Below are 60948 nucleotides of genomic sequence, written 5' to 3' on the forward strand. Positions count from 1 at the left end.
TCAACAATTAATTTGGATCGATCTTTCTTCCATTCCTTTGCTTCTTGGGTGATCAGTGCTCCTCGCAACGATATCTGCATTCCCAAGAACAGATACGTTCAGGGGATTATATTATACATTTCGATCAAAGATGCACGGAAGCGTATGTTCTTTGAGATTTGTAAACTAATTGTTGCACATGACTAGGGAGTGTATCTGAATATGACCCTCATTGATGCTAGCTAGCTAGTATTTGTCCTCGTGAACCAGTGCTCTCCAGACTAAAGCAATTGGCGTGCTGAGATTTAAGTAGTGGAAGCTGCACTTTAATCGTGCCTCCAATTACTCACTTTGGAGGCAAGATTATGAAATTACAGTAGCATTGCCTTATTTTATCTAGGTAGACTAGATGTTGTTCAGTGAGAGGAGACAATGACAAAGCAAGCTGGTACAGGAAAGAACAATGCTATGATAAGGATGGTAACTTCAGATTTAGATGCCTAATCATCAATTGCCAACTTACTAATCACTCAGGTCAGGTGCAGTAGTAAAAGAATCACCCAATTTGAAGGACACTATACTCACTTTACCAGTAGACACAACGCCGTCATTGTAGATGTACTGATGATTACCACGGTAGTAGCTTCGTTGTAAACTGGGGTATACCATTTCTGAAAAGCAGAACAAGTCAGACTAAGCATTCCACTGACACAATTGACACGCAACTTTTTGCGCGGATCTGATGGTTCCCAAGAGGATCCTAAGTGAGATTTTTGACGCATCTGAATTGCACATTTGCATGGGATGGATTTGAGCAGCATGGGCTCCGAGTATCTTACTGTTCAAGTAGTCTTGGAACTGAAGACCAAGACTTGAGGAGAGCTGTCCAGGAGAAAACTAGACCCAACTGAATGTGCGTTAGTTTTATAATCCAAAATCTAGTTGAATGTTGGTTAGGAGTTGGAGTCCTGGGGCACCATGCACTTACTTCCCCAGACAAAGTTATTGACATGTTGGGGTGCATCCTCCATCTCTTGTGGCAGCAAGGCTCATGTGCCTCTGTGCGTCAGAGTACGACCCATATGCTCCGTCTCAAAATACAATCAATTCTTATACACTACTTTCTCTCTCTTTCAAAATAAATCAACTCTTATACATGAATCTTGCATTGTGCATGTACTTAAGGCAATGGCATTGAAATGATTGAATGATAAAGATGCTTAAAGTTGCATCATTTTTCTTCACCTGCTCTTGCAGTAATGCTGATAATTAGATCATGCATGGTACTGGTAGTATTTATCTGTCAAAATGGTACTCCAGTTGAGGTCAGAGATTCAGATGGACTGAAACATGAACAGATGAGGAGTGTACAATGACCATGTGGTTGCAGATGATCCACAGAGCTGCTGGCAGTAGGGCCCCGGTTGCCTTGGAGTCTCAAAAGGCCATGCTTCCCTGTCTTCCTCCTCCTCCCATCCTACCACACACACTCACTCACTCACAATAATAAGGAGCATCTCTTGCTTCCCATCACAACAAACATTACACTGTGCTGGTTTTTTTTTCCCTTGGAAGCAAAGAGAGGTTCTTTGCTTATCAGTGCCCCAATCTCTCTCAAACTCATCACAATACCCCTTGTCAATTCTGAATATGTAATCACATTGTATTCTTAAACTTATAAACTGGCATCACATCAAACTTGCAAAGAGATGTGGTGCTAGAAATGGATGAATTCTTGGCAGGGACAGTACACTGCCAATTACCTGAATGACCTGACATGCGCAATTATTTGCATATCTGATTGGATCCTGCACAAGGCCAGAGTTCCATTCTTTTTATGTGCTGCTTTCTCCTCTTTTCCTCCCTTTAGCTTTGCCTTTTGCTTGGGCCCTTTGAATCATTTCATCCTCCTCTCCTACTACATCCTCTCTTCACAAGGCTACAATTACAATGGTCTTAGGATCATGTGGGCTGCTACAGAGTGAGTGTGCATGGGGGTGAGTAGCCACTCTTTTGAGGTGCCCAAACATGATTCTGGGATTATTTTTTTTTGCCCCATTCTTGCAGCTTTCCTGCCCATCAAACTGTTGCTGAAATCTCTTTTTATCATCTGCTGTGTTTTCTGTAGAAGGTTTACATATCCCCCACACTCTTTTTGTTCTTCTACCTTTTCCTTTTTGCTCTTCCCCATCTTGACCACTCCACATTCCACAATGCCACCACACCACCATTTCCTCAGTGGCTGAGATCTCCCTTTTAAGTAGAAGAGACAGCCAAGGCATTGCTCATCTTGTAGGTTCTTGTCATTTTGAGGCAAATACACTAGTTGGGCTCAGGCATTGCAATAGGCCATTGCTGCTTCAGGGAAGGAAGTACCAGTGCTAAAGGTGAGCTTCTTTTGCCTGCAATTTAGGTACTCCTGACTAACCGCTGCGTTTCAGACAATTCCTCCTGCTTCTCTGTTCTTTCCATTCTCCTCCTTTTTTTCAGAATGCTTTTCAGCTTTACTCTTCATGAACAACGCATTATTGATTTTTCTTCCCCCCCAAACTGATTCTTTGATTATTGACGTCTCATAGACCTACGTGGTGATGACATTAGCGCTGTGGTTCAGATAGCCACAGGGCAATGCTTGATTAATTAGTTGCTTATCCAACCACGCATCATATGCTGCATTTCATTTTGTTTTTGTTTTTTTCTTCATTTCTGTTGGCTCTTCACATGTACAATGTGACATCTCCTTTCACAAGCGGCACATGCGCATGACGGTCAGTTTTTGGCAAAAGCTCAACCGTATCTGACGCCTGCATTTCCTCTACCAGCCAAGGCGTGCAGGTGCAGCGCAGTGCGACGACGAGGTGCGATAAAATTTCGTGGAAAATCAAATCCAAGAAACCGCACGAAGCAGTCGAGCAGCGAGGGCCATGAGTGGCTTCGCGGGGCAGAGGTCGAGGCCGTGGATGGGGGACGCGGCGGCGTCGGACCAGGCGGCGGCCGGCGGCGTAGGCGGAGGCGGCGGAGACGTCAGGGACGACGGCGACGGCGGCGCAGCGTCGGCGGCGGCGGCGAAGGGGCTCGGCGACGCGTCCACGAACGCCAGCGCCATCTCGTTCGGCTTCGCGGCGACGGCCATCCTCATCTCCATGTTCCTCCTCATGGCCATCTTCGAGCACCTCATCAAGCCCAGCCTCTCCTCGTCTTCCTCGTCGTCGTCCTCCTCCTCCTCCTCCTCCCGGGCCTCCCACGGCGACGGCGACGGGCACGGCCAGTCGTCGTCGTCCCACCACGCCGCCGCCGCCGCCGCCGTCGTCTCGCCGGACAAGCTCTTCTGTACACCGGGCAAGGTGAGTAGTAAGAATGCAGCTGTAAATTTCACGGGGTGTCACGCTCACGTGCAGCGGTGTCAGTGTGGGAAGACGACACGTACTGACGTACGTTGCCTCGCTCGTGCCATAGCAGTAACAACACCAGCAGCGTACGCCGGTAGCTGCACGCTACAGTGCCAGCATGTATTACGTACGTACGTAAGTCGCTGGCTACAGTGCAGCCGTGCGCGTTGCAACCGGCCGTTTGGTTCACCTGGAACTGAAATGCCTTCAGATTCTTATCCATAATAAGCTGGTAGTAAAAAACGGGGAAACTGTTTTAAATTATCGAGTAGACGTTTCTTGTTTGTTCAAACACCATTTAAATAGTAGTTGTTAGAAAATTCAAAAAAAAAACATTCGTACAATATAGATAAAGTCAAAACTCAATGTGCACATTGGCAAAAGTAAAAAGACAAATCCGACATATAAATAGTATTGATACTATTTAGACCTGAATTTGCTTTCTTTTTCTTGATATATAGATCGAATTTGATTATCTTTTTTTAGCGATAGATGTTATTATGTTCTACTACATTGTCAAAACTTTTAAATACTTTTTTTCACAACCAATTACATCCAATTTGAGAGTAAAAAAAAAAGTACATAAGGGGATATCCTTTCGGGAGATAAGAATCATTTAATCATGGCATTTTTTTAGATTATTTATGCTTCTCAAAATGAGACGTAGGATCTGTTTAGAGGAGCTTGTAGTAGTTGCAGTTTCCGACAGAATCTCCAACTCTATAAATAGTACAGATTGTCACTCAAATTAATTATGAGAATATGTACCTCATAATAACAGAAACTAAAAAACGCTTCTTCATATTCTCGTAAGCTTCTCAACCAGCGGATTCTCGGAAATTTTAAGCTTTCTAAATAAGACCCTAATTCGCTTGTTGGTTTGGTGGTGCAGTTGGAGGTCGTGCCGGCGGAGGATCTGACGGTGCTGATGCCGGGGCAGCGGTATCCGACGTTCCTGGCGCAGCCGGCGCCGCTGCTCCCGTGGCCGAGGGAAGGCGTGCGTTGGCCTCCCCATGGACATCGCCACTGCTTCGTGCCACCGTGACGTATGCTCGTACTCTCTCATGGTCGACCCGTGCTTTTGTCTCTGAATCTGTATGCCTGTATAGAGGGGCAACATGTAAAAAAATGCAGGAGTTGTTGTTAAATTAGTGTGTGATTCATATCGGAATTGTTGCGTCGATGGCGGTGAAAGTGCGTGACGTTCTTAAGCCGTTGATGGGCAAATTCATGTCTCATGATCTCATCTGGTAATACTGTGTGCGAAAGCCATTGTTGTTCATCCACTGTCGCACAGGTTTGTGAGTCGAAGGAAAGTAGGGGGGAGAGAGAGAAGGGAGAGAGGGAGGAGGAAGGAGGACTTACATGTGGACCCCACATGTCAGTGGACTCATATTTCTTTTTGTGTGAATGACTAATGGGTCCCACGCATATTTTTTTAATTCTAATGTCACATAAGTGCCACATCAATGCCACGTGTAACGAAGACTCAGTCAATATTGCCATGTAGGCGCCACGTCAGCGAAACCGTCCTCTAAAACCACCGAGGGAGTCAAATTGCATCGGTTTTAAGAGTTTGGGGGTCGAAATATCCGGTTTTGTGGTTTAGGGTGACAGATTAGATTTCGATGACTTTGAGGGTCCCAAAGTGAACTTATTCCGTAGTTTTGGATGCGTGCAAAAACTGCAAATTGCAGTGGTCGGGCTTTGGGCTGGGCCGTCACAGCTTTGTTGTCGGTGTTACCCTGCTTTTGGCCCAAGAAGACGGCTCATTTTATTGGGCCGTTTGTCCTTTTGTAGCCTGCATTTCAGCAGGGTTTGGTCCAAGCAGACAGCTCATTTTGGACGGTAATAAGTCTATTATGCCCTCCTCAACTCATGCCCTTGCTTGAATCAAACCCCTCAACCGTAAAACAGGGTATAACCTATCCCCTAACTCCTAAAACTGTTGCAAATCGATTTCTCAGACCGTTTCGGAGGCACCTACATGTGGTAGTTGACTCGCTGAGTCTTCAGGTGGGACCCGCTTATCAGTGGCCACCTCATCCCATCTTCTCCCTCACCTCTCCCCCCCCCTCTTTCTCTCTCTTTCATCTCTTCCTCTTCTCTCACCTTCCTATCTTTTTTGTCCTGATCAACATGTCACGTAGGATGAAGCCGCTTGAGGAGGTAAATTGATCCAATTTTCATAGGTGAAGGAGCCTCTATACTCGGTTTTGCGGTTGAGAGTTATAATTCGATTCTGGCAATAGTTGAGGGAGGTAAATAAACTCTCAGAAAACCGGTGTTCTGCTTTTCGACGATTGATACAGATCATGGCGATGAACTTTGTCCCTGTCTAAAAGAAAAACGAGAAGAAGGCAAGAAATGAAAAGTGAAGAAAAGGAAAGTAAAGAAAGGAAAAGAGAAAGAAAGAAAAGGAGATAGAGACTCTGAACCCTTCATTTGCGCTCTGTTTTCCACTCTGCTCATTGACAATTTAACATGAGTGCAGTTACATTTTTCCTTCCCCGATTTCTCGGTAAATGTAAACAGTAAACTTATCGGCATGTGAGTTTCTGACTAGCCGCTGCCTAAGTCAAAGACAGTACGAGCAAGAAAACTATTAAAACCACCAGAATCATGTGGCCACGCAATATAAAAAAAAAAAAAATCAGCTAGGCGCATGAGCGGCATCGCACTTGCCTTGGCTAAAATAGACCGACCATTCGTTCCGTCTCTTCCAACAGACAACTCTCTAATCCACGTAATATTTTAAACTGAAAAACCTGACAACCCTGCTCCTGTTTAACCCTCCCGTAATTAACCCCTTTGCACCGGCCACTCATCACCTTCTCGTTTTAACTGTCAAAACCGAATCAACAGGAAAAAAAAAGAAAATCTTTCACCAAGAGTTCTTTGGTATATAAAGGTAGCAGAAATTTACCATGCATTAGATACCCAGTACTATTTACATTTGATCAGGTGAGAAGAGGTGAGTTTTTTTTTATTCTGTCCAAATCTTGGATGCTTCCACAGGAGGGTTCACCTACTCACTTGTCCATGGTTTATTGATTATGTCCTGCTAATTACTCCTTTCGTACTATAATATAAATGATTTTTTTTTATTATTTGACCACTCATCTTTAAAAAATTTATGCAAATATAAAAAAAAATTGTGCTTAAAATACTTTAAATAATAAAGTAGGTAAAAAATAAATAATAATTTTAATTTTTTTTAATAAGACGAGTGGCTAAAGAGTGTAGAAAAAGTTAAAATCCCCTCTTATATATTATAGGAAAAGGGAGTAGCGCGCACACACACTTTCTTTCTCTCACCCCAGCTGCTTCATTTTGCGAAGCTACAAATCGGAGCTAAGCTAAGCTATCCAACGCCCTCATCAAGAACACCCAGATCTCCAGCCATTTTTGCGAGATGCATGGCTACTCCAACCTCGCCTGCTCGTCGTCGTCTCCTCCTCCGGTGGCCGCCGCCGGCAACGGCGCCGGCTGCAGGGCGAGGCGATCGCTGGAGCTGACCAACACCAAGGAGACCAACGCGTGGGAAGGGCTGGCCATCGGGGCGGTCACCCTGGCCAGGACATTCTCCACCGGCTCCCACAGGATCTCCTCCTCCTCCAGGTCCGGCGCCGGCGAGAGGGTCGGCAGGACGGCCGGCGGCGGCGGCGGCCTCCCCGGCGCGGTGAGGAGGGCCTTCTCCATGCGGAGGCACCCCGCCGGCCTCGGCAAGGGCGACGGGTACTACTGGAGGATCCACGACAACATGGACGGCGACAGTGACGACGACGGCGACAATCCGGCCGCCGCCGCCGCCGAGGAAGAAGAGAGGGACAAGAAAGAGCAGCTAGCTGAATCCTCCGACGAGAAGAAGAAAGAGCAGCTAGCCGAAGCCGCCGACGAGAAGGTGTCGGCGACTGCGACGGCGACGCCGAAGAAGAAGAAGGGCCGCAGAATCATGAAGGCTTGCAAGAAGCTCCTCCGGCTGTAGTAACAATCAACTGCAAGTGTGAGTGTGTGCGTCAATCTGTAAACCTTGCTGATATATTACTGCCGCGTGTTCCGAGAATGATCTCGTTTCGGGTTCGTCGAGTTAAAATCGCGACGAACAAATTAAGCAAGTTAAAAACCAGCTGATGCAGCTGCTGATGATGATCCTAGGACGGCTGAGCTGCGCATGAGCCGGTACGGGCGCGTGCCAGCAGCGATGGGGAGCATGTGTGGGATCTTGACGAGACTTGGGGGACGACATGTGGGGGCTCTGCCGTGATGCGCGCGGTGATGGCGATGGGGTACTCGGGGTTGTCACTGTGGAAATGTGAGATGGGTCTGATGCCAATGCCATCGATCGCCGGACGACCGGAGTCAATGGAGTCGTGGGTGTTCGTGCGCCATTTTCTCCATCCATGGGCTCCACCGCTGTCGTCTGTCGGCTCCTTGCGTTGGCCCCGCTCGTCCCAGTTTGTCAAGCTGGGCTCAGCTCAGCTCAGCTCGCCCATTGGGCTGCTTTGGGAGCGTTTGGGCCAATTACTAGAGGCCCATAATAATGTTAGCTGGGCCTAAATTCCCGGCACATCTCCCTTCAATCTCTGCATGCGCATGCATTCAGTCACACCAGCGAGAGCAGGTCGTTGCCGTTGACTAGTCGCTGGTGACTAGTAGCATTAGCATCGGGGAAGCATTGTTCTCAAGTGCCATGAGATACAGGCGGTTGACAAATAACAAATTCACCGGTGTTGACTAGTCTTGGACTCCATACTCTCGTAATCTGCAGGGTAGAGTAGAGACGCGAGCGAGTGCCAACCAAAGTCCCTAGTGCCCTCTCGCGGAGGCCGCAGACGGGATCAATCCGTGTTACCTAGCCTGTCCACCCTCCCGCTCCTGCCTCCCAGTGGCGGACGCAGGATTTCGATGATGAGGTACAGACCTACCAAAGCATCGTCCAATGAGAAAAAAATAAAGTGCTAACATAGGTTACTAATGCAAATAAAAATGATTATTATAGAAATAACAAAATAGCTAAGAAAAATTTTATAATACTATTGGAAAGTATGATTTTGTACTTAAGAATGGGTGTTTTGAACTATCAGACAATATTATACTTGTTAAATCATAGTAGATTGTTAAAAAATTTGGGGGTACAACTGTATCCCCATGTCCTACTGTAGGTCCGCCACTGCCGCCTCCCGAGTCCTGCCGTGCGCCGACCACGAGAAAAAGACAATATATGCCATTTTATTCCTGGGTTTGTACGAAAGAATAAAATATCACTCAATAGATTGTCTTTAAGATATTTTGTCACTTTAAAAGTTTTTAAAATTACAGTACCCCTGTTATGGACAGAGAGGAATGGAGAAGGGAGCGTTGGCAAGAATGCCGAGGGACAGCGATTGTGCTTGACAGCGGTGGACCACGAGCGCAGCCTGCGGCTTCTCCTCCTCCGGCATTGGCAAGGGCGGCGGTGGCGCCGGCTGCAGTCATGGGCGCAGCCTACGGTCTTCCGTGACATCCCGGACGGCAGCGCGCTCGTCAACCCGCACGATGACGAGGGGATGAGGATGACGACATCGATACTGGGCGGACAACAGTGGTGCCGACGCTAAGAGGAGGATGGGCGGCAAGGTGGACGGGATGCCACTCGGTCCGTCCTTCTCCCCCATCACCGGTGGAAGCGGTGAGCGTGCGCACACGCCGCAAGCTACGAGCACCGCCCTACGAATCGTCGCCTCCTCCCTTCAGCCTGTTGTCCCTACCGCCACCCGCCTCCACCTCATCGCCCCCTCCTCCACCCTCTTTGGCACTGCCATCCTCCTCCGCCCAATCGCCGTTCGTCCCTGCACGCTCGTCGCCCGCCACTGGCGAGCACGGCCACCATCCCTCGGCCTTCTCACCGGCGATCCCCTTTACATTCCTCTCTATCCATGACAGAGGTACCGTGGTCTTAAAATTTTTAAAGCGGCAAAATATCATAAAGGCAACCTATTAAATGGTATTTTACACTTAGCATTCTAGTCGGTGGTGCAAACCCAAGTTGCATATTGCTATTTTTCTCGCCAACGACTACGGCCTGGTTTAGTTCCCATAAATTTTTCCCAAAAACATTACATCTAATCTTTGGACACATGCATAGAGCATTAAATATATATATTTTAAAAAAACTAATTACACAGTTAGGGAGGAAATCGCGAGACGAATCTTTTAAACCTAATTAGTCCATGATTAGCCATAACTGCTACAGTAACCCACATGTGCTAATGATGGATTAATTAGGCTCAAAAGATTCATCTAACGGTTTCCAGACGATTTATTCGTGTCCGAAAACCCTTTTTGATATACGGTCAATATATGATGTGACATTCAAAATTTTCTTTTCGCGAACTAAACGGGCCCTTAATAAAGAAAAAAAAAGAGCGCAACGCTCGGGCCAACTGGGGCAGCGTATGGCCTGACGCCACGCACCTGTCCCCGTCTCCCCCCGAATTCGGTGCAACGCAACGGCCCGTACCAGTGTAGTAAAACATCACGCCAAGCACACGCACGATACGCGCCCAACACCCCACACGGCCACACCGCGTGCCCGCGCGCACGCGGCGCCCGTCAGTTCGGCAACCGGCGCCGTCCCGGAAGGCCCAGAAACCGAGCACGCAACGCAACCGCGCGATGCGAGACTTTTGGGGGGGGGGGGGGGGGGGGGGGGGGGGGGGGGGGGGGGGAGGCGCGCGCGACGAGGAGGGATTTTTATGCACGAGCCGGGACAAGACGGCACGAGGGCGGGGGCCGCGGAGGAAGTGGGGGAGGGAAATTAGCGGCTCCCAGGCACGGGAGGGACACCGAGAATAGCGCCCCCAAATCCAGGGCCCCGGTCTAAAATCCATCCAGGCAGCCGCCGTCCAATCCCAATCCTACCTTGTTTTCGTTCTTTCTTCCTCCGACGACGAGGGGAGATTGCTGGTCAGCTCTCTGTCTTCCTTACTTCCTTGTTTCTTCCTGGTTGGAGGATTGATCAAATCCTGCAAAGGATTAGGTTTTCTTGGGATTGGTGGGTGGTAGTCTTGTCCTCCTCCCCCCAAATCATTTTTGATTTGATTTGATTTGGGTTGGGTTGGGGTTCATCGAATCAATCATTTCAAGAACAGAGTTATTCTCGGCGGATTTCTTCCACCGCCGTCAGTTCTTGTGTGGATTGTGTCTCTTCCGTTCTGGTGAGTCCGATTCGGTTTCTCCTTTGCTTTCAATCGATCTCTCCCGCTAGTACTGTTCTTGCTCATCCCGTCTGATGCTGATGAGTTGGTTTCTTGCAGTTTCGGTTTCAGAATCTGCAGTTCGTCGTCGGACCGGTTGTTTCCTGAGTCCCATCTGAGGATAGGTATCGGCTAATCGCTTTGATCTGAATTTCGATTCATCGCTGTAGAGAAATGCGCCGAAAAAAAAAAGAAAAGAAATTTCTCTCTTTTATTTTCTTGCTCTTCTCGTGGTCTCGAGAAGGATAATGCCGTAGCGATAAAGTCCATAGCTTGCAAGGCTGGCATCTCATGTGCTGTCGCTAACTCCATCGGCGTGATTGATTGCTCTGCCATCCCCCAAAAAATAAAATCCCTTGATAATCCGTATGGCATTTTCGTGTCTGCACACTGCACGGTTGATGGGAAAGTACTAGGTGTTGCTTTCGGAATCTCTCTTTCCTAAGATTGCTTCTTTGACCATTCTCGTAGTAATCTTGTCTCATGCGGGCAGTTTTGCTCTCAAGAAATGGGTTCATATTGTCGCACAATTTGGCCGTGTGCTTAGTTGCAATTTGCAATGCGGATTCTTTCGAGTCAACGACGCGGAATGAGATTAAAATTTGAGATCTTTCTGACGGTTATTTGTGGTGTGCGATGAGAAACGTGTTGCTCTTGGAATTCTTTCATGGATGATTCGTCGTAGTAGAAGGTTTCTTTGTTGTGTGCATTGATCGAATTTCTGTGCAGATTCAAAATAAATTCAGAATCCAAGCCTGGTTGTCTCCGAGTTGAAGCTATGGCTGCGCGGCCGACGACGTCGGAGTCCGGGAGCACGACGACCGACGACGACGTGCACCTTTCGCCGACCAGCATCTGCAGTGGCGGCGGAGGTGGGGCCTGCGTCGTCGTCGGCGGCAGCCGCATCAAGATACTCTGCAGCTTCGGCGGCCGCATCATGCCCCGGCCGTCCGACGGTGCCCTCAAGTACATCGGCGGCGAGACCCGCGTCCTCGCCGTGCCCCGCTCCATCCCCTTCTCCGGTGCGTGCTCGATTCCCGAAGTAACCGGCCTGGCCATGTCTTGCCGCCGAGGCGCCGCGTAATCTCTCTCGCCGCGTGCAGGTTTGAAGAAGAAGGTGGAGGAGATGTTCAGGACGGAGGTGGCGGCCATCAAGTACCAGCTCGTCGCCGAGGACCTCGACGTGCTCGTCTCCGTCACCTGCGACGAGGACCTGACCCACATGCTCGACGAGTACGACCGCTTCGAGGCGAAGCGGTCGCCGTCGGCGTCGCCGCGGTTCCGCGTCTACGTCTTCTCCTCGCAGCCGCCGGTGGCCGCCGCCGTCCCGTCCACCTCCCGCCACGCCGGCTACGCGCCGCCGGCGTCCCACCACCACCTCCTCCAGCACCACCTCCACCACTTCCAGCCGGACCACTACGTCGCCACGCCCGACGGGAGCCCGCCGTACGCCGGACACTCGCACGGCGCCGTGTCGGCGGGCAACTCCCCGCGCGCCGACGCCGTGGGCCCCGACCACCCCGCCGTGTTCGGGCTCAAGATGCAGCGCGTCCGGAGCACGCCGAACCTCGGCAGCCTGGACGCGTCGCCGCAGCACTACCACCAGCACGCCGCGGACGTCGGCGGCGGCGGCGGCGGCATGGCGGGATACATGGGCGGCAGCTCGCCTGTGCACGCCGGCGCCGGCCACCTCGTCTCGCAGGGCGGCTTCCACAGCTACTACCACCCGCACGGGCAGTACGCCCCGGCGCCCGTGCCGGTGCCGCACCACGCCGGCGTGGGGAGGTACGACACGCGTGGTGGTGGTGGCTACGTGCGAGGCAGCAACTACGTGGCGGCGCCGCCGCCGCCGATGATGCCGGTGGCGGTCCGGTCCGGCCGGCCGGTCTCCCGCGGCGGCGGGGCCCCGCCGTACAACGAGATGCACACGCCGAAGAATGCGACGACGATATGGGATTGATGACCGTACGCCGGAGCTTGCTGACGTTGTGGTTTTTGCAGGGAGAGATGTAAATAGATGGATATGGATCGTGGATGCACGCGGCGTCGCAGTAATCTTGTTAGTAGTTGTTTTTGCTGATGAGAAGAGGTCCAGTTTGCTGTAGAACTATTGTTGTTCACGCTGAGAAAATTATTTAAAACGTTCTTTTTCCCAAATATCAACTGCAAGGTTGAGTTGAATTACTACCAGGCCCTGGGTTTTGGGAAGGTCATTTAGCGATTGGTTTAGTGAGTTTTAGTTGTTATAAACTTTAAAAATATATTTATTTGATATTTTACAAAACTTCTATGTAGAAACGTTTTCTTACAAAATGTACTATCCCGCCCCAAAATGTAAGCATTTTTTTAAGATAGACAAGTATATTAAAAAAGTATGTGATAATAATCAGAGAAATGTTGTAATTTGTTGAGAAAAAAGTAGGTGAATAAATTAAATAGAGAAATGTTGTGATTACTTGAGAGGAGGGATATACGGAGAAATAGCTTCATTTAGGATAATGCGATGTCCTACAAACAGTTACTCCATCCGTCCCATAAAAAACAAATCTATGATTAGGTGTGACATATTCTAATACAATATATCTAATAAATAGAGGTATATCAAGATTCATAATATTAGGATGTGTTACATCTAATACTATGTTGGTTTTTTTATGGGACTGAGGGAGTACATTTTCGGACATAGGTAGCACTGTTTAACTGTTTAAAAAAAATGCTAATGGAAACAAAGGTATAATATGCATCTTAATTAGAAAAGAACGGGGTAAAATTTGCGTCTTAGTTAGAAAAGAATGGGGCAGTCGGCACCCACCATCCCTCGCCGCTGCATGCGGATTTCTAGTTGTGGGGCTATATATCTTGCCTTCCTCGAGCTCTTGTAGCCTGTGGCAACGACTAGATGGCACCACATCCATAACCATAGTGGATAATCATGGCTATGGTGTTGGGGGTGGCCGGCTCTCACCCTGCGAAGGCAATATGGTCACCAGTGGTCTTAGAATAAGCTAGAAAGACGATAGGACGGCCATATGAAGAGCTTGCTCGTGTTGTCCCCTAAGGGTGACCTGCCGCCCTGCCCTCACAGTTCCTCTCTATCGCCTTCCCCCCACCATGTCATAGCCAAAAGTCTGTGCACCCGCTAGGACGACGATAGAGCTGGGGCCTTCTCCTTGGGTCTTGGTGGTTTGTTAGTGCCAATTTTGAATATTGCCTAGCCGGCCCTCATTGTTGGCGGCCATGTACAGTTTTCCTCGGGCTCCTCCCTTGATTCTCATTCTGTTGGAATTAAGGAAGATGTTATGGTCGGCGGTTAGCTGATCCGATGTCGTGAAGTGGGCTGGGCTTCCCTCCTGTGGTAGCCGTAGCTTTACATTGGGGTTGCTACAGTGGCTCCCCTCCCGGATTTGCAGTGGACTTCCAATGGGCGGCGTGGTGATGGCCGAGATCCTAGCAGATTGGCCATGGTGTGTGCTAGGAGAAAGCTCTACCTGGCTCAAGACCAATACTGGTGATGATGATGTCCTTGTGAATTATCTTCCTACCTATAAGAGCCGTTATAGCACCTCTGGCCCATTTCGCTTAGGAGGCTTGGATGAAAACATTCATTTTGTTTAACCGGATGCACGATAAGCGGCATTTGTTCAATGCCGTCCCCATTTTGAAGGTATCACTTTCAGAGATCCCTTTCAGAGATCACAATGCTCTATTCGGACTGTACCCCTTTCCCTTCTCTGTTTCCTCAATTTGAACCTACATTGTTTCAAGTTAGCTCGCATCTGCAACACGCTGGCATAGTTCGTTGCTGGTCCTATCCCCTTGGTCGATGCACACATCCACGGTTGGTGTTGGTGTCGCTTTAGCCACCGGCCATAGCCTTGCCACGACCAAAGCAGCCGTATTTGTCATCTAAGAGTTCGCTTGTGTCTCGTACCTCACTTCCTTCTCCCAAGAATATTGGCGAGCGCTAATCCATATAACAACATGACATACTTGGACTCTTGATGGCTTGATGCGGGTGGTCTTGATACTACAATATTTCGGTCGCCGGAACTTCAAGATGACATGTGTGTGTGGTAGAAAAGGCCCCTCGACAATCTTCAATTTCTAGTGTTTCAAGTATGGTGTTTCTAGTGTTTAGCAAAGATTAAGGTTGACAAGGAAAATCTCTGGTGCTCGTTATTAAATATTTAAATGATGGATGATTGAGGATGAGAGGTGGCTTCTGGATAAGAAGGAAAGAGATTTGAATGAGATAAGTATTGCTCTATGAATTCTTATATTTGTGAAAAAAAATTGAATGATTGTATATATGGATAGAGGGAATATATGGGTGTGTGGCATCACATACTTTTTAGTCCACCCTCCTTACCTTCCAAACTACCAATACTCACCCTTTACCTCAAAAATAGTGTCTTTTTAGGTTTTGGATTTCTCACAAAGAGTATCATTTTAGCTGTAGGATCCACTAAGCCTCTTAATACCAATTTATCTATTTTATCTCGTTTTGGCCATTTAACCATTATTACTCTCTTCTCTTTCTCATTCTCCCTCTCCCTGTTTTCTCTTTGTATTAATGGAGTGCATGGTAGCCTTTTGATCTCTTTCTTATATGTTTTTTACTGTAAAACGAGTCTTTTTGACGGGGGAACAATACTCCCTCTGTACAATAATACAATGATTTTTCTTCTTCTGGAGAGATTATTGCTGAAGAGAAAACGACTAGGATACCCCTATTTAAGATGGGAAGAACTTTGAATTAGAGTTGATTAATGTGATAATTAGAATACCAAAGTCTTTTATATTTGAAGACAAACTACAAAGGACAAGATCACTTACCCACGGATGGAGTATCAGTGAGGCTCATTTCATCTTTTTCTCTCAACTAAAGTTTTCCAGAATATTAGAATTACTAATCCGTTTTAAAATGGTCATATGTATTTTTTTATGGCAAAGGGAGTACTATTTTAGAACACAGATTGAGTGAATCGCCGCCTGAAACTACCCCTTGCAGTGCAGTTGCCGAGCATCGATCTCGCCTACCGATCGACCGGACGCCACGTCTGACTATCTAACACCTCCATGGTTCATATAAACCAAGTGAATAGTTAGTCCATCTCTAATTATGAGACCCACAAAACAAAACAAGGATAAATTAGGGGGGGAACCCCGTAAGATAGCTGCTCTTCCTTGTGGCTAGCTGCTAGCGTGTGTGTACGTACGTATTGCAGTACACATCGATCGATCATGCGGCGGCGGCGGCGGCGAAGTTGTTCGAGACGGCGCCGTCGCCCTCGCCGCAGGCGCTGTGGATGGCCCTCATCCTGTCGACGGACTTGCAGATGCCGCTGCAGGACCAGTCGAAGGACGCCGCGCACACGTTCCCCGCCTGCTTCTTCCACTCGCAGTCCGGCGGCGTCGCGCAGCACAGGCTCCGGTCGTCCACGTGCTCCACCTCCAGCCCTATCAGCCACGCCCCCAGCGACACGTCCTCGTTCGCGAACCGGTGCAGTATCGGCCTAATTCGCAGCAACACCATATTCCACACGATTCAGCCAAGCAATTTTCACGCGAGATTATCTATGAGCATATATGCAATAATAATGTGATTTGCTTGCTTACTGGTTGATGGAGATGTAGGAGGCGAGGTCCTTGGAGATGGCGTAGATCTGGCCGGTGGCGTGCCGGAAGTACCGGTTCCCCTCGTCCCCGAACTTCCAGTACTCCGGCTCGTGGTACTTCACGCCCCTGCCATGCATGCACAACACACGATCGAGCAGCAACGATTCATGTTAGATTGTTACTTTGTGTTCTCTAACAAGAAACGAAACGAGTTCTCGCGTGCAGTCCTACTTCTGTGACAGAACCGGGCCGGACTTCATGCAGCCCACGTACACCCTCGGCCTCGTCCTGTACCTCGCCAGCCTGCTCGTCAGCATCCCTGTATATATTGCACGCACAACATCCAATCGAACGTACAAATGTACAGCACTGTACAGTGAATCTAGCTGTGAATTGTATTTGTACGTACCTAGGTTGACGTGGACGTCGTCGTCGACCTTGACGTAGAAGTCGGCGTCCCAGGTGGCGACGGCGGCGGTGAAGTAGGTGCGGGTCTTGGAGGAGAGCTCGTGGTAGCCCTCGACGTGGTCGAGCCGCATGAAGTCCCGCGTCTCGGCGTCCTCCACGTCAATGGCGCGGTCCAGGGCGCCGCCCGGGGTGGCGCTGTGCCCGATCACGAACCGCACCACCACCCCCTTCTCCTCCAGCCGCCGCAGCCTCTCGCCCCTCGGCACCCACGTGTCCCGGAGCGAGTCGCGCCGCTTCTTGCTGCTGAACGCCGTGTTGATGCCGATCACCACGAACGCCCTGGGCGGCCGCCGCCCCCGCTTCGACGGCACCGCCGCGCCCAGCCCGCCGTTCTGCTTCGCGCGCTCCACCGCCAGCTCCATCTCCAGCGACGACACCGACTTGTCCAACGACCTAAGTAGCAACAATTCGATCACGACTAGAGACTGTCTACTGTACTTGATTGTTTGCGTTTCGGACTTACTGGATTGCTTGGTGAGTTCTTGACACCTCGTTCATGATGTCGTTCGGGTTGCCCTCGTCCAGTTTCTGCAATCCAGAAATTCAAACGAGTGTTCAGTTGTTCCCTATGCAGTTCTGTAAAGATTTTGGTCGAAATGTGCATGAATGGATATACTTACATGCCGGTGCTCGCAGTGGTCGGAGAAGAGGGAGAGCCTGGAGCCATGGCCGGAGGAGGCCGCGCCGACGCTGCCCGACGGCGGTGGCATCAGAAGCGTCATCCGGCCGCTGAGCAGCAGGCCGACGAAGAAGCTCGTGGCGCAGAGCACGACGACGGCCTTCGCCGACATCGGCCTCGCCCTCGCCGCCTTCTTCTCCGACTGCGGCTGCCGCTCCGTCAGTGCCTGAATCCAACCGATCGACATTAACAACCACCCAAACTAACCACAACAAAAGACACGTAGTCAAATGCATCCATATGTATACAAACACAAACCATCATTGCAGTGGACGTTTCAAGCTTAGCTGCCTACTGAAATGGAATATGGATCGAGACACCGATTGCGTATACGAAGGAGATCGATGGAGGAGGCAGGGGAGGAGATGCCCGAAAACGCCGGCTATCTATCCCGGCTCGGCGAAGCGGTTCAGTTAGCAAGGCGCTTCGTGTGAGGAGAGGGAAGTTCATGCTGGCAGTGTGAGCTAGCCACCGAGCCTTGGACGATGGTACGCACAAGCGGGGACGCAGAGGGGCGGCGTCCATCGTTTGATACACTGAAGAGAAAAGCCATGCATGTAGTTAGCGTCTCCAGCGACAAGTTTGCACGATGTTGGGCTGTTCGGCTTCTGTTTGACTCCCGACTCTTCCATGGAAAGGCAGTTAGGCGGCAACAAAGCAAGATTCTAACGAACCACAAGCTCTGAAATACTCGATGTTCCTGACATTTTAATTTTGAACTGAGCAATACAGAAAAGTACAGCCTTTTATGCCTACACAGATTCCAGTGAACAGCAACAGTTCCACTACAAACAAACAGACCAAAGTTGGTTGGAAGAAGCTAATTATGAAAAAAGACGATCTGAGAAAGCAGGAAGGAAAGGTTCAATTCTTATCGTTCCTGAATCCTGGATGTCGAGTCTATGAAGCAAAACTTCACAAGATAAACCGCCTGATGCTTACAAACTCCACAATTTAAACAGTAGCTCACCTAAGATCTGTGCAGGCGGTGCAGCTCAGAAGTCGCACTATCTTCCGCATCAAAATTACCCACCTTCAGTAGGGTTCTTCACAAACTGACTGCACACAGGGTCAAAAAAACAAGTAGCAAGCTTGCATGACAGTCAAAGTCCATCTTGAATTGTTGTTCGACATTATAAATATTTCCAACTGAATAATTTGGCATCAATGGCATCCTTGGACTCACAGCAATATTTCCAACTGAATAATTTGGCATCAATGGCGTCCTTGGACTCACAGAAAGATGAGCAAGTAGGCATACCAGAAGATTGATGTTGCAGCTGAGCACTCAAGCAATAGGAAATGCACGTCTCCATCACTCCAGAGCCAGAGGGGGCCAATGCTGGATCCAGAGTGATGATGCATATGAATGCCTGTGACTTCCATAAAAATATTGCTCAAGACGAACAAGTCATCTAAAACATCTTTCATATTCATAAATAAACATTAAATTTCAGTAGATTTGCACTGTTTTTTAAATAGTAGACAATGACATTATCTTTTGTGATGCCCAACATAATACAAACCAACTTTGACGAGAAGAACAAAATACACCAAGAACTCAAGCACAAACTTGGTCCCACTGGAACACAGAAGCAACAACAAACATCACTAGATTAAATATTAAAACACAAATTGCCAGCCATCCCTGCAATTAGACTAAGTCTTGGTACAGCTGCATTAGTGGAGGCATGATGCTATCACTAGGACATGACATGGGAGATAACCAGCGGGCACAAGTCTGACTACAATGTTGAGAACAGAACAATGGAAAAGATAAGCATCGGCCTACACGACTAAGCCATAAGACATATTTACATGCATGTAATGGTGAATACATAGATGATATTACAGAAGGGCTGAGACAACAAACATTGACATCGCTGGGCTAATCTGTTAGCATACCATGTTCTTCCCTGGAGCTCAATATGCTAGTAGGACGGGTATGGAATTGGTTGCCTGTCAGTACGACGGCTAACGTCATTCAGAACAGAACCAAATACGCGTCTACTATATTCGTATGTACCATTGCTTAATCCTCTACTCGATATCCCACTTGGTGCTGGACAAGAAAAGGGAATTGTAAGATTTAATTAAAAACCATACAGTGTCTTATATTTTGAAAGGAATAAGGAAACTCTCTCACCCTCAGAGTGCGCACTATAAGAATGGTTTGGAGAAATACCAGCAATCCTGCCATTTACCACTGTATGTTGCGATGCGGGAGTATCACTAGATCTCATTAGCTGAGCCGGCTTTGGTGGCGGTATAGGGTTCAGTTTAGGTGTTACAGGAATATTTCCATTAGAAGATTGCTTGTCTTGTCCAGAAATCTGAAGAAAATAGGAATAAAGCGCTCAGCCGGAATCACTTCACAACTAGTCAACCATAATAGGTGAAGCAAAAACTTAGCCAACCATTCAAATATAGTATCATATAGTGCATATTATTAAGTTATTAACAGTAACAAACCAAATTATAAGAACAACAGAACATGATTCTGTTACACAAAAATAAGTTATATAAATAGAGGGCATAAAGAAACGCACCGCAAATCTAAGTGTTCTATTATGAAGACGAACAAGGCCAGAAAATAGCTTAACAGCATACTGGGCAATCTCCTCTGTTTCATACTCAGCAAAAGCATAACCTTTGGAGCGACTAGTTTCCTTGTCACGTGGTATGTGTAGGTCTACAACACGACCTACCTGAATAAGAATCTCATACAAGACCCTCTCAGGTACCTTTTCATCCAAGTTACCTATTTAAGAAAAATAAGAGTTAGCGAAATTATACAGCTTATTGTAGCTGAAGACAAAAACAAGAGACAAAGTAGCATAAGAACAATCATTGTGAAATATCAACACCAGCGAACGATAACACAGTTAGCCATGCCACAGATCTGCATCTGACAAGCATCAAATAAAGATGAAGGTACACATAATGCTGGTGAAAAGACAATAAATCAGCTATACTACCAAATTAAGAAACTGACAAGCCAAGAACACACATGATGCAATCAAAGAACATGGCGATGGAGGATGACTTGCAAAGGATTTTTCTGATACTCCTTACTTGAACGTAAGGATTATAACACCTTAAGTAACTGAGTTCATAATGATACGACAAGCACAATTAAAAACTTCTCCAAATCTGAACCCCTAGTTGGGATGTATTACCAAGTTAGAATTCAACCTAATGGATTTCTATAAACATATGTCCAATATGATCCATTGAATGCTTAATTTTACTACATCCATATTTAAAAAGTTCCCAGCTGCCACTCTGCCAATCTCTAATATAAGATAGCTTGAAAAGAAGCCACCAGGTTTGCTCTAGAAGAAATATATCGTTAGACCGTGGTGGATCCAAAGTAGAATGGTGTTGATTGATTCATAGTTCTGTACAAAATACTGAACGAACTTATGAAAGCATAAGCAAAATAGTTGAATACAAAAATATAATTGTAATCAAGGAAAGAGAAGAGAGATGCATATCAAATACTTCCTTTATTGTCTAGCTCGTACAAAATTGCATGGGAAGATCCACTAGTTATGCATAAATAGCAGGGGACAAGTGATATCTCGAAATGGTATTTGGGCAAGTGGAGATCGTGTTGTTAGTTAACAAAAGAATATGAACACGAAAGAGTACTGTTCCTACTCTAGGAGAATATATACAAGCACAAGCAATTAAAGCGCTAGCAGAAAGAAATCAGAGCCTATACAAGATGAAGCAATGGACGTGCTAGGCTAAATATGAGGGCAAATACAAAATAAATCTACGGTTTAAATCCTAATTCTAACGGGGGCACAGTATCCTGCTTAATAACACCTCAACCACGCAATCATCAATCTAGTGTATGTGGTGATAACTCGAAACCCTACCTCTACCTTTGCAACGTTGTACTAGTCTAGCTAATTTCGCTGCATAACTCGTATAATCGCCCGTACCGAACAGCAACAGGTACTACATCTATCCACGGAGCACAAACATCATGAGATATGCAATACAAACCCGGTTGCTAATCAAATCGAATCGAAAGGAAACAACGTATCCCGCCGCGGGGGAAAAGCAATCCCGATTTGGGGACGACGCAGCAGCGACCAATCAATCAGAACTCAGGCAAACACAAACCCGCCGAAATTACGAGCCGGCCACGCCAAAATCACCACGAATCCCCCCCACTAAAATCCCGCGAACCAGCCCAGCAGCCAGCCACAGAGAATTGGGGGAATTGGGGGGGAAAGCCCCGGATGAACCAGCGAGAGCTAGGACCCGTAGGCGGGAAGGGAAGGGGAGATCTCATCTCACCTATGAAGACGGTGCAGCCCGGATTCCTCGACATGGCGCTCCGGATCTGGGTCGGGCAGCCAGCCGCGCGTGCTGCAGGAGGGCGAGGGCGAGGCGAGGCGAGGCTACGAGCAGCCGCGAGCGAGAAGCAAGCGCGCCGAGTCCAACCGGGGGGCAACGGCACGAGGAGGGAGGGAGGGGAGGGCGAGGCGCACGGCGCACGGCGCACGGGGAATTCGTTGGCAATCAGCTCACGGCGGCGCGGCGTGGTGGTGCTATCTATTTGTAGGCGATGACTCGACGGCTGGGCTGCTGCCGACGCCGAGAGGAGACGGCTTTGGTCCTGTGGCTGGATGGAGGGGTCAGGAGGTGGGGCCCGTGGCGTCAGTGAGAGGGGAGGGGTGGTCACGTCACGTGTGGTGCAGACTGCAGAGTGTTCTGATCTTTTGTGGTGGATGTTTTTGTGGGGTTGGGGGGTGGGGAGAGAGTGCCGGCGTGTGGATGCCGTAAGATGGGGCACCGACGGTTGCGATGTCGAAGGTTGGAGTAAGGAATCGTGGAGTTTGGCTTTGCACCGGTGTGTGAACCGTGTGGCCTTCCGATTCGGTACGAGAGATACAGGCATACAGCGACGCAGGCAGGGCAGGGGCAGCAGGGAGGTCGGCAAGACAGGCGACGACAGGAAAAGAATCAAACGGCGCACCGAGACAGCGCAGTGATTTTCTTTGAGCAAGAAGAGCCAACCCCTTTCCATTTCCATTTCGGTCAGGGCTGGCTATATATTTTAGAGGTTACTACACGAACTTCGTAATATAGATTGTCAAGATTAAATATATTTATTTATAATATATATTTTTATAAAATCATATATCATTAAAAATAATACGAATAAACACTATAAACATAATTTTAGATATAATTTAATTAGCGAGAAGATAAAAAATCCTAGTCCAAATTTTAGATTAAACAGATGTAAATAAGAAGATCACAAGACCGCACTTTAAGCACTAGCCATAATGAAATAAGGTGTGGGTGTGTGGCCGTGTGAAAGTCAAACCTTAGGATAGGCAACGACATCCTATTGACTAGGTTGGTTGGTGATGGGCCCCGAACCGGCTTGGGCCCTAGCCAGTCACACAAACGATTTAGGTCCCTAAGACAATCCTGATTACGGCGTGTTTGATCATGGAGAATTGTTAAGCGAGAATATGAGTTTGAGAAGTGGGAATTGGAAACTATTAAGTCTATTGTTTGGTTTATGAACGCGAAAGTTTTATGAAGGACTAGCAAAAGTAGTTTAAATGAAAACCCCCACATTCACATTCTCAATACTTGTATAGGGACGGGTAATTGGGGGAATTCCCCTTCTAACTATGACGAGATAATTCTGAGTCATACATCATCACTAAAAATTCAATTATCATCCATACCCCCATAATTTCTCATACTCCCTCCATCTACTTTTGATAGGTATGTTTTCAAATCTGAAAAATTTACTTTTGATAGGCATATTTCAATCCAACCATCTATCATCTTAATGACTTTCTTGGATTTAATGCGTGACTCTCTATTCTTCCACACAGGATTGGCTACATGGGCATCGAGAAATGAAAATATTAATGAATCGCTTATTTATGAGGAATAACTAGTAGCATGTTTAAATGAATGATAAGTAAAATTATTTATCCTTGGTCATTGTGCCAAGATGAAATATGACTATCCTCCATTCCAAATTGATCTACATATAGTTTTTTTTAGGTTATTCCTAAATGATCTACATATTTGTGTTCATTTATTAGAGTCTATTCGTTATTTGTGCATTGGAGTAAATGGACATTGATGCATGCATCCATGTACACAAGTATTTATAACCCACATGCACTATCTTGATTTGCTATTGGCTAAGAAATATTGGGGATGGTGCATGCATTGAGTTTATTGCTAAAGTAAATATAGTATGAGAGAGTTATTAGCTTTTCTTGGTATTAGTATACCTATGAAATATGTAGATCAATTTGGAATGGAGGGAGTATATACTACTTCCTCCGTCCTATAATATAAGAAGTTTTAGAGTTGGACACGATTATTAAGAAAGTAGGTAGAAGTTTATAGTGAATGGTTGTGATTGGATAAGTAGTGGGGATAGGTGGAAAAAATGAATAGTGGAGGGTTGTGATTGGTTAGGAAGAGAATCTTGTTGGATAAATTGTTATATTTTAGGATAAATTCTAAGGACTAAAAGTTGTTATATTGACGGAGGTAGTACCAAATAAGGGACTGTGAGTAAAAATAAAACTCCCATGACTAATCCATCCACTAACTTCCTCCTTTAAACTTCCAATCCCCTCTTGAGTAATGAGCTCGTTGATAATAATTTAATAAGTTCAAGGTCCCGTTGATTATACTCCCTACAACTTCGCATGGGTTTTCTTTTTAGTTTTGACTAATAGTTGGCATAGAATTTTGGGAAACGTCGTATCAAATCAGAAAATTAAACTCAAGTTAAATTATGTCTGGAACTTATCAAAACCTGGAAATTTCAGATTTTAACTAGTTGAAGCGGATGTTCCATATTCCAATTTTGAAGTTAGGAATTTGAATGATCTGTCTAGCAATATCTTAAACATGTAAAGTGGGAATAAATTGGAAATTCTCTCCTTTATTTTTTTTCTACTTTTGACTGGTTCATGTACAGACCGAAGTTAGTTCAAACACTTGAAAAAAACATATTCTTATTAATCCGATTTCTGAACATTGTACAATTTGCAAACAGCTATGTTTGCGTGCTCATGGCACGAAGAATTCTTTTGCGATCACAACAAAGAAATGTAAAAGAAAAAAAGAAAAAAAAAGTATCGTCATATGAAAACATCATCTTCAACCTTCGGATTGTACTACCATCGCTTCCACCCCAAAAATTTCTGCTGCCATTGATGAATCCAGTGTTCAGCAGATTGGCAGTGGCGCGCCGTTCCACTCCTTGAGGCACTCGAGCAGCGGGTCGATGTGCTTGCCCTGGTTGATCGCGACGAGCACCTTGTTGAGCTCCTCGCCGGGCGACCGCGTCTTCTCGCCGGTGAGGTAGGCGGTGCCGAGCTCCTCGCGCACGAACCGGTAGAGCGGGTACGAGCGGCACTCGGCGATCCTGTTGGGCGCCGCCGCCGTGCCGCTCTCCACGGCGGCGCGCGCGGCCTCGACGGCCCGGGGCAGCGCCGCGCGGAGCTCCTCCTCGAACTGCGCGACCTTGGCGAGCACGGAGGTCTCCGCGTCGAACTCGGCGGCGCCGTTGGCGAGCGCGCGCTCGACGAGCACGCTGCGGAGCTTCTTCATCAGCGGGTAGTTGGCGCTGCACGGGTCGTCGGCGTACGCGAACACGGCCTCCCGGTCGATCTCGCTGAGCAGGTCCTTCTCGCAGAAGCGGGCGACGTGGAGGCCGCCGGTGGAGTTGGTGCTCAGCGTCTTCTTGGCGACCGTCATGACGCAGGTCTTGACGGCGCCCTTGACGTTCTCCTCGATGTGGCGCAGGTCGATCGCCTGGCAGAGCGCGACGAGGAAGGTGGAGGACATGAGCTTGAGGATGTCGATGGCCTCGGCCGTCTTCCTGGAGGAGATGAGGCCGAGCGAGTTCACGTCCTGGTTGTGCTGCTCGGCGCTCTGGACGTGGTTGGTCACCGGGTTGCCCAAGAACTGCAGCTCGGAGCAGTAGGACGCCATGGCGATCTCGGCGCCCTTGAAGCCGTAGTCCAAGCTCGGGTTGCGGCCGCCGGAGAGGTTGGAGGGCAGGCCATTGTTGTAGAAGTCGTTCACCAGCTCGGAGAACTGCGCGAACATGAGCTTCCCGATGGCGGCGATGGCGAGGCGGGTGTTGTCCATGGACACGCCGATGGGGGTGCCCTGGAAGTTGCCGCCGTGCAGCGCCTTGCCGCGGGAGACGTCGATGAGCGGGTTGTCGTTGACGGAGTTGATCTCGCGCTCGATCGACTTGGTGGCGGCGCGGATGACCTCAATCTGGGGGCCGAGCCACTGCGGCGACGTCCGGAGCGCGTACCTGTCCTGCTTCGGCTTCATCAGCGGGTCGAGCTCGCCGAGCCTCTTCGCCTCCTTCATGTACGAGCTGCCTTCCAGGATGTGCTCCATGATGGCGGCCGCCTCGATCTGCCCCGGGTGGTGCTTCAGCTTGTGGGTGAGGTGGTCGGTGTACTCCGGCTTGCCGTTCATCACCTCGCAGAACACGGCGGAGAGGACCTCGGCGAGGATGGCGAGGACGTTGGCCTCGAACAGCACGGTGGAGGCGAGGCCGGAGCCGACGGCCGTCCCGTTCACCATGGCGAGGCCTTCCTTGGGCTGCAGCTCGAAGAAGCCGCCCTGGATGCCGGCGATCTTGAACGCCTCGGCGGCGTTCACCTTCCTGCCGTCGGGCGCCACCGCGACGGAGTTCTCCCTGCCGGTGACGAGCCCGGCGATGTAGGAGAGCGGGACGAGGTCGCCCGACGCGGTGATCGTGCCCCGGAGCGGCAGGCACGGCGTGACGTTGGCGTTGAGCAGCTTGGCGACCGCCTCGAGGATCTCGAACCGGATGCCGGAGTAGCCCTGCAGCAGGGTGTTGATCCGGACGAGCATCGCCGCGCGCGTGGCCCCCGCGGGGAGGACGTGGCCGTCGGCGCCGGTGCCGAAGGCGCCGGCGTTGAGGAACCTGATGAGCTCCCGCTGCAGCGCGCCGCCCTCCTTGGTCCGCCGGTGCGACGTGGCGCCGAACCCAGTGGTGACGCCGTAGCTGTCGGTGCCGTTCGCCATGCTGTTCATCACCCAGTCGCTGCTGGCCTTGACGCGCTCCCGCGCCGACTCGTCGAGCTCCACCACGGCGGCCTCGCCGCCGGCGCCGGCAGCAACCGCCGCCACCTGCGCGATCCTCAGGCTGGCGCCCTCGATCCTCACCACCGGCTGCCGGTACTCCGCCACCATCCTCTTCACCTCGTCGAGGTGGCTCCCGGACATCTCCTCCGCCGCCTTCCCCCAGTTGAGCGGGTCGGCGCGGGGCACCTCCATGCAGAGACCACCATCGGCGGCCGCGGCGACGTAGCCATTCTCGCACTCCATTGCAGTATCAGAATGTGAGCAGAGCGAGTGATCAATGGAAGCTTTGGCTTCTTGGTTAGCTGCTGCTGTGAAGAAGAAGAAGAAGAGCTGGGTAGTGTGGCACTCTGGATTGTGTGCTGCTCTTCTTGGAGGAAAATGGCGGGGGAGGCCGGGTTTATATAGGTGAAAGGTTGGGTAACTCGGTGGTGGTGGTTGGTGCGAGAGTGTGTGTGTGCGCGCATCGCGTCTCGCGAGGAGTAGGCAGTAGCGGAGTAGGTGCGTGACGATTTGTGAGGGCCAATTGGCAAGCGCGCGTGGAAATTTCGTATCGTGGTCGCCGTTGTCGCGGGCTTGCGGCCGCAAGGCGCGAGCACCGGTCGCGGGAGCTGTGGTTGGTGCGGTGCGCGGCACAGGGTGGGGTTGGTGAAATGGTGATCACCACCACCGGGCTCACGACCGCGCGACGCATTCCTCGGCTGACCAGTGACCAGCTCGTCATTCTTTTTTTTTTTTCTGTAGCTGCAACAAGTACTAAAAATTTGGGAAACTATTCTATTCTGATCCTTTGAGGGGATGTTTCCTTGTTATTTGCATGGCACTTAAATGATTATGAAAATATTTGAAAAAAAATTAAGAAGATGTATTAACATGTGATATATCACTCTACAAACATGCGAGTTCAAATTAAACTTATACATCTCACAACGAAAAAAATTAACTACAGCTAGTTAACGTAAATTTAGAGTCAAATTTGTTTTTTTTCCGTTACTAGATGTGGAAGTTCAATTATTTGAACTTGTATTTGTGGAGTGATATATCACATGTTAATGCATCTTTACAATTGTTTTTAATTTTTTTCATAACTATTTGAATGGCATGCAAACAACGAGCGAACGTCCCCTCGAGGGATTAAAATCTACTCCCGTAAAAATTTCTCGTGGACCGGAAAAGAACAAGTTTGAAGCATACTGACAATCTGTTCTGAAGAACGGACTAAAGAAAATTGGGGTCGAGTTAATAATAGAATCGAGATTTCTTGCATGTGGAAAGTGATGGGTTCAATTGGCATTGTTTATGCGATGGCTGCTAGATATCTTATCGTTGCATGCATTTTTCTAAGCGAGACTGATTCCAACTTGCCGGATGTCTGGTAGGAAGTAACCTTTCCTTTACAAGGGGGGTGGTTACAGGTTCTTGGAACGGTCGACTGATGATAAGCAACGAAAGGGTGGCCTGCCTAACCTTCTCGCTTTCTCTCTCAGGATTCAGGGAGTAGCTGGTCAGAGCTGCGGTAGTTGGGACAACTTTTTTTTCAATTTGCAGGTATTCGTAGTTTGAAACGTGGTGGTTCAGATTGAAATTCGCTGAATTTTTCAACGGGGCCTCAAACAGTGGAATACTATTGGGCTGACGGGAGACTACCGGTCAATATGCAATCGAAACAGTTGCCGCTTAATTTCTGTTTTGGTGGAATAATTAAGGGATTAGTGTAGTCAGCCTGCCACCAACTGCGTTCTCCATACTCTATAGCCGCCATTGGCACGTTGGCAGTACGGTGGCTAGTATAGTAGCTCAGCTGGCTCCACCACTGGGCTCCTTTGGCATTGTCCCATTGCAGCATCACATGGTATCGTCATTTCACATTCGGCCATGTGGATTTCATGGAATGTATGAACAGGAGTTTGGTCAAGTCCTTGGTCTCCCCTGACTTGATTTGAGTCTTCTGCAGTCAGCCTGGGGCGTTCCTATGTCTGGTCATCAGCAATATTAGGGTGTGTTTAGTTCACGTCAAAATTAGAAGTTTCATTGATATTGAAACAATGTGATGGAAAAGTTGGAAGTTCGTGTACGTAGGAAAGTTTTGATGTGATGAAAAAGTTAGAAGTTTGAAGAAAAATTTTGGAACTAAACTCGGCGTTACACTGGGAGATGGATTTCCATTTCTTGGGCAAACATTCCCTATTTGTTGTATGCCATTCAAATAATTATAAAATAATATATATTAATATAAATATATTATTTCATAAACATAAAAAGCTAAATTCAATTTTTTTTCATGTTAAAAAAGATCAAATTAAACTAAAAATGATTAACATACCTTCACAATTATATTTGTTATTGTTATTACAACTTTACAAGTTTCATATGAACTTGCATGTTTTTGAGTGATATATTTCATATTAATATTCTATTTTTTTTATTTTGAATGACTATTTAGGTGATATGTAAGAAATGAGGAGATATTTTTTGCTGTACACTGAAATCACCATTTGCACATATCAATTGCCTGAAAGCTAAAATGGCTCTTGTTTCTTTCATCGCCGCATAATCACCATTCCATTTGCATCAACATTCCACAATGCTAAGCTTCATCACATCTGTGAAACTTTACCGATGCGGAATGAATTTTGTATGTCACCGTTAAGTATTCATGTCTCCTTTTCCTATCAAAATTTGAATTTCTCCTGTCCTTTTCTTCGCTCAGTTATTGCATACGAGCTGAACCTACATCCATCGTGTCGAAATTATGCTCCACAAAAACGAGCGAACAAACTATACAGCTAGCCAAAGTGAAAGCTTTACCATGGACCACATCAAGAGGTCTCTGTGAGGCCATGGGAAGAACAAGTCGATGCTTTTGGCTACATGAGGCCATGAGAAGATCTTGCACATATCGTTAAATGCCAACATGACCGTAGATGTGTATACGAGTATAAACATGAAGGTGACAAAAACCGGTACACACCACGGGCATTAATTTATGCTCGTAAGGCCCATGCGAGTAAGAGTGAATGTTCAGTTCATGAAGCTCAGCTGTTAAGCCCTATGAGAGCAGCAGCTAGCATATCATAAGAATATTATACGTCTGTCTAAGTTGTCATGTACGACATCTTGTGTCTTGTATTTTGCCCCGTTGAACTCCTCTCCTCTTGACATTATTCGTGAGTTGTAACTCGTGAGCTGTGATCTGCCCGGGCTTCGTGGAAGCCTGGCACCACCGCACTGGAATAAGTTCAGTTTATGTTTCTCATTCTGACGTCGAGTTCAAAACATATCCTTGAACCGTAATATCAGATATAACGCATTTCTCAACTTGCAATACCGAATACCAAGAAGTCAGGATATTATGGCACTCGATTTCGACTGACGTGACAAGTTGATTACAGTCAACCCAAGTACCCAACTAAGTTAGCGTAGAACCCACCTGGGCCCAACATGTTAGAGCCTCTTACCTTCTTCTCCATTTCTTCACCGTCCCTCTAGGGCAGCAGACAATGAGGAGAAGGGCAGCAGCTGGTGGGAAGGCTCAGGGACATCAACGGCCGAGAAGGAAAGGACATAGAGGAGGAGGTGGGGGAAGGGGATGAAAATAGAGGACATGGGTGGTTAGAGCATCTCAAATCTCACTATCCAAATATCTATTTGGTCAGCTTGTCAAATCAAATGGATAGTCCAATTTGCATTTCACTTCAACAACCTATCCATTACACTATCCAATCTAACTATGGGTCCCACATGTTAGCCTCTATACTATTTCATCCCTTCTTCACCCAATCCTCACTCTTTCTCTCTCCCCTTGTCCCTTCTCTCCTCTTCTCTATCGCTTGGGCGAATCCGTGTGGGCCCGACAGCGGTGGAGGCTGCGAGGGGGGCAAGACGGATGGATACGAACGACAGATGGTGATGGCGACCGCGGATCGATCCATGCACGTGAGGTGACGACGAACGATGGATCCATGCGCTGATGCATGCAAGGCGATGACAAATCCGTATGCATGAGGCAAGGGCGGACCCACTCCTCACCGGCCTCATCCTCCTTGGCAGTTGTGTGCCATCGATCCTCCCTCCCTCGCTACCACGCCCTCCCTCCCTCATAGTTGCGCCCCCTCAACTCTGCTCGCAATGTCGTTGACTGAGGCAGCCGCTGTTGCTGTAATTGCGAGGATGTCGTCGGCAGAAGCTTGACCGCCTCATCTCCCATCTTGCTGGCGGAGGCGGTTGACCCGACGATGACGAAGCCGAGGCATTCCTTCTTTCTGGCGGTGGCGGAGGATGCAAGCGAGCGATGGCGGACAATGGCGAGGCTATGGCGATGATGAAGCCGAGGCGCGCCTTTTTCCTCGTGGTGACGGCGGGCACGGGTGAATGGATGAATGGCGCGGTGGGCACATGCGAATGGAGGGAGGGCACAGGCAGGAGGATGGTATGGATGGTGGGAAGAGAGGGGAAAGAGATTGTGGGGCTCATGAATGGCTAGTAGCTAAGGCTAGTCAACGACTGGCCAAATTTACCCAGCTCGAGCCCATGTTTGGCAAGTGGGATGGCCATTCTATTAGAGTGCATTTGTTTTGTCCAAAGTTGCTAATTTTTGACTTGTAGAGTGGGATAGAAAGGCTGTTGGAGATGCTTTTACATGCGAGGTAACCAGTATCGAGATATAAGAATACATGAGTGCTGGGTTGAGTGATGTGAGATGTAAAAATGTAAGAGTGTAAAGATGAGAGATAAGTAAAATGAGCTAGTGAATTATAAGATAGATTAGAGAAACATATATTGTGGGGATATGTTTCTTCTGCTGTAGTTGTCACTTATATGTCTTTATTATTTGTCAGAAAAAAGCCAGTTTTTCCTATGCTGTTCTGATCAGTGGCAGATCTAGGAAGTAATAATAGGAGGGTCCGAAGAAACTAGACAAAACTACATCCCCTTACCATCTACGTATAGCAAAAAAATTTAGTGGGGGTCCCATAGTCGTCACCCGATAGTGGAGACTCGAGACCCCGCCACCACCACGCTAGATCCGCCCCCGATTCTGATTCCCTTTTCGGCCGATGTTGTTTTTCTCTTTGCTGATTTCCCCACTATTAAAAAACCACCTAAAGACTACTTCTATTCTATTGATTTTTAACACATATTTAATATTTTTTATTCAAAAATATTATATGAATTATCAAAAATTAACGGCATCGTCTATTTAAAAAACAGTACTACTGACTTAACAACTGAAGTCACCCCCTCGACTTCGATGAGAAACACCGAGGAACACTAGGTCGGCGAAATAGACCTGGAACACATGAAGAAGATCAATGTAACTATGTAAGCGTGCAACAGCCTGCACTGCAAGGTGTTACAGCTAGGGAGCAAGGCGCCGTCCTGCAGCAGTCTCTTCCACGCAACCAAACTCGGTCACACCGGCGGCGGGCAGCTTGTGGTTCCCTGTTCCCATCACGCCATCAACCCATCACGGGAGATGGCCGGCCCAATCGACCTTCCTGTCACTGCTCCTACGCTCGCCTGGCCCATGCATGGCCCGAATGAGGAAAACTCTTTTAAGGGTGTGTTCGCACCTCCTGATTACATACTTACATAAAAGAGGGTTACATAAAAAATAACTTTTTTAATTATATAGGTGATCATCATCCATTTATTACATGTCAACAAAGTTATTATGATTTTTTTTTAAAAAAAATTGACAAAAATATATTAATGTGTAATGTCACTATATAAATATATATAAATATGAACGTCTAAATTCAACTTCTATCAAATTGTAACAAAGGTATATTTATTTATTTTTTATTTTTTATAACTTGTAAACTAAAAATTTGATTTTGCATGTTTATAGAGTGATACGTCTACGTTCACCCGAGTGATTTCGAATCCTTCCCCACAAATAAGCGGTTTCCGCTAACGATTTTGCTATATATTTGTCATCAAATTTCTCCCCCTAATATTTGTCAGATGTAATTACAGTATAATCGTAGTGTAATTACACTATAACTTGCATGTAATTACACTGTAACTATAATATAACTTGTATGTAACTTTCAAGAATCTCTCGGTAACATGTTATTTCAGTAAAATAGAGGTCGTGGGAACAAATCCTTTCACATATGTGTGTGCTGTGATTTTTTTTCTTCCTCACCAGAACAAATCTCGTAATAGATCTAACAATTCAAAATTACGTGAAACTTACATACAAGTTACACTGTAGTTACATGCACAAGTTACAGTGTAATTACACTATGATTGTACTATAATTACATCTGTCAAATTTTTAGTAGAAAATTTATCTACAAATATATAGGTGGTCCCTTCAGCTAATTTGTGTCCCGCGCGGCCCGTCTGTCTCGCTGTATTATGCACACGGCCGCGGAACACTAGGCTCCTCCTCTCCGCAACGGTCCGGGTAAACACCAAGTTGTGATCGATCGGGAAACCGGATGTTTCGCTCGGCGCCTCGGCTGTGGCCTGTGGCCTCCTCCTCCCGCGCTGTGACGCAGTACGCACCGGACGCCAAGTCGCCGACGCCTTCTTAACGTTTTCTTTTGTTGTTGTTGTTGTCAAGTACTGGTACGCATGCACGGGCCGCCTGCCGATGGTTCAACGGCTACATAACTTGTTATGGCTAACTGGGTACCATGTATGCGGGCGCCCCTAATGAGCGACTGGTCGCGCGGCCAGTCCGCTCTACTCCTGCTGCTACTGCTCTTCTAGTAGTACTACTGCTACTACTCCTACTCATACTGCTCCTACTACTACTGCCGCTCTGGTAGTACTTACTACTCCCACAACAATACTACTACGTGTATATATACTCTGTATACACAGTATAAACTTTGTATTTATATATTTACGTATATATAATTTTTATGTGTACCAAAAAATTGACGTATAAAAAATATACATGTATACAAACTTTGCATATGTGTATACAAACTTTGAATATGCGTATACAAACTTTACATACACGTATACAAACTTTCCATATGCGTATACAAACTTTGTATAGATATATATATTAAAAATCAAGAGAAAAAACACGAATACAAACTTTGTATATGTACAAATACAAAATTTGGTATATATACAAATATAAACTTTGCATAAATACATCTTAATAAAACCGGAAAAAGAAAGAGAAAAAAAGGGCAAAACCAAAACAGAAAGGAACGGAAAAAAAGGGGAAGAGAAACCGAAAAACCAAAACAGAAAGAGAAAAAAAAACAGAAAAAGAAAAAAAAACTCTCGCGCGGGCACCGTGAGCCACCCCTCCGCGCACGACACGTGTCCAGTCGCGCGGGGGAAAGCGCGCGCGACTGATCGCCAATTAGCTCTTTCGCATGTATGCGGCCCGTGCTACGTACCCTGGAGCTCCAGTCCAGGACGAACATGGCCTATTATGGCTGCGTTTGGCAGTGAGAGTTCCTAGCTCCACATCTTTTTTTTTTCGCGCATGTTTTCTGAACTGCTAAACGGTAATATTTTTGTAAAAGTTTTCTATACAAAAGTTGCTTAGGAAAATCATATTGATCTTTTTTTAAAAAAAGCTAACACTTAATTAATTATGTGCTAGTAAATTGTCAGTTCTATCTACATTGGCGTATGCTTAAAGGCAGGCTGCAATCTCGTACAACGCAAACAAGATGGTACAATGCAAAACGCGTACAACTCCAGTTGATTGGTTCTTTCTGCACTCAGCCCATGGCCCCCTCTAGCTATCTCTGCACTGCATGAACTTGCTGCTTCGGTTGAAATCACGTGCCTGGTCATCAATTCTGCATTTTTGCAAATAACCAATCTTTGTATATACCACTATAGATGGTCAAATGGACTGTCTGGCATGATCCGGACTGGGCACAACCAAGGCACGACCCGACCGACAAGCTGTGCCGTGTCATATCCGCCCATGGGCTATACCTATGGCCCAATAATCGGGCCATGCTTTGCCAGTCCGAAGGCATGATAAGTCTATCACGCTCATCCTTAGAATAAGTATATTATGCATCTCTCATCTCGTTGTGACGTGTCTTATTTATAGCTGAATAAGTATATTTTGCCTCTTATTTATAGCTGAATAAGTATATTTTGCCTCCTTCGTCTCTTTGAACCAGCTACCACCAAGCTATGGCCTGCGGGAGCCAGATATGTCGGGCTGTGGTTGTGTTGATTGTTGGACCGTGTGCCAAGTCAGCATGTCATGTCGAGGAAGAGGCTCAGTCAAAGGCCCAACAACAGCCGAGCCGTGCCTGAGCCAGATCAAATCTCCATGCTGTGGGCCTTTTGGCCAACTATATACACCACGGCCTCGCCTCGCACGATCAGATAGCCTATATGGCGTGACCGCACGCCTGCAGGGAGCTCTCTCTGCAGCTAAGCTACGGATAAAACGAAACGAATGAATGAAGCGATGTGAAAGAAGAGCAAAGGCGCCAAAACGTACACATAATTGCGAGGATACTTGTTCCTGCAACAACCATCCCGTATTTATATACGTATATGCGTCAAAACGGTCGCTCAGATCTCATACTCAAAACTCATATGTACAGCGACAGCGATCTTTATGTACTCACCTGCAGGGTGATCGATCGATCGATCCATCGCTAGTATATCAACACCAAAAAATGAAACCAAAATTTTCTACACGAGTAGAAACAAAAAAACAACTTGTAAAAATGTATACTACTATACGTGTGGTTCGATCACGGACAGGCTCTGAGGATGCTGGCGAGGCCGGCGCGCTGCTCGCCGGTGAGGTTCTTGGGAAAGACGACGTCGAACTTCACCCGGAGGTCGCCGCGCGCGGCGGCAGCCTTCTCACCGCCGTCGGCGGCGGCGGCGACGGGCATGCCCTCGCCGGCGACGACCTTCTCGTAGCCGGGGGAGATGACCTCGTCGCGGAACGTGAAGCTCATCTTCTCGCCGCCGATCAGCCGGAAGGAGAAGGACCAGCCGGTGAGCGCGCTCACCAGCGGCACCTCGGCCTTGAGCACCAGGTCGTTGCCTTTCCTCTTGAACACCTTGTGCTTCCTCTCCGAGATGGTGAACACGGCGTCGCCGGGGAGGCAGCCCGGCCGCTCGTCGCCCATGCCATCGAACGTCACCTTCATCCCCTTCTTCCAACCCGGCTTCACCCTGATCGTCTTCGTCTCCTCCTTCTTGGAAACCAGCCTAATTAATGCACATATGTTTACATAAGTCAGACATATAAAGATTTGACGTTTTCAACAAAATTTGATCAAACCTTTAAAGTTTTAAAGATCAAGTTCATATGAAAATAAGTTTACAAAATCTACTGCCTTCATTCCAAAATATACGCCCAGATATATTTTGAGAAACACGCAAAAAAATGATTATATTTTGTAACTGGTGTAGTAATCCCTCCGTTAGTTTCATATTATAAGTTGTTTTGACTTTTTTCCTAATCAAAATTTTTTAAGTTTGATCAAATTTATAAAAAATATAATAGCACTTTAAAAAACATATTATCAAAATATATTATGCGTTTCATTTAATTGAACTAATTTGGTGTTATAGGTGTTGTAAATTTTTCTTATAAACTTGATTAAATTTTAAAAAGTTTGACTAGGAAAATAAGTCAAAACGGCTTAATATGAAACAACGGAGGGAGTAGTAAATACTAAGCAAATTTTGCCATCAACGACAAATGTTTATGATTAGAGGGAAATATTATATCTACCTCTGCATATACTAGACGCATATAACCAACAATCAATTGAACAATTTTGAATTGAAATCAGATTAGGATAACGATGAACTAACTCCATCTGAGAGCCACACACTCGGAAAAAAAAAAGGGAAGTACTAAAATATATCAAGCCTGGTTGCTAGTACAGTAGTTGCATGATCAGTGATCAGTGGTGTAAATACGTGAGCTTAATTATCGGTAAGCAGGCAGTCCAATCAGTGGTACAACTAGGAGAGGAGAGTCCAAGCTGAAAGGAAGTGCAGAGTCACTGTCTCCAATCCCTGCTACACCAGCAAACCTCACATGCAGGCAGAATACATAACACACCACCTAATCCTAATGCCACACAAACACAAGGACCACTTTTGATAGGTGATATCCTCCAAAAAGAGAGGCATTTCATCCCCAACAAACATGAGGCCTAAGAATTGTCTACTCAAGATAAGGGCCTAATCCCTACTAACTGCTAAGGAATTTTCTTTCTCCAATTGCATGCCTTGTTGATGGTGTTAGGTCTAGATAATCTTTTCTTGCAATAATAGGGCAGCTGCAATATAATGCTAGGTAGATGTATATGCACATACAAGGACGGGAGAGGAGGGCAGACAGCAAAGGACGCATGAGTGAAGATTTCATGTCTGCTCTAAAGGAAAAGCTAAATATTCTAGTGATAAATGCAGCCTGTACTGGTTGGCTGGAAAAAAGGAAGAAAAAAAACTCACCTGAAAGATTGCTGTACTAACGATGTTAAAACAGTTTCACTTAATGAGCTAGGAGATGGATTGTTGACAACTTACTTAATTTCCTAGAAGTACAGCACATAGTTGGCCTAATTAAAAATGCATTTGGTATCACAGTAACAGTTCTGTTTGCCTAGCCTGAAGATTTTTCTTTTTCATTTTTATGAAGGGGCGCCTAGGCTAAGGTTTCAAACGCAGTATGATCCTTCTTATTTATTTTCAAAAGTAGGCCCTCGAGTACTTAACACTAGCATTGTCAGACTCAGAATGAAAATTCCATTTCCACGCTGAAAAAAGCTTACCACTAAAACTAAATCTCCTTTCTAAATGCAGACACGCATGCATGATAATACCATGTCAGTAGTAAGACATATTACAAGCAGAAAACAATCTGTCATCTGTATATGTCAAGTAATGAATTATGGATTTCGAGTGATCAATGAAGCCGCAATGATGCTGTCGCGAATGAGTTAAAAACTGGGCGCATATGAACATTGTTTCCATGTATTTGTTGCATGCGATGCGAGACGCGCGATCGATCGATCGATCGATCGATCAGCTGCATGCCATTCCTAGCAGGTAGCAGAGGCAGGCAGGTACTAGCGACAGCTCAACTTACCCGTTCTTGGCGACGACGTCGCGGGTGTACTTCACCTCCTTCTTGCACCCGCTGCAGAGCTCCTCGAGGGTGCACTCCACCCTGCGCTCCAGCGGCGGCGCCTTGCGCACGACGCAGCTCGAGAACTCGGCGAAGGCGCGCCGCCGCCCGCCGCCTGCGGCCTCGCCGAGGCCCGTCGAGCTGTACAGCACCGGCTTCTTGAACTCCCTCGCCGGCGTGCCGCACGGCGCGGTCCTCGTCGGCGGCGGCGCCGCCGCCGAGGGCGCCTTCTTCTTCTCGGCGCCCTGCGCCCGCGGCATTGCCGACGACGGCGCACGCCCGTCGCCGCCGACTCCGCCGGTAGTGGTGGCGCCGCCGCCGCCGCCGCCGGCGGCGGCAGCAGTCCTATCTCCCTTCTCGTCGACGGCGTCGACGTTGCCCCGCGCCCCGAACGCCGCCCTGTTCTCCTGCTGGTCCAGGAGCGCCTGCAACGAAAAAGCACAACACCGCCACCGTGTCATCATCGCCATCGCCATCGCCGTCGCCGTCGCGTCGAGAACTCGAGATCGACCATGGAAAGAGAGGAGGAGGAGGAGGAATTGGCATGTCTGACCTCGTAGGCCTCGGTGATGGCCTTGAAGCGGGCCTCAGCCTCGTTCTTGGAGGAGGGCGGGTGCTTGTCGGGGTGCCATTGCCGGACCAGCGTCTTGTACGCCGCCCTGATCTGCTTCGGCGACGTGTCCCTGGAGATGTTGAGGATCCTGTAGTACAGCTCCGGCGGGTTCCCCATCGGCCCGCACAACGACGACGACGAGGTCCAGGAAACGGGAGGAGCAGAGAGAGTGAGAGAATTCAGGAGCGGGGGTTGCGATGCAACGACACACACTACATGTCAGTGCTATAATAGGCTTGTAGAGCAGAAACGGGGCGAGCTATGCGTGTGGCTCCTTTGTAGGGATAGTTCGGACCAGAGAAGCTGCAGAGAGGGGGAGAGGGGAGAGAGCGATGGGTGGGGGTTGGTTGGTGTGAAGTGGAGGTTCAGTGGCATTATATGTAGGCCAAGGCGCCACGGGGGACGCGCTACCGGGGAAAACAAAGATTTGGATTCATAAGAATTACTCCCTCCGTTTCACAATGTAAGTCATTGTGAAACGGATGAAGTAATTTTTATGTATGTCATTTGGTTCGTAAGAATGCGAGTAAAGAAAAAGTAAAGATAGTTTCCCTTTCCTACTAGATGTAGAGAGAGAACGTAGGGAATTTTTCATTCACTCAAACCGTTTGAAAAATTCCTATGGATTGATGTGTACATGCATTTCTATTTCTCCATTTGTCCTATTCCTATATGTTAAAATTTCTTTAAACCGAATAAGCCTAAAGTTGGGTTTGAAAGGGCACTTATATATATTGGTTGTCAAAACGCAGAGGGTTAAAATCCAAGACTCTAGCCATCACCTATCGGTGTTCAAATCTTAGAATTAACTTAGATGATCATCTAGAATTATTATCTACGTATTTTTGTTCTACGAAAATCGCATATAAATTTTATGGTCATTGAGTAGTCATTAGAGGTATCATATTTTCTATAATAAAATTTGATAACTTTTTGGTGCCACCTCAGGCACCATTTTTTGAGATATTTTTTTGGGATCTTAATTAAGAGACACTGAGAGGTAACTATGCTACTTCTTGGTACCTATTTGTGAACGGTAAAACTACCTCAAAATCATATCGTTTTGCGCATATGATCAGTTTGTTGATATTTTACATTGAGTGTAACAATAATGCTCTTCTCTCATTTTAAAGGTTTCTTCTTACCTATTATGGATGAATAGATCAGATCATCAAAAGTTCAAAACTGAGGGCCTCATGGTCCTACACCCACACATTCTGTCCCAGAACTCATCTAGAGCAATATCACCAATTTTGTAGTATCCGAAATAGTGCCACCGTACCAGATAATCCTAGATATGCAAGTTCTTCATTTCTGATCCAACGCTCATGAAAGAAACACATGGTAGGGTAGCACTGTGAATTTATTACCTGAAAATGTGAGATTTGTAGCACTGCATTTGCACACTCAATGTGATGATTCCAACTTTTGGGAGGATGGGGGCCTAGGAGCAAATGTTCCTCCAACTTTCCAAGAATTGGTTGAGATATCATTAGTGTGGGAAAGAACAATCACAGGTGAGTAGTGAGGCAGGTAGGGGCCCTCTCATGTGTTTCTGCCATTGTGGAGATCACCACAAAAGCCTCCCAAGTGTAGTGACTCATGCTACTAACATTGGCTGCATGCACTGCTTGCTTTTTTAACTGCTTCCATTTACTCCACAAAGAGCATATAGATCTAGTACATGTTGAAGCCATCTGGACCTAAATGCAACAAAAGATTCTCCAACAAGGCCAGATCAGATGGTGTCAAAACCCCCTCAGTAAAACAGAGAAGGGTTGCAAAACATGACAGAATCAAATCAATGGATGATGAGATATATCCAGTCCGTGATCAATCGAGTTAACCACGGCCGTGAATGTGCTGATCGAGGCCGTACATGCAAGAACAGTTGTGATGCTGTCCATTTGCAATGATGTACTTTCAGGTATTTAGCTGCTGAAGCTATCCAGCAAGTATATATGGGCATGCAATGCATCCAGACTCTGCAGTAAAATTAGGCAGCAACGAGGCATGGTGGCCACTGGCCAACTTGATTAGGAACCGTGTTCTTGTGGTCATGGTTTATCTGCTATGAAAAATAATATTAATCGTACGTGAGGCAAACAGTTGGGAATTGTTCTTCCCATCCGTACTGACATGTACAATAGCTAGCCATATTGATTGTGTTCGTAGACGGTTTTGTTTTGGATCTAAATCATCAAGCCAACCACAGTTACATTAGTTATTGATTCACTATTGTTGTCCAAGAATCAACATTGTCCTAGTGCAAATTTGGATGCATTTAAGTATGTGAAAACTGTAGATTGTACATTTGTCCCTATTGAATTGCCAGTAACTTCTGCACTTTTGCAATGTTCATTTATGATTCAAGCATGAACGCCGAAAGTGGAGAAGTAACAGGGGAAGAAAATAAATACCCACCTGAACTCCTGAAGTGATAACTGGGAGCAATTCTGATCCTTCTCAGCTGTTCTGATAGCTTGGCTGGTCCATTTCCATCAACTGTTCTCCATCAAAATAAGTTGCAAAAAAGAAAGGGTTTCACATAGGGCAGCAAGATAGTGCCAATTATAAAAGAATGCGCCCCTACAGTTCCGAACTTGGAATCTTGTTTTATGTCTCGAAATTGAAATTTTTAGATGTTGTGGTCAGAGAGAGCAACATGATAATGACAATTAAAGAGAGGCCGAGAAAGGCCACTGCTTGTAGGTAGGGGGTCACTTTAGGCTGACAAGAATGCCAAATTGGAATCATGTAATCACAATGAGTTATACAAGTTTTAATTTCTTGATCCAGATCCATCAGGTGTAGTCAGCTTACACGTCGAGCTTATCCTCCTGGAGCCAATTTGTACAACCAACATAAGGAAATATGGCTGCAAACGCATTTCAAAAAGCAGAAGGAACCTACTCCATTGGCAGTTGATAACTTAATATACACATAACTGAGAAAAACAAAAATAGACTCCTAAGATAGCATATAGGTTTAACTGCTTAAGTAACACAAATCAACTTTTAGGTTTTACCTTATGAAATTTAAGGCTCCTGCAGTCTTGCTTATTCATAAGGCCTGAGATATTCTCTTCTCTGCTTCGCTCTCTTCTCCTAGATATGAGATTAGGATTCGCTCATTTGAATGATGTCTCCCATTTTGTCCTTGACTCTTAGAGGAAATAATAGAGTAGTAAATACCAATTTAATTATTGTCACTTGACAATGATGCAGGCCAGCAAGAACCGGATTAGACGACAGATTACATCATTCTGAAAACTAATACAGATGAGGGGGAATGTGATGACAGTTTTGGCACGCTCCTGCAGTCAAAATCATGGCACTATCAATTCCCAGGTAATTAATTAATTGAGTGGAGTGAGGAGGAGTGGCCCTGGATTTTTTTTTTCCCTGTCTCTTGAATTGGTTTTATTTTCTTATGTCCAATTTGTTTTTCTGTTCCAAGGTGTCTTTGTTACTTGTTAACATCAGTGAAACGACCTGATGTAACCTCAAGATACGACCTCTGAAATAAGATCGTTATTGGAGCAGCAATCTTTGATTGTGAGCCGTTGAATTAAGACCTATGATATGTTCATGTATCTAAAGTGTCGGCAGATGGTGAAAAATGAAGAAATCCAGCTGAGCAACTTTTTCATCAAAAGAAATTTCTGAAACATTATCAACAAAAGTTTGAACCTTCGAGACAGTTAGCGTACACAAGTCATTGCTAAAAAGAATGATTTTTATAAGGAACGGGTTGCCTCATGTACAGTCATGCATGTTGTACAACAAAATCAAGCAATAATCCAAATTAAATTCTTTTTAACTCATCATCCCTTCGTTTCATGATGTTAGACTTTCTGGCACTGCCTATATTCATATAGATGTTAATGAATCTAGACCATATATGTGAGCAGTGCTAGAAAATCTTACATTATAAAATAGAGGAAGTAATTCTGTATTTTAATCTACCAATTTTCTTTGCGTTGCGCTACATCTTCTCTGACGAAAATAAAATAAGATGAAAAGAGAGGAGATAAGGGCGTTTCAGTTCACCCTTGCTGCTGACCTGTATGTGTTAGGGGGAATACACGAGGCAATCGTATTGAACACTCGATGCAATCAGATGCTGCCACTTGCTTTCCGACAAAAATCTGCACGAAATCGTCCAAAACCCAAGTGGAGTTCTGAGTTAACCTGCAGGATGAGCACTGCCACGAAAATGCAGACAAGATAGATAACCTCTGCGCCGGGAGCCCCCGCCTCATCGAGCTGAATTGGCCCGCAATCTGGCGGCGCCTTCCGCTAGCCGTCGGAGTGATCCATCCCCACCGGCCGGCCCGCCACCTTGTCAGGCTCGCCGTCGACGGCGGAGCAACCAGTACCACGAGCCTCAGTTGCGCCTAGCCACGATCCAGGAACCGGCAAAGGCGTGGCGTGGTCGCTCAACGAGATGACGAAAAGACGGCTTCGCCGGAGCGGCGGCAGGAAGGACGGAGGCGGCGGCGATGTGGCCATGTAAAAAGTCGGCAAATATTTTGCAAACGTATTTGGGGCTAATCCGTTTATAAAATCTAGAGTAAATTGCATTAGTAGTATAAAAAAATTGGTAGGTGAACGCGATTAGTGTAACAACTTAAAAAATGTTCAGGCTTGTACATGAACTTGGCAATTAAGTGCATTTTGATAAAAACATTTGTTACATACGTACGATTCAACCTATTTTATTGGTTCTATTATAAGCATAACTGCTACTCCCTCCATTTTATATTATAAGTCGTTTGACTTTTTTTTAAGGGAGAATAGCCACTATGGTCTCTGAAGTTTCGCTCTGAGATCATTTTAGTCACTGGCCTTTCAAATTGTCCAAGCAAGCCCTTAAACTTTATCATGTGGACATATACAGTCCTTGGCCCATCGAAAATTGCCACGTGGACATGCCATATCATCTTCCAATGCAAATATATGATGACATACCCAATTTGCCCTTACACATATCGTCGTAGGGAAAAAAGAGAGAAAGAAAAGGAGAAAAATAATAATAATAAAGAAGTAGGTGATCCTGCATATTAAATATCCGTTAGAGTTTTAACATTGAAATGCAACTACTTACATGAAATTTATTTGGCATGATAATTATATATTTAGTGGTTGTAGCTAATTTAACTTTGTATTAGCATAATCCAGTGAAAAAAGTTTCCATATATCCAGTCACATTGAATAAAGTTTGTAAATTCTTTTCATTATTTTTTATGGTACATGGAAGGGTAAATTGGACATTTTACCGTATATTTTGCATGAGAGCATAACATGGCATGCTCATGTGGCAATTTAAGTGGGCCTAAGGACTATATTAGCCCACATGACAAATTATAAGAACTCGTTTGGACAATATAAAAAGTTAGGGACCAAATTGATCATGGAGCAAAACTTCAAGGATCATGTTGGCTATTCTCCCTTTTTTTAATAAAAAATCTTTAGGTTTGATTAAATTTAAAGAGAAAATTAGCAACATCTACTACACCTAATTAGTTTAATTGAATTTAACATTAAATATATTTTGATAATATGTTTGATTTGTATTTAAAATATTAATATATTCTTCTACAAACTTGGTCAAATTTAAAAAAGTTTAACTAAGAAAAACAATCAAACGACTTATAATATGAAACGGATGGAGTAGATTATTGGCCATAAGTATGGTTTGCACTCTTTGTCACCAGAGACAATTGAATATGTTTGATTAGTTGAATCGCTTGGAGATTATGTTAGTTTGTATGCACTTGGTTTTGATAATCATGGAATTTCTTGATTTCAAACCAGCAGGTTATTATTATAACCAAGCAAATACGGCACATCTTGATCATTATTTTTTTCTGACAATCATTACACTTATTAGATTGTTGACAACAAGTAGCTGTTTTTTTTACATGGCTTAAAAAGTGTGGTGTGGAATATTGATCTTTTAATCAGAATGTATGTACTAGCCAAGTTATTCATCTGCATGCTTATTTTTCAAATTGTTACACTGTATCGCACCCACTTACCAAGTTTATATACCGTGGACGTAATTTTACTTAAAATCTACCAGTAGATCATAGATATCGGATTAACTAGTAAATAAGGGACTATTCTAAACATAGTAATGGTCTTTCTAAAAATTCAGGACAGGTGCATAACGCAAGAGATTAGTATAATTGCAAATTTTATACTGGTTTGAATATTTTTTATTACTAGCAAAAATACCCGTACGTTGCAACGGGTGAATAAATTCTAATGATAATATACGTTTTTCATACATAATTATGTCAATGATAATGTTTGTATTTTAATGAGCGGCTTGTTTTTTTATAAATGGCGCATTTCTTTCTAACAGTTTCTTCTTAGCATGTTTTTTTTGTTTTTTTTACTGACAACGAAAACCATATTTTTCTCCCTTTTTTGCCTTTTCTTTTCTCACACGTTTTTTGCTTGTTTTTTTAGTGTTCTTTTTTTGCTTTTTTTTTCCAATACATGAGAATATATGACGAAATAAAAGCCGTGTAATAGATGGCAAAAAATCTATGGATCCTATCCGACTCAAGCGTCCATCAATTTAGCGTTTTTTACTGACAGTTTTTTCAGAGCAATTTATTTTTTAATAGACGGTGTTTTTTCTTGCGCGGTTTTTTCAAATCATTTTTTAGAAATGGCGCATTTTTTCTTACATTTTTTCCTTGCATGTTTTTTAAAAAATTTACCGACGATGGAAATAATATTTCTCGCATGTTTTTTTATGGAAGATGGAAAACCTTTTTAGCAATTTTTTTGCGCTTTTTTCTCACGCATTTTTTTGAACCGTTTTTATTTTTCTCATGAATTTTCTCTTTTTAAATAGTTAGATTAGATTAGAGATAGAGAAGAGATATGTACTGATTAGAAATCGGAATTTGTTTCGCCCTTTCTTTTTTTTTCTCGCGTGCATTTTTTATTTTTTACGAACCATTTTTTCGCCACTTTATTAGGGAATCGGACGAATTTCTTTAGATGTTTTTTCAGATTTTTTTCGCCTTTATAGGAATAAGACTTTATTTTTCCGTTTTAAAGGAATCGGATCTAGCATTTATTTTTCACCACTTTTTTTTGCCTTTTATAGGAATCGGATCTACGGTTTTTTTTGCCACTTAGAGGAAACAAAATTTTATTGTTGTTGTTTTTCTTTTTTTTTTTTTCCTTTTTTTTCTTTTTTTTTGCAGTTTTTCTTTTTCTTTTTATGCACCTTTATGCCCTTGTTCTCTCCCTTTTATTATTTTTTCTTAAAAAAAGATCTCAAGTATATTATTGCAAGATTATAGGGACTCAAATGTAAATATAAAAATTACAGGGACTCACATAGAAAAGTACAAACCCAAAAATTAAAATCATATAAAAATGGAATGCTCTCGACCGGTAGGTTTCGTTTTTGCAAACAGATCTTCAATCCGGCACATCAATTTTTTTTACCAAGATGTATGGGATATCATGGTATAGATTGAAACCGAGAGGAGTGTTCCTGGGATCTCGGACTCAAACCGAGACCAAGAGGAGGGGTGTGTTTATTTTCCTTTTTAAGGGGGAATTGGATCTTAGAGTCGGACTTTTTTTTTCTGAGAGAGAGTCGGACATTTTTTTTTACTTTTTTCACTATTTATTTTGTTTTGGTGGGAGTCAGACCTGAGAGAGAGTCGGACTTTTTTTTTATTTTTTTCGCTATTTATTTTGTTTTGAAGGGAGTCGGACTTTTTTTTTTTGCTATTTTTTTTGACGGACGAAGGAAACATCTCTTTTTAAGTAGTAGAGAAATGTCCAATTTTTTTAAAAATTTTTCGTGACATTTGTTAGTTAGTGTGTATGGAGTGTGTACGAGAAACTTGTGTGCATAGGCTATGTTACTATTGCAAGACTGCTATAAAAATTAAAAAATATCACTAAAACTATCATTTGATTGGCATCATCGCAAAATTGAAAAACAGTTGCAAATTTGCAAATACCCCCAAATACTGCAATTTACAGCGGCGCAAGATGGATTGTTTTGCAAATTGAGCCACACCAACGGCACACGGCCGTGCCGCAGCCGGGGAAACGCCAAACCCGCCGCCGCCGCCGCCGCCGTCGTCCAACCAGAATCTTCCCTACACGCTGATTCAAACACCGGCCGCCCCTTCCCTCCACGCAGGGGGAGCTCCGCGATTACGCTAGAGTCAGTGTGACCTACTGCTCGAGTTCCCCTCCCGAATGCCGCCGCCGCCACCACCACCAGTGAGAGGCTGCGACGAGCTCTCCTCGCGCCCGGAAGAGACGGAGGGAGGGGAGCAAGATCAGCATTGCTACGCGGTGGGGCGCAGGAGTCCCGAATCCGAGCGGCATCGAGTTGGTGTTGAGAGTTTCAGAAGTTCAGAATATTCAGAGTTGCAGTCATCTGAACGAAGGTATCGCACAGAACTGCTCTTGAAAATAATGGTACTTATATTTCACATACAATCAATTTACAGAAGAATTTACATGAGAGGCGATTACGCCTCAATTTTATTCCCAGCTTGATCAAGAATAGTAGGATTGCTTATTTTGATTTTGCTTCTCCTATATTGATATTGCGATTCCCCATGATTAGTTTCCTGTGTTGCATCACCTGCAATCCGCCACAACTAGAAGACTTTTTTGGATCCCGGGGCACGGGTCACCTCCAAACTTGGCTGCCATTACGGGAATAGAACATTCCCTCCTGCCTATGCAAGACTGAGAAAGAAACAAACAGTTAAATTGCTAATTAGAGAGCACATTATAACCTTGTGTATATAGTTTACAAGTGATAAGAGGGTTGTATTTCTATACCTGCTTTACGACGGATTCTGATGATTCTGCATGGCAACTTCCAATTCTAAAGCTTCGGCAGTCTCCCACGGGGTTCCCGTAACTTGCAAACTCAATTGATGAGATACGTTTGCCTCCCTGGCACCAGATTCGCACTTTTGGAACCTTTCCTCTAGACTGGAGAGGGGGGACGGAGAACTCATCGACATTTCCACATACTGTTGTGACAGACATTGTATTCACGGTAATCTGTAGCGGGTCGCCTCCCATTTCCTCAACAAGGACGAGGAGATTGTCTTTAGGTGTCAGGAAGCCTCGTGGTATGTGATATCTTCAGAAATGCATTGCGACGATGATTTTGTTCCTAAGGTTATAGTGAATACACAAGAACTTTGTGCTGAGAGGCAGAGGCTCTACTTACAGTGATTGAGAGGGCTGCCCACTTGGACCCTTGAAGGAGACCCAATACCGTCCAATGCTCTCTCCGTTGACCCATACTTCGCCCTTTCCCATGCTAGTAAGGTTTAGTGTCACTGCATCATTGCCCGGTGGTGTGGAAAAGGTTGTCTAGATCACAAAATAAACGATGTTAAGGTGTAGTTTAATGTTATAAAGAGGAAATCGAGTTTTCTATTTTCTTTACCTTATACCAAGTAAGCGGATGATATATCAAATTGTTGATATCCATCCATCGAACACTGTTTGTTCCTTCTTGCGTGTAGATACTATCCTTTTCTCCAAATAAGCCAACCTGCAATTAATATTTCAGCACAGGATTGAGCTTGTGATATTGCACTTTTTGTTTAAATTCCAAATGGATTGACTTATTTACTTGGTATCCCCATAGGTCGTTGTTGAGGAGATGCATTGGCTGTTGTCCCTGCTGTATACCCACTGTCTGAATCCCAAATGTTCTTCTTTCCATGTAGGCGCCAGAATCCTTCCAATTAGCAGATAAAGCTTAACTTTCATGGATGACTAGGTAGCTCACTAAGTAAGAGAGTGAATATTTATTATACAAATTTATGGTACTCAGGCTCAGGGGTTTATGTTGTGAAAATTATTGAATCAAGAAGTGTTAACACCCATGTGCCCACAAACAAAACACATCAAAAAACCAGGCAGCCATCTCCCATCCACCCAACCAAACACACCCTTACTCAATTTACTCTGAGTGCAACTTGCATATAAATATATACATATCACACCAGCACAACTTTCTCATTTGTTGAAGGCCCTGTTTATCTGAACATAATGGCTTCCTCCATCATAGTTTCTGCAACATTTTTTAAATTACCATGACAGATTGCAGGGTTCTTACCGGTGATCCAACCATTACACTAAGCAATGATATGGTGTTATCTCCTTCCTTAAGAGACATGTGCGTGTTGAGCACTATATTGCGAGGTCCATCATGACTGCCGTGTACACTCCCTAACCAAATTATTGAGGGCAATTATTCAACATTAGATAAAAGTGAATTCTGATAGGAGCAATGTAACGTATCATATGTAAAATATAATGGAGAAAATACCATTATCTGAGAGACAAAAATAGTGCACATTTAGTTCATGGCAATATATTGTCTAGTTATTGGTGTTAATTTTCATAAAAGTATATATTCAGAAACTTGGGGGACGACATTTATCTAATAGGATACTTACCTACATATTCATTGTTGACAAAAGCATGCAATATATGTGCTAGTGACTTGACATAGAGACGGGCAATCTGGTTGCCATCACTTGCTCTATTTTTGTAGCTGCATTTGAGTGAATTTCTCTTGTCATATAGTTATAATGATTGAAGACAAGTAAAAGTAGATCATGAACACTAACTTCGAAGCTCATTTACCTGACAATGTACCAGAGATAATCTGTCTCATCTTTAGTTGTTGTGAGCTGTTCAAATAGTTGGTTTCCAGTGTACGTAGACTTGCTCAAGTCTTGAGGAACTGGCTCTATGAATGCCTTCCAATTATTAATGTCATTGAGAGACTGTACTGCATTAGCTGTTCTTGAACCATGCTGAGCATTTACCTGTGATGAAAACAAATAAATAAATGAACATGAGGGGATGTGTTTGTATTTACATGTAATTAAAAAACAGAGTATATTCCTTAGTAGATCACTCACCTTGGCTGTTTCAAAAACTACATTTCTGCAATCTGAGAGAACACTGATGGACTTAGGGGCCAGCTCCAGAGATATATTACGGAATTCTACCTTTGGTGTGTTATGCTGATCGAAGTTTACTAGAAAAGCCACACACTTGAAATCTGTTTCAAAAACATGTGCCTAGAGTACATCCTAAATTATGTGCTTGTCTTGTGGAACTTTATTCAAAAATAAGAACCATAGTTCTTTCAGTAATTTCACCTCTTGTTGTTGGCCTAATGAAAAATTGGAGTAGCTCCCAAATAGTAATGGTTCTGATGATTGCTTTACTGCACAATGCAATTCTCTAAGATGACCCCATGTAGGTTGCCATATTAGACCTTAAGAAACAAGAAAGTTAAAATATAATATTCTTTCGTGGGGAAAATATAATTATTGTTAACTGTTAGTATATTGGTAAATGTATTTAGCATGATTTGTTTTGCATAAAAAGGATTTACCATATTCATCAAGAGGAGCTCCATCATAGTAGCTTGTTGTTACATATGAAGCAGCAAACCTCCCAAAGTTTGTCCCTCCATGGTACTGCATCATAAATTCGTCATCAACAATGAAACATTTGAAGGTTGTACTTTTTTTCTGCCGAAATGTAGCATTGGAAAATGTTCAGTGTGTTTCCTCTAAAGTCCATACCATGTAGTAGCTCACAAAGCTACCTTTCTTCCTTGCTATAAAAAGTGCAACTGCAAACGCAATATCTTCTGGAGCTCTCAATTTTGTATCATTACCATATATAGGGTAGCTGAATGCAGAGTTATTTTGACCGTTAGACCTTATTCCATCAGAACAATAAGATATATGGAAATCAAAGGACAAGTGCCATTTCAACATACCGAGATGTCCAATTTTCTGTCCACAATGCAGGCTTGTTAGGTGAGTTTGGTCCAACAAATGTTTCTCCGCAAATGAGCCCATTACAGGTATTAATCTAAAAATGAACTTGTCATGGGTTTATTTCTTTTAAAAAAAAAAGACAGTATGTTTAATATTTTCAGGTAGCCATGTGGAAAATCATGTGAATTGCTGTAAGCATGACACTAACAACTGGATCTGGAGCATCATTCTGCTTGCACATCATCCATGGAACACCTGTTTGGAGACCAACAGCCATTGCAGCTGCCCAACGGACATAACGTGGTCCACTTGCGCCAAATGCAGGCTCAATCATCTGGTATTCATTCTCAATCTACATGTCAATTGATGTAGTTAGATGTAAATAAAACAACTTGATGCAACTATTAATTCAACTTAACATTTCTAACCTGAGAAATGATGATGGGGCCTCCTTGTGGGTAATAAAGCCCTTCATGTTTCATCATGGTTACTATCTTTGTGACAAAATTTTGCATGTGTTGCTGCATGGATAAAAACATGTAACTTATTGCGGTGTGCATGACTGGAAAATGGAAACAGTTTTAAGATTATGGGATTGAAGAATCATATCTTGTATGCACTTACTTTAAAGGGTTCATTGTCACTTCGGAAGGTAATGCTGGGAACATCATGTAGCCAAAATGGAAACCCTCTGTACTAACAAAGAATTGTTAAGGTAGTTTATGAAAGATGAGAACTTGTACTCTGATTTGAACATATTGCTTCCTTGAGTTCTATATACCAGAGCATTTCTCAAAAGATAACCTGTTATCTGCATAGGAAAATATTTCAATTCATTCATACCCGTACTTCCATTCTGCTTCTACGAAGGGACCAATCCTGAGGCTTACATAAAGCCCTTGAGCTTGAATTTCTCTGATGAATTTTACAAGATCATATCTTCCCTCAAAGTTATACTGTTACAATGGTACATTTAAGCATATCTTAGTTATGGAAATTCTTTTACTGAATATCTTCAATGCTCTTTTGACAGACAAGCATATCAGACTGGAAAGAGTGAATACCTGACCCTGGATAGGCTCGTGAACGTTCCAGAAGACATAGGTTTGTATCACATCGAGGCCACCGTTCTTTGCTTTTGCTATGAGTTTTGGCCACATCTGCCAATTTATTGTGCACAAACATCCTAATAAATGATTTATGTGATGAATTGGAAAGCTTGGCAAACCAGAGAATTGCTCCAAGGAAAGCCGGAAATGCTATCGAAGTTCATAGTGATTGTTGCTTGAAAATTGTCCCAAATAACCAGACCTTTAGGCTATATAGGGTGCATGTTTTTGATGACTCAAACGCTGAGTGTAATTATTTGTGCTTTCCACTTTATATAACACGCTGAGCTAGAATGTAATTCTGGGAAATAGATGCATGTCTCAAAACTGCTACTTCTCTGGAAAGAGGAAACCAATATCTATTAAGCTGTTAGTTATCTGAAAAGAGGAAACCAATATCTATTCATCCTCGTCAATTTAAGATTCCCTTTGTTCGTAGATATTACACCTTTTGGAAATCACAGGTCTAATATTTTTCCCCTGATGGCTCAAGCTGTGGAAAATTGATGTCTTACCAAGGGGCCGGGACTATATATTTATAAACCAAAAAATTCTTTTAATAGAAGAGATAATACGAAGGATATGTGGAAGGCAAGGCACAAAGCCACAGATTATAGTTGTGACATAAACGTGCACAAGGGTGAAGTAGCATTCAAGTTATTGACTTCGTTCCTCGCAAAAAGGAAAATTTGTTAACTTGTTAGGAATCGTTCCTCAGAACAAGTTCATGTATGTTTCTCTTTTGTTTTCTGTAAGGTCATGCATGCTTAAAAATTGAGAAGTATAGTGTTGTAAACTCTTTAATTCTCCCTTTTCCTTTCGATTTTCATCACCAAATTCACTTAGAAAATATAGATGACAACGATAGCAGCACCTAGTTGCACTACAAGTGTGATGAATGTATCTTGTGCATATAAATTTCAGGGTAAAATTTGCTACATGACACTCAGAATTTATGTAATTTGCTGGTAGACATCTAAAAACTGTATCACGGCTAAAACATATTGTGAAAAATTGGTAATTTGCTGAAAGGCACTTCCGGTTTAATTGGAGAAAAATTCTTCAAAAAGACAAGAATACCCTTAGGGTTAAAAGCTTTTGAGATTGGAGTGAAGATGGAGTACAACGTATGCTAGTGATTTACTTTGGGTGATGGTGAATTTAGAGTTGCATGATTTCTAAATTATCACTCTAACATTATGTTTGAAGCATGTGGTCCTAAGGGCATCCTCGTCTTTCTTAAAATTTATCTTTTCAATTGAGTCAGAAGTGTTCGCTAGCAAATTAACAGGTTTTTAGGGTATCTTTTAGACGTAACACATTTTCTCGATGTCCATAAGCAAATTACACAAACTTTAAATATCCCGTAGCAAAATTTGCCAAATTTAAGGTATACAAACCAATTTACAAGTGTTATTGAAAATTCGAGAAAATTTTGTACGTGAACTTTCAATAATATTCCACTTATGTATAAAGTCTCGTGTTTAAATTCATTATATATATATATATATATATATATATATATATATATATATATATATATATATATATGTATGGAGGGGGAAAAGGTAAAATTCTAACAAATTTATACCCTTAAAATTATCAGATTTTCCATTTTTTAAGGCTAAAATATAATGAACTAGTATGTGGCCCTCGCAGATTGCACGGCTAGTGCAATTATATTTTTTCTCATATAATAGCTTAAATATTTTCATATTTTATTGTTAAACTATATTAAAATGATAACATAATTTTAAATTTTGTACTAACTTGACCAAACTAACCAATGTGTGATATTCATTTGTATTGGATATACGTTATACCCTTAAAATTATCAGATTTTCCATTTTTTAAGGCTAAAATATAATGAACTAGTACGGTGGCTCTCGCAGATTGCACGGCTAGTACAATTATATTTTTTCTCATATAATAGCTTAAATATTTTCATATTTTATTGTTAAACTATATTAAAATGATAACATAATTTTAAATTTTGTACTAACTTGACCAAACTAACCAATGTGTAATATTCATTTGTATTGGATATACGTGATAGTTATCAATTTCTTTTTAAAATTTTTGGTTTTAGTTATTTCTATATGGGACTCTAAACTCCTCTTTAACTATTCCCTATTTTTTAATTTCGAATTTTTGTTATTTATAAATTTTATTTCTATATGGACTCTAAACTCCTCCTCCAATATTCTTTTTTCTTAATTTTGGATTTTAGTTATTTGTAAATTGTATTTTTATATGAACTCTAAACTCTTGTTTCAATATTCCTTATTTTCTAACTTAAAATTTCTATTATTTGTAATTTGTATTCCTATATTGATTCTAGACTTTTTTTCCATTATTATTTTTTAAATTTTTAATTTTAGTTATTTATAAATTATATTTCTATATAGACTCTGGACTCTTCTCGCGAGTTTTTTAAAATGGAAAAATTTCAAATGTAACTATATAATATAATTCCATCATAATTATACTATAACTTATATATAAGTATAAAAATATAGGCAACATTTTATACCTAAATTATATAAAGTTGTAATGTAGTTACAATGAGTTAAAATTATTATAACTAGTTGTAACTATAATTTAACTTATATGTAACTAGTGTAGCACGAATCTTGACATAACATCGTACGACTGAAAATTCGGAAGCTAGGGAAGGAAAAAAGCTTGCGCAAACTTACTAGCAAATCCGATTAAGATGACGGAGACATTTGCAGTTGAACAATTTTGGTCCTAAATCCTGACACCTGTATAGGCCTATATATTGAGAACCCAGAGAGTGATACAAAACTTTGCGTGTGTCTTGAAGCCACTATTAAATATTGTATTAGGAGCTACTCCTACATGACTGTCAGTGTTTTGTAAAATGAATATAAACTGGTACACCATGATAACATGTCATGTAAGGGGGTGTTTAGATCCGGTGTGTAAAGTTTTGGCATATCACATCGAGTATTATATAGGGTGTCGCATGGGGTGTTCGGGCACTAATAAAAAAAACTAATTACAGAATCCATCAGTAAACCGCGAGATGAATTTATTAAGTCTAATTAATCCGTCATTAGTAAATGTTTACTGTAGCACCACATTGTCAAATCATGGAATAAATAGGCTTAAAAGATTCTTCTCACAAATTAGTTGTAATCTGTGCAATTAGTTTTTTTAGCCTATATTTATCACTTTATACATGTGTTCAAACGTTTGATGTGACATGGTGAAAAAATTTTGGGTGAGAATTAAACAGGGCCTAAATTATATGTTATGACTAACTGCCAGTGAGTTATTGGATGTACTACCGCCTTCCTAAAATGTCTTTATTTTTTATCCATTCCACATTCCATACGTACCAATACAAGAAAAAAAAACTAGAATGCCTTACACTTTAACAAATCCTAATGTAATTGTCCCTGCTTAACAAACCTTAATGCATTTGTCTCTCATTTCTATAAAATCCAATGCTATGATTGCTTAAAAGAAGTTATTTTGGTACAAATAAGATAATAAAAAATCGAGTTATTTTAGGTCGGACGAAATAAGGTAACAAATAGTAGTTGCAGTCATCCATATCAATAAGCACTGAGAGTAGGTTATGACAGGCTCATGTGAATAAGCTATATATTCTTTTCGAGAATAGAAAAAGGAAAACAAGAAAACATAAAGTCTCCATCACCTCCATCGCAATCAAAGAAAAACTGTGACATTTCCCTTTAAAAAAATTCCCTTCAAAAAGAAAAACTGGACAGCCGAACCTAATTTAGCCCTGAAAACTACACGACCATCTATGAACTCTACGAAGACTACTCCCTAAGACGTTTTGACTTTAGTTAAAGTTAAACTGCTTTAATTTTAACCAAATTTATAGAAAAAACCAATAACATTTTTAACCCAAGATAAATTTATTATAAAAATATATTCAATTATTGATTTGATGAAACTACTTTAGTATTATAAATATTATTATATTTATCTATAAACTTAGTTAAATTTACAACAGTTTGACTTTGGCTAAAATCAAGACGTCTTGTAATCTGAAATGGAGGAAGTACTTAGCTACACGACCACCTTGAACGTTAATTAATTAAATGAAAACCGGGAGCTAATGCTGTCAGCAGATTGGCATCAAAGCAGATGAAATGCAGCTACCTCAGGGGTGCTCCTGGCGTAGTGCATGTCGCCGGAGAAGAACATCCTACGTGCGCCACTCACCACCAGAGCCCGGCCATCGTACGTGATCTCCCTTCCCAACTCCGCCCACCGGCTCTCCGCCGCCGCCGCGACGACGACGAGCGCCGCCGTGATGGCCATGCCTCCCCGCATGTCTGATCACTGACTGAATTTGCCGGCCTTTTGCAGTTTCTTCTCAGTTTTCGTGACCTCTCATGCCACCTTTGTGGAGGCATGGACGGACGACTTTGGGTGAAACCGGCAGTTGAGGAGGGAAATATGTGTGTGTATATATCGGTCTCTTAGTTGCAACTTTGTGTGATAAGATTTGCTATGTTTTGCTAATGCTTGGCTAGTTGGGTGACGAGTACTTCCTTCATTTTATATTATAAGTCATTTTGGTTTTTTTCCTAATCAAACTTTATTATATTTGACTAAATTTATAGAAAAAATAGCAACACTTTGAATACCAAATTAGTTTTATTAAATCTAGTATTGAATATATTTTAATAATATATTTGTTTTGTATTAAAAATACTACTAAATTTTTCTGTAAACTTAATTAGACAGCAAAGTTTGACTAGGAAAAAAATTAAAACGACTTATGATATAAAATAAATGGAGAGAGTAAAACTTAGGTAACACATCCCCAGGGCAGAACTAATTAACCTCAAGTTTACAGTGATCACTGAGATCAGAGTAGTAGTTTCGAGGGTCACTGTTGTTGGTTCAGGTCACTTGTTATGCATATGCCTCGTTTGACTAACGACGTGACCTATTTTCACCGCCGAATTACGTTGTATACATGTGGTTCGAAACGTAGGTAAGAAAATCACCGTGATGCGAGGACATCGAACGGCATGCGACCGCTATTGATTTAAAGCACTTTGTTCAGTGTACCTGCTAATTGATTTTGCACTTGTGTGTGTTTGCTCTACGCACCGACTCATGTCCAATTTTCAGTTGGGATCCCAGGACGAAATGGTTCACACTCAACACGTACGCTACCACTTTTCGGTGATCGTAATTATATCGTCTATCACCAACTGAATGATCAAGATTCAAGAAGGACGTGTTCTTCTGATGCTTGCCCTGCGACATGTTCCTTTTTCGTTGAAGTTTAAATGCAAAAAGGAACATGTATTATTATTATTGGTGTAGTAGCAGCCAGCAACAACGCAGCCAGCTCTCGGGCAGATTGAGCGATCACTCAGGCTCCACTGCCAGCAATATAACTACTATCCTAATCGATAATTAACACACATAAAATTTCCCGGTCACTAGCATATAAGCTTTTCGCTGCATAGACTCGATGGTGCAAATCCTAACATTTAGGGCCCCGTTTCGTTTTTTTCTTCTAATAAGCCAAAATGGCTTATTAGAAAATAAAAATAAAATTGTAGGTAAAACTTTTATATATGTGTTTTTAGTGATTTAAAAGCCAATGCTGAAAAAGAAACTACGTTGAAAATATCTCAAAATCACTCTCAAAATTAAGTTTGAAAATTTAAAATTTGGCTTTTTCTTTGGTTTAATGGGCCATCCGATGGGAGCCTAAATTTGTAGTTTGAGAATGTCAGTGACAACCCAACCACACGTATGTAGTTTGAGGCTGTGTTCAGATATAAAGTTTGGATCCAAACTTCAGTCCTTTTCCATCACATCAACCTGTCATACACACACAACTTTTCAGTCACATCATCTCTAATTTCAACCAAAATCCAAACTTTGCGCTGAACTAAACACAGCCTGAGTACATTACTTTTAGTACCACAGTGCTGAGCCAAAAGGAGGCTTGCACCAAGCCACCAACATAAATGTCACTTGAGTCCAAGCCACTAACGAAAGTGTAGAAGACCTGACACAACTGTGTGATATTATATTTCCACTGCTGCATACTGTATTTTTATACTTTACATAATATTGGATAACTGAACTTTATTGTAGGGAAAAAATATACTTGCACAATTCTTTAACAATGTGGTTTAAAGATGGTGATATCTCCATCCCAAATATGTAGATAAGTATTTGTTTAGATTTATAACTAGATATATTTTAGGACATAGATAGTAGTCATCTTTGGCCAAAGAAAGGCTGCTTATTCCTGGTAGAAATTTCATAGAAAACGAGAAAACTCCTGGTATTTCAAAGGAGGTCGAAATTCCTATGGAAAATGTGAAATGGCCTATTCTTTGGAATTTAGGAGAAAAATAATTCTTTCCTCCTCTTGTTTTATACTATATTTCAAAGGAGGTCGAAATTCCTATGGAAAATGTGAAATGGCCTATTCTTTGGAATTTAGGAGAAAAATAATTATTTCCTCCTCTTGTTTTATACTGAAGAGTTTTTCCGTGTAATATCCAAGCAGCAATTTTTAAAGCTTTTTCATTTTTTGAAATCATATAGGAATTCAGATAACTAAATTTAGGCTATATGATTTTTTTTCAACCACTCCATCTGTCGAATAATTGTGTTCGGCCATTTCACTTTGACCGTTAATTAATGTGATTATATCATGATGAATGAAAGTTGTATGGTCATACGTCTGTCACTACAAACTTCGATAATATAACATATATATTTTATAATTCTTCTGAAAAGAGATAAGCCGTCAAATTTTAAACTTAAATATTATCTACGTCAATTATTCGAGAATGGAAGGAACAGTATTATATTTTCCAAGAACTATGTGTTTTAAGGAGTTCCTAATAAGAAGTATGTTGTATGCTAAGGTGCCAAGAACCGATGAAAAACTCTCAAAATCAACTCCATAAACCACCGGACCAAAATTAACGAAAAGGAGTATACATATACAGAAAAAACAGCAATGTCCAATATGAAACTAAATTATGTATGTAGCTTAATCGATTCAAGGCATGCAGTGGAGGCGATCACGTACGTACCTCAGGGGTGCTTCTGGCGTAGTGTATCTCCCCTGAGAACAGCATCACTCTCGTGCCGTTAACGATCAGGGCCCTCCCGTCATACGTCACCTCACCTCGCTGGTAATCACCGTCTTCTAATTCCTCCTTCGTCCCCGCCGCCGCCGCCGCCGGCGACGACGACGACGACCACAGCGCCACCCCGATGAACAACACCACGGCGAGCACAGCAGCCTCCATGACGGCGGCTAGCTATGCTGTCTCGTCGTCGATCGATCTCAATTCTCAAGCTGGCTCCTCTTGCAGTATCTATCTATCTATCTGCTCTCTACTTAGATGCAACCTTGCAATCTACAATGGCAGCATATATAGAGAGACATATAGCTATAGGTAGGTAGCTAGAATAATTGGGTATCTATCGAGGGACATGCAAGTGAGAAAGGGATTAGGGCCATGTATTGATGCCTTAATGATGTTGGCTCGATATGTTATCTGCAATATAGTCATGCCTTTTTTAACGTAGAGTGCACCACTGAGCCACTTGATCCTCATCTAGCTCCTAGTAGGGTATAAGGGGACTGTACTAATTAGAATGGACTATCATAAGCCTCTTCTCATCCATTGATTAGTTTGATAGGGAAACTTTTACCTCGTATTCAATATTGCCTATAGCTGTATATGCAAGCTTGCCAAATCTTTTCCATATTCCAATCAAGCAAGCAACTTTTGGTTGCAGACAATTACCCCTTTTCTCAGCGCATTATGTGACAAAATGGACGATATGTTTATGGTAATAATTTCCAGCTCGACGCATGCCGTTCAAGCGAACAGAGCGCATAACTAACATGTGACTTTCTGGTGCAGGTTTCACCACATAATTCTTCAGCTTTGCAGGTTTCACCGCACTCAACTTTCAGCTCGATCGTGCGAGTCCGTTTCCGGTGATCATTGATCAGCGATGAATTGATGACGATGAACGAACGGGCAGTTTGTGCCGCTGGTTAATTACGTTGTGTGTGGCTTAATTTTCCAGGCCGTAATAAAGCAGCAAAAGCATTGGTCCTCCAGGCTAGGATAGCCGCCGTGCAGAAACCTAGTATACACGCACTACAAAGCTGCCATTATGCCGGCTTCAAGCGTGCACGCACGGCGTTCAGGCACGTAACAATCTGTGGTTGTAGATGCATGTTTATATGGTCCCCCAAGAATCTGTGAGCCTGGAAGCGGTTCGGTGGCTGAGTGTTTGAGACAACAGTTCACGATCAGCCTAGTTTTTTTTCTTTGTAATGGAATAAATTTTGACATTCGCTCAACAAGTTACAATCAATTATTATACAAATTCATTCAAAAGCGACCACATATCAAAGGGTTCACATGAACACACCGAAATTTAACAAAAACGGCAAGCACAAATTAATAAGCACCAACACAAAATAAAAGAAACCACAATTTAATGAATCCTATTTATAAATCTTCATCCGAAGTTGATATATATTAATTGGGTTTCCTTTTTTTCCCTACTACCTATATATAATTTGCAAGTTCTTTTTTACCTACATATAATCTTCTTATCCTTTAGTCCTCTTTTAATCATCTCAATGTTTCTCGAGAGAAAAATCATCTCAATGTTATCGTCTTCTCATCTCACCTTCGAGCACAAGAACCATACGATAAATACTTCATACATCCCATAATATACGAGATGTTAGAGGGATTTGACTCATTTTAGTACTACGAATCTAGACAGTACTAGAATGAGTTACATCCCTTATTCAGATTCAGATGGTGCTTTCAGTTTTGCATTAGATGTGGTTGTTCAGTAGACTTAGCTTGGATGTAGTACACACAACAAGCAGCTACAGAGCCCAAGACAAGACCTCTACGGCATCGATTGCTGTAGCTAGGACAACCGAACACATACCGGCCCCTATAGTGATTTAGGCCCGGTTTAAATCCCATGGTAAATTTTTTCACCCTATCACATCGAATATTATACACATATATAAAGTATTAAATATATAAAAAATAAAAACTTGTTACACAGATTGAGTGTAAATTGCAGGACGAATCTTTTAAGCCTAATTGTTTCATGATTTAACAATGTAGTGTTGTAGTAAATATTGGTAATGACGGATTAATTAGACTTAATAAATTCGACTCGCAGTTTACAGGCGGATTCTGCAATTTGTTTGGTTATTAGACTACGTTTAATACTTCAAATGTATATCCGTATATTCGATGTGATACGGTAAAAATTTTTATCCCTGAATCTAAACACAGTCTTAAAGTAACAAAGTAACGTGTTTAACGTATCAATGAAGCTCAAAAAATACTTTGATTTACTATTGAATATCCTTTATAGTGCAACATGCTGTTTTGGACCATCCAATGAAGATCTATCGTCCAAAAACATGAGCTAATAGCAAGTGTAACGTAGCACCTCTGCATTTTCTTCTTCGTTCTTCGATGCAGAGGATCTCATTCCCCACCTTTTACACATGTAACCTACAGCCCTTCTCTTTCTCGTGCACTAATATATCTTCCTCAAAACCGATTTCCTCGGAACTAACACCGACTCTTTTCTGATCCAGAACTTTTGTCAACACCAATAACCGAGCCCTTCTCTCCACATGGCCTACACACCCAACACACACAAACACAAATTTCCTTAGGACTTGTTCGGTTAATCCTTATAAG

General features: G+C 43.6%; 8 protein-coding genes and 1 long non-coding RNA gene across 18 annotated transcripts; 4 read left to right on the forward strand and 5 right to left on the reverse strand.

The window, feature by feature from the left end:
• The first annotated feature begins 1726 nt into the window (after positions 1-1726).
• Positions 1727-4867, forward strand: LOC127772903 (uncharacterized). The gene is made up of 3 exons (XM_052298899.1): positions 1727-2366; positions 2802-3323; positions 4261-4867. Exons 2-3 carry the CDS (start codon positions 2904-2906, stop codon positions 4411-4413), a joined length of 573 nt encoding a protein of 190 aa, XP_052154859.1. The 5' UTR covers positions 1727-2366; positions 2802-2903; the 3' UTR covers positions 4414-4867.
• A 1784-nt stretch (positions 4868-6651) lies between these two features.
• Positions 6652-8204, forward strand: LOC127774401 (uncharacterized). The gene has a single exon (XM_052300638.1). It carries the CDS (start codon positions 6784-6786, stop codon positions 7354-7356), a length of 573 nt encoding a protein of 190 aa, XP_052156598.1. The 5' UTR covers positions 6652-6783; the 3' UTR covers positions 7357-8204.
• A 1877-nt stretch (positions 8205-10081) lies between these two features.
• On the forward strand, positions 10082-12763 carry LOC127775056 (uncharacterized). Of its 3 annotated transcripts, XM_052301369.1 has the most exons (4): positions 10083-10567; positions 10667-10731; positions 11336-11628; positions 11710-12763. In XM_052301369.1, the coding sequence occupies exons 3-4, from the start codon at positions 11385-11387 to the stop codon at positions 12564-12566; spliced, it is 1101 nt and encodes a 366-aa protein (XP_052157329.1). In that variant the 5' UTR covers positions 10083-10567; positions 10667-10731; positions 11336-11384; the 3' UTR covers positions 12567-12763. The 3 variants fall into 3 exon arrangements, with proteins under 3 accessions (XP_052157331.1, XP_052157329.1, XP_052157330.1); XM_052301371.1 differs by lacking the exon at positions 10667-10731 and having other exon boundaries at positions 10082-10316; XM_052301370.1 differs by lacking the exons at positions 10083-10567; positions 10667-10731 and having other exon boundaries at positions 10738-11628.
• Positions 12764-15671: 2908 nt separating this feature from the next.
• On the reverse strand, positions 15672-18824 carry LOC127773420 (probable beta-1,3-galactosyltransferase 8). 3 transcript variants are annotated; one of them, XM_052299479.1, is made up of 9 exons: positions 18559-18824; positions 18343-18431; positions 17631-17908; positions 17314-17538; positions 17157-17221; positions 16635-17086; positions 16456-16544; positions 16226-16359; positions 15672-16122 (listed from the first exon to the last, which is right to left on the reverse strand). In XM_052299479.1, exons 3-9 carry the CDS (start codon positions 17634-17636, stop codon positions 15849-15851), a joined length of 1245 nt encoding a protein of 414 aa, XP_052155439.1. In that variant the 5' UTR covers positions 17637-17908; positions 18343-18431; positions 18559-18824; the 3' UTR covers positions 15672-15848. The 3 variants fall into 3 exon arrangements, with proteins under 3 accessions (XP_052155439.1, XP_052155441.1, XP_052155440.1); XM_052299481.1 differs by lacking the exon at positions 17631-17908; XM_052299480.1 differs by having other exon boundaries at positions 16226-16351; positions 16457-16544; positions 18343-18824.
• A 145-nt stretch (positions 18825-18969) lies between these two features.
• On the reverse strand, positions 18970-21968 carry LOC127773421 (uncharacterized). 2 transcript variants are annotated; one of them, XM_052299483.1, is made up of 4 exons: positions 21687-21968; positions 20081-20133; positions 19519-19705; positions 18970-19434 (listed from the first exon to the last, which is right to left on the reverse strand). In XM_052299483.1, exons 1-4 carry the CDS (start codon positions 21718-21720, stop codon positions 19304-19306), a joined length of 405 nt encoding a protein of 134 aa, XP_052155443.1. In that variant the 5' UTR covers positions 21721-21968; the 3' UTR covers positions 18970-19303. The 2 variants fall into 2 exon arrangements, with proteins under 2 accessions (XP_052155443.1, XP_052155442.1); XM_052299482.1 differs by having other exon boundaries at positions 19922-20133; positions 21687-21961.
• Positions 21969-24380: 2412 nt separating this feature from the next.
• Positions 24381-26875, reverse strand: LOC127774730 (phenylalanine ammonia-lyase-like). The gene has a single exon (XM_052301013.1). It carries the CDS (start codon positions 26760-26762, stop codon positions 24612-24614), a length of 2151 nt encoding a protein of 716 aa, XP_052156973.1. The 5' UTR covers positions 26763-26875; the 3' UTR covers positions 24381-24611.
• Positions 26876-35064: 8189 nt separating this feature from the next.
• Positions 35065-38709, reverse strand: LOC127772547 (uncharacterized). Its single transcript, XM_052298481.1, has 3 exons — positions 38183-38709; positions 37591-38054; positions 35065-35693 (listed from the first exon to the last, which is right to left on the reverse strand). The coding sequence occupies exons 1-3, from the start codon at positions 38357-38359 to the stop codon at positions 35225-35227; spliced, it is 1110 nt and encodes a 369-aa protein (XP_052154441.1). The 5' UTR covers positions 38360-38709; the 3' UTR covers positions 35065-35224.
• Positions 38710-46287: 7578 nt separating this feature from the next.
• On the forward strand, positions 46288-52124 carry LOC127774646 (uncharacterized). 4 transcript variants are annotated; one of them, XR_008017801.1, is made up of 4 exons: positions 46288-46685; positions 49982-50164; positions 50240-50415; positions 51112-52124. It is a non-coding gene; the product is annotated as an uncharacterized LOC127774646 (long non-coding RNA). The 4 variants fall into 4 exon arrangements; XR_008017800.1 differs by having other exon boundaries at positions 50030-50164; XR_008017802.1 differs by having other exon boundaries at positions 50109-50164.
• LOC127774644 (beta-galactosidase 7) lies at positions 46705-58561 on the reverse strand. 2 transcript variants are annotated; one of them, XM_052300924.1, is made up of 19 exons: positions 58273-58561; positions 51143-51238; positions 50922-51034; positions 50703-50769; positions 50507-50599; positions 50287-50430; positions 50078-50172; positions 49878-49986; positions 49685-49769; positions 49446-49564; positions 49203-49364; positions 48922-49106; positions 48732-48829; positions 48389-48501; positions 47900-48007; positions 47711-47818; positions 47489-47634; positions 47089-47398; positions 46705-46992 (listed from the first exon to the last, which is right to left on the reverse strand). In XM_052300924.1, the coding sequence occupies exons 1-19, from the start codon at positions 58489-58491 to the stop codon at positions 46882-46884; spliced, it is 2481 nt and encodes an 826-aa protein (XP_052156884.1). In that variant the 5' UTR covers positions 58492-58561; the 3' UTR covers positions 46705-46881. The 2 variants fall into 2 exon arrangements, with proteins under 2 accessions (XP_052156884.1, XP_052156883.1); XM_052300923.1 differs by having other exon boundaries at positions 48922-49364.
• Between the last annotated feature and the right edge of the window lie 2387 nt (positions 58562-60948).

The sequence above is a fragment of the Oryza glaberrima genome, chromosome 5 (assembly GCF_000147395.1).
Source record: "Oryza glaberrima chromosome 5, OglaRS2, whole genome shotgun sequence".
Taxonomy (NCBI): Eukaryota; Viridiplantae; Streptophyta; class Magnoliopsida; order Poales; family Poaceae; genus Oryza; species Oryza glaberrima.

What these genes read in the sequence shown, in the direction of transcription:
- LOC127773421 (XM_052299482.1), bottom strand. Translation starts at nt 21,720, where the DNA reads ATGTCGAGGAATCCGGGCTGCACCGTCTTCATAG. An exon ending in ATAGAACACTTAGATTTGCG is followed by an intron (nt 19,706 to 19,921) that starts GTGCGTTTCTTT and finishes TATTTTCTTCAG; the next exon opens with ATTTCTGGACAAGACAAGCA. An exon ending in TTATAGTGCGCACTCTGAGG is followed by an intron (nt 19,435 to 19,518) that starts GTGAGAGAGTTT and finishes TTTCTTGTCCAG; the next exon opens with CACCAAGTGGGATATCGAGT.
- LOC127772903 (XM_052298899.1), top strand. Translation starts at nt 2,904, where the DNA reads ATGAGTGGCTTCGCGGGGCAGAGGTCGAGGCCGTGGATGGGGGACGCG. An exon ending in TCTTCTGTACACCGGGCAAG is followed by an intron (nt 3,324 to 4,260) that starts GTGAGTAGTAAG and finishes TTGGTGGTGCAG; the next exon opens with TTGGAGGTCGTGCCGGCGGA.
- LOC127773420 (XM_052299479.1), bottom strand. An exon ending in ACCACTGCGAGCACCGGCAT is followed by an intron (nt 17,222 to 17,313) that starts GTAAGTATATCC and finishes TCTGGATTGCAG; the next exon opens with AAACTGGACGAGGGCAACCC. An exon ending in CGACGTCCACGTCAACCTAG is followed by an intron (nt 16,545 to 16,634) that starts GTACGTACAAAT and finishes CAATATATACAG; the next exon opens with GGATGCTGACGAGCAGGCTG.
- LOC127772547 (XM_052298481.1), bottom strand. Translation starts at nt 38,359, where the DNA reads ATGGGGAACCCGCCGGAGCTGTACTACAGGATCCTCAACATCTCCAGG. An exon ending in CCATCACCGAGGCCTACGAG is followed by an intron (nt 38,055 to 38,182) that starts GTCAGACATGCC and finishes TTTTCGTTGCAG; the next exon opens with GCGCTCCTGGACCAGCAGGA. An exon ending in GACGTCGTCGCCAAGAACGG is followed by an intron (nt 35,694 to 37,590) that starts GTAAGTTGAGCT and finishes TGCATTAATTAG; the next exon opens with GCTGGTTTCCAAGAAGGAGG.
- LOC127774401 (XM_052300638.1), top strand. Translation starts at nt 6,784, where the DNA reads ATGCATGGCTACTCCAACCTCGCCTGCTCGTCGTCGTCTCCTCCTCCG.
- LOC127774644 (XM_052300923.1), bottom strand. Translation starts at nt 58,491, where the DNA reads ATGGAGGCTGCTGTGCTCGCCGTGGTGTTGTTCATCGGGGTGGCGCTG. An exon ending in CATTAGGCCAACAACAAGAG is followed by an intron (nt 49,365 to 49,445) that starts GTGAAATTACTG and finishes GATGTACTCTAG; the next exon opens with GCACATGTTTTTGAAACAGA. An exon ending in GGGCAGCCCTCTCAATCACT is followed by an intron (nt 47,399 to 47,488) that starts GTAAGTAGAGCC and finishes GCATTTCTGAAG; the next exon opens with ATATCACATACCACGAGGCT.
- LOC127774730 (XM_052301013.1), bottom strand. Translation starts at nt 26,762, where the DNA reads ATGGAGTGCGAGAATGGCTACGTCGCCGCGGCCGCCGATGGTGGTCTC.
- LOC127775056 (XM_052301371.1), top strand. Translation starts at nt 11,385, where the DNA reads ATGGCTGCGCGGCCGACGACGTCGGAGTCCGGGAGCACGACGACCGAC. An exon ending in CCGCTCCATCCCCTTCTCCG is followed by an intron (nt 11,629 to 11,709) that starts GTGCGTGCTCGA and finishes CGCCGCGTGCAG; the next exon opens with GTTTGAAGAAGAAGGTGGAG.